The sequence below is a fragment of the Bidens hawaiensis genome, unplaced genomic scaffold (assembly GCF_021521415.1).
Source record: "Bidens hawaiensis isolate Kalapana, Puna unplaced genomic scaffold, B.hawaiensis_p1.1 tig00036290_1, whole genome shotgun sequence".
NCBI lineage: Eukaryota > Viridiplantae > Streptophyta > Magnoliopsida > Asterales > Asteraceae > Bidens > Bidens hawaiensis.
Window position 1 is genome coordinate 115,746 of NW_027496317.1, and position 72,089 is coordinate 187,834.

The 72,089-nt window shown below is 34.7% G+C and overlaps 6 protein-coding genes and 1 pseudogene across 6 annotated transcripts in view; 5 read left to right on the forward strand and 2 right to left on the reverse strand.

The window, feature by feature from the left end:
* Nucleotides 1-1,691, forward strand: part of LOC143588258 (putative ATP synthase 24 kDa subunit, mitochondrial) — a 2,365-nt gene extending 674 nt beyond the window's left edge. Inside the window, exons 3-6 of the mRNA XM_077069317.1 lie at nt 288-398; nt 556-702; nt 1,199-1,321; nt 1,413-1,691. Coding sequence (XP_076925432.1) covers nt 288-398; nt 556-702; nt 1,199-1,321; nt 1,413-1,476 — 445 coding nt within the window. The 3' untranslated portion in view covers nt 1,477-1,691. The remainder of the gene's footprint in view (nt 1-287; nt 399-555; nt 703-1,198; nt 1,322-1,412) is intronic.
* A 2,269-nt stretch (nt 1,692-3,960) lies between these two features.
* LOC143588259 (MA3 DOMAIN-CONTAINING TRANSLATION REGULATORY FACTOR 2-like) lies at nt 3,961-7,071 on the forward strand. Its single transcript, XM_077069318.1, has 3 exons — nt 3,961-4,287; nt 4,984-5,039; nt 5,109-7,071. Exons 1-3 carry the CDS (start codon nt 4,191-4,193, stop codon nt 6,942-6,944), a joined length of 1,989 nt encoding a protein of 662 aa, XP_076925433.1. The 5' UTR covers nt 3,961-4,190; the 3' UTR covers nt 6,945-7,071.
* A 1,219-nt stretch (nt 7,072-8,290) lies between these two features.
* LOC143588268 (embryogenesis-like protein pseudogene) lies at nt 8,291-9,121 on the reverse strand (annotated as a pseudogene).
* A 17,907-nt stretch (nt 9,122-27,028) lies between these two features.
* LOC143588260 (cleavage stimulating factor 64-like) lies at nt 27,029-32,492 on the forward strand. Its single transcript, XM_077069319.1, has 10 exons — nt 27,029-27,422; nt 27,515-27,593; nt 27,690-27,858; nt 28,635-28,668; nt 28,758-29,002; nt 29,081-29,158; nt 29,290-29,325; nt 30,109-30,474; nt 31,387-31,701; nt 32,082-32,492. The coding sequence occupies exons 1-10, from the start codon at nt 27,392-27,394 to the stop codon at nt 32,211-32,213; spliced, it is 1,485 nt and encodes a 494-aa protein (XP_076925434.1). The 5' UTR covers nt 27,029-27,391; the 3' UTR covers nt 32,214-32,492.
* A 3,654-nt stretch (nt 32,493-36,146) lies between these two features.
* Nucleotides 36,147-38,596, forward strand: LOC143588261 (putative oxidoreductase At4g09670). The gene is made up of 2 exons (XM_077069320.1): nt 36,147-36,611; nt 37,827-38,596. Exons 1-2 carry the CDS (start codon nt 36,147-36,149, stop codon nt 38,439-38,441), a joined length of 1,080 nt encoding a protein of 359 aa, XP_076925435.1. The 3' UTR covers nt 38,442-38,596.
* A 10,886-nt stretch (nt 38,597-49,482) lies between these two features.
* Nucleotides 49,483-52,357, forward strand: LOC143588269 (cytochrome P450 78A7-like). Its single transcript, XM_077069323.1, has 2 exons — nt 49,483-50,693; nt 51,470-52,357. The coding sequence occupies exons 1-2, from the start codon at nt 49,689-49,691 to the stop codon at nt 52,103-52,105; spliced, it is 1,641 nt and encodes a 546-aa protein (XP_076925438.1). The 5' UTR covers nt 49,483-49,688; the 3' UTR covers nt 52,106-52,357.
* An 8,665-nt stretch (nt 52,358-61,022) lies between these two features.
* On the reverse strand, nt 61,023-63,323 carry LOC143588270 (laccase-14-like). Its single transcript, XM_077069324.1, has 6 exons — nt 63,151-63,323; nt 62,897-63,048; nt 62,545-62,789; nt 62,303-62,431; nt 61,262-62,209; nt 61,023-61,169 (listed from the first exon to the last, which is right to left on the reverse strand). Exons 1-6 carry the CDS (start codon nt 63,253-63,255, stop codon nt 61,039-61,041), a joined length of 1,710 nt encoding a protein of 569 aa, XP_076925439.1. The 5' UTR covers nt 63,256-63,323; the 3' UTR covers nt 61,023-61,038.
* Between the last annotated feature and the right edge of the window lie 8,766 nt (nt 63,324-72,089).

The following is a 72,089-nucleotide window of genomic DNA, read 5'->3' on the forward strand; positions in this document are numbered from 1 at the left end:
CCTCTTCCTCAAGTGTTATGCAAAAGACAGTTACATAACTGTCTAGCCACTATCTATTTAAATTATTAATGCACAACATGCACGTGCCTTATGCGGTTCTCACAGTTCTCAACATAAAGTTGGTTCTGAAAAGAATGTGCCCCTGTATAATATATATATACATATACATACATAATGTTTATGTATGTATGCATGCTAATTGGGTAACATTATGCTTTTTATAATTTTCTGATTGATTCATTGTTGATTTTAATTATTATTTAAATGTCTCTTACATATTTTTACAGGGCAGATTTGTTCTCAGAATCTCAGAGGATTCAATTCACCATCAAGCAACGAACTGATGGAATCCAAGATGCCAGATCTTATCTGTTGGCTTTGAAGGATATCCGTCTCAAGTACTATTCTTTTCTATAATTATTACTTTTTGAAAGACGAGTGCTACTAGTTATGATTGTTCATATGTTCATGGTGTAATTCTCAAAGCATTTTGATTTTGAGACTGAGTGTCATGTACATGCTATTTGTTTGTAATATAAGTTACAATATTTGCAGGAGAGGACTTACAGACGAATTAGGTGCTGAGGCTATGATGATGGATGCACTTGAGAAAGTCGAGAAAGAGATTAAGAAGCCGCTTTTGAGGAATGACAAGAAGGGGATGGCTCTCCTCAATGAAGAATTCAACAAGATCAACCAAAAGTAAGCTTTATTTAAGAAATCATCATTTATGTTAATATGTTGTCTCACTTTTCGTTCTTTGCTCTAACAGATGTTAGATTTAACTTTTATCATTTTAAAACTTAATAATATATATAAAAAAGCGTCCTTTTGTCTTTTTAAACAAGGGTAAACAGGTCAGTTTTAAAAAGCTAGCTGAAAAAGTTACACGCCTGTTAGTGGAAAGGACAAAACGTGTGACAACATATGAACTTCGGGGACATTTTTTGTACTTTTATGAAGTTTAAAGAACACAATCTGCAAGTAACCCAAACATAAAGGAAGAAAACCGTAATTTGCCTTAAGTAATCTAGATTAGAGTTTTTATATATATCAGGAAGAAAACTGAATTTGAGAGCTATATACTTATCCAGGCTGGGATCATATCAGGAGGTTGACTTTATAGTTGGTTTGATCATTCTGTGTTGACCAGTCAACATAAAAGTTTTTTAACGCGTATTTACAATTTTATCTCTAGGCTTGGCATAAGAAAGGAAGACTTGCCTAAATACGAAGAAGCTTTGGAAAAGAAGATTGCTAAAGCACAGCTGGAAGAGTTGAAGAAAGATGCCCTTGAAGCAATGGAAACACAAAAGAAAAGGTATGCTTTTTTACTTCTATGAAAATTACAGTATTTAATCAAACGCTCAGATAAGAGTTTTTATCTTATTTCTTTCAATAATATTTTGCAGGGAGGAGTTCAATGACAAGGAAATGCCGGACGTGAAGTCTCTTGATATTAGAAACATGCTCTGAGCTTAAGAGTTTGCTTCAATAATTAATCTGCTCGTTATGAGGATTTCTCGAGATGTTTGATTAAAAAGACAAGGACGATGATACGCTGTTGTTTATGTATCGAATCAAGCGTCCATGAATAAATGTTTTGATTTTTTGAAGTGAAAGCTAAAAATTCTCACTTGTTTTCTTCTGCAACTTCTCTTTTATATCTTATTTGAATAATTCTTGTATAACTTTCTCATGATCAATTTCTTTCTTTGAGTAGTCATAATAATTAGGTTAGTGTTTTATCAATCTTTATTTTTTACGTGAGATTTTCATATCATCTTAAACTGGATCCGAAATCGTTTCTAGTATATTAAGCTGTTATATAAGTATTCTCATACTTTAGCTTAGAGGTGAAAAAAAACCCGAACCCGGAACCGGACCCGAAATAAATACCCGGAACCGGTTTTTCTAATACCCGGGTTTTTAATACCCGAACCCGAACCCGACCCTACCCGTAGGGTACGGATAGGGTATGCATTTTGGCACTAAAACCCGAACCCGAACCGGACCCGATTTGTACCCGGTAATACCCGAAAACCCGATTTGTACCCAGTAATACCTGAACCCGGAACCAAGGTTGTCCAATACCCGAAACCGGGTATTTCAAATACCCGATGTATACCCGAAAAATACCTTAAAAATACCCGAATAATACCCCTAAAAAGTGTAAACTTTAAAAAAAATCCAATCTATATAAAAAAATACCGGAAAAAAACCTGAAAAAACCCGTAAATAGAGTTTTTTCAATACCCGATAATAGGGTATTCAAATACCCGGTTTTAGAATATCCGGTTCTATACCCGACCCGAACCCGATGCATAGGGTATGATTTTTAGAGACAATACCCGACCCGAACCCTACCCGATTATTACCAATACCCGGTCATACCCGAACCCGGTTCTATACCCGAACCCGGGTATTTAGAAAACCCGATTTGTGCACCTCTACAGTTTAGCTATTTTTCCTTTTAGTTACAAATCTTAATTCATTTTATTTATTTATTTTTATATTTTAACTTTAATTCATTTGTAATCAATAAAGTTATTTCAAGTTCCATAATTATACTAATTAACAAAATTAAATCACAGTTTATATTTATACCTATTACTAAAATTATTTATCAATTGTGCACAGAGTTTTGAAATGTCAATATTCTATTAAAGTTGACTCTTTTTGAGCTATAAGTTCAAAACTTAAGTCCGGCTTATGGATAATTTTTCTAACTCAAACTCAACTCAATTATTACTAAATAACTATACAATTATTTCATTCAGACGAACTTTTCTTCTTTTTAATTATAAACCATGTCGATAAAATACTACTATTTAATTATTTTCATCAAAAGTGTATGCATGATAAGGATATAAAGATATATTTAATAGGCCTATTGGATTTTAATAATCCAAACTTTTCACCGTTGGCCGGTGTTGAGCCGAACTTTGAAAATATACCACAACAGTCCCAATTTTCAAACTATTGGCCGGTAACAAGCTTTTCATTAACGGGGTTAGATCTCGTTAGTTTTTGCTGACGTGGAACTACTTACATGGATTTTTTTTATTTCTTATTTTTTATTTAGTATTACGTGGATTAACCAAGAAATACTAAATAAAAAAATAAGAATTAAAAAAAAATCCATGTAAGCAGTTCCACGTCATCAAAAACTAACGAGATCTAACCACATTAGTGAAAAACTTGTTGCCGGCCAATAGTTTAAAAGTTAAGACTGTTGTGGTATATTTTCAAAGTTCGGCTCAGCGCCGGCCAACGATGCAAAGTTTGGATTATTAAAATCCAATAAACCTATTTAATACAATAATATGAATAATATGATAAGTTTATAAAGCTTGACAAGGAAAACTTGGACTCAACCTCGTAAATTAAACAGGTCAACTACATGCCTGAGATCGTCTAACAAACCAATTTCAATTAACCCATGGACAACTTAACTTAGCACTATACATAAACAAAATAAATAAACAAAAATATCTCAAATTTACCATTTTTTTTAATAATATTCTTGTTTGTAGGAGCAACCGCCTAGTATTTGCCACAAATTTGCCTTCCGTATCTCCCGGAGAAACTGGTGTCTGAAACTCTTCAATGCCCATATTTTCTCTCCAAATGTAATTTAAGCTCCGTTTCATCTTCATCTTCATTTTCATTTTCTATCTTCTCTCATATGAAGAACAAGAACAAGACACATTGAATCTATTTTTTTTCATTTGGGTTCGTTGATTTGGGGTTAATCGACAAACAAATCGATTAACCAACCATTAATCCGCTACACCCTTCAGTTTCAACATCATGTCTCAACGTATGCCATCATCATTCTCTTATTTCAATATCTGTTTCAGTACCCGTATTCGTTTTTTCATGCTTTCAGTATCGGTACCATTCTGTTTCGCCATTTTCGGTATATAAATGGTACTGGTACCGAAAAAATTGGTACGGTATTCGGTAAATGGTTTTACTCGTTTTCGGTCACGTTTTTTAGTTAACAATGGTTAAGTATTTTTATTTGAATTTGATTTTTGATTTTGATTTTGAAGTGTAATTATTTTCAGGAAATTGATTTGGGGGTGATAAATAATAATACGTGAAGATTGAGAGGAGGCTTCAGTTTAAAAAAAGAAAAAAATAATACTTGTGGCATCGCATCCTCTCTTTTTGGAGGTTTAGAAATGAATTCAAGCGACCAAAAACAACAGCTTCATGGTGCTTCAGAAAATGCTGACGTGTCATCAAAGATTCTTAATGGCAAAGATTGCCCAATCAAAGGTATATTGTTTGTACGAGAAAACATTGTACACGTTCACATTCTAGGACGGATGTCAGTATGTTTCTATGTGTCAGTAAGGTACAAATGTACAATTATGTCTAAAGTAACATACCAGGAAACCTAAAGAATGTTTAACTGTAGGACATATTATTGAAATTTACCAAAATAGCCATCTTGATCTCAGATTTCTCAAAAGAGTCATACAAAATTAACCTATCATTTCGTAGTCATCCTTAAAGAATGTTTGCGATTTTTGGCACTGGAAACCATGAAAAGTATAACGAGTGCCACCTTATGATAATTTAGAGAGTAACATGTGTCCACCTTATAATGTTTCACGTCATCAGCCCACACTACCACGTAGATCAGTAGGTTAAATAAGCCCACCAAGAAACACGCCAACTTAGCCTACGCTCTCAACATGGAAGGCTGATTTGGCCTATGCATGTGAAAGGCGTAGGCTAATTTAGCCTACTGATCTATGTGGCAGTGTGGGCTAAAGAGGTGTATCGGTGGGCTAAATTAGCCTACGAGTGGACACTTGTCACTCTCATGATCTAATCTAGATTGATCAAAGACAACACAACTAGTAGTTTTGGTTACCATGAAAAAATAGTTATCTCAAAATGTAGGTGTTAACTACTAGTCACATGGTCAAAATACCAGTCAGTTATTACAATGATCACTTTTTGTAGGTACAAATGGAGGACTAGTTGATATGGATGATAACTCAAGTTATAGTAGTAGTGAGGTATGTTTTTGACTAATTTGATCAACTTTCATATGGTTCAGTTCGTTGTAATCGTTTACACTTCTTCAGGAGCTCGACAAAACCTCGGTTAAAGACATTAACCCGCGGTTCGAGGAGTACAAGAAGAAAGCTTCGATTATAGTCGAAGAATATTTCGCCACCGATGATGTCATCTCAACTGCAAACGAGTTAAAAGACCTCGAAATGTCAACTTACAGTTACTATTTTGTGAAGAAACTCATCTCCATGGCTATGGACCGGCACGACAAGGAAAAAGAGATGGCTGCTGTTCTTTTATCCTCGATTTATGCTGATGTTATCGACCCCCGACAGGTTTACATGGGTTTTCGCAAACTTGTCGAATCGGCTGACGATTTGATTGTAGACATTCCCGACACTGTTGATGTTCTTGCATTGTTCATAGCCCGAGCGGTTGTAGATGACATACTCCCACCCGCTTTTTTGAAAAAAGAAGCTGATGCTTTACCCAAAGGCGCCAAGGGTATTGATGTGATTAAACGAGCCGAGAAGGGTTATTTGTCGGCCCCGCTTCACGCGGAGATTATAGAACGAAGGTGGGGTGGTAGTCGTAACAAAACTGTTGAAGATGTTAAAGCGAAGATTGATAATTTGTTGGTGGAATATGCGGTGAGTGGCGATAAAAAGGAAGCAATACGATGCATAAACGATTTAAAAGTTCCGTTTTTTCACCACGAGATAGTGAAACGCGCGATAGTAATGGCAATGGAACAAAAGAAAGCCGAGAGTAAGCTTCTTGACTTGTTAAAAACGGCTTCGGAAGAGTGTTTGATAAACTCAAGTCAAATTTCAAAAGGCTTCACTCGGATTATTGACATGATCGATGATTTATCGCTGGACATACCGAATGCGAAGGAGTCTTTACAGTCGTTGATATCGAAAGCCGCATCCGAAGGGTGGTTATGCGCTTCTTCTTTAAAACAAGTGTCGTTTTCGGATAAGAAATTAGTGGGAGAATCGATTGTGAGAGCGTTTAAAGCGAAAGCACAATCGATTATTCAAGAGTACTTTTTAACGGGTGATGTTTTGGAGGTAAATAGTTGTTTAGAGTCGGAGAATCTTTCTTCGATCCCGGAGTTAAAAGCGGTTTTTGTTAAACGGTTGATTACGTTAGCGATGGACAGGAAGAAACGAGAGAAAGAAATGGCTTCGGTTTTGTTATCGTCATTATATTTCCCGGTCGACGATGTGGTTAACGGGTTCACGATGTTGATAGAATCGGCAGACGACACGGCTTTGGACAATCCCATTGTTGTGGAAGATCTCGCAATGTTTTTAGCCCGAGCGGTTGTCGATGATGTTTTGGCGCCTTTGCATTTGGAGGAAATCGGGGGCGGTTGTTTAAAACCGGATTCAGTCGGAAACCAAGTTTTGAAAATGGCTAAATCTCTTCTTAACGCTCGATTATCAGGCGAGCGGATTTTGAGGTGCTGGGGTGGTGGCGGGAGTTACACTAACGGATGGGCGATTGAAGACGTCAAAGATCAAATCGGTAAACTTTTGGAGGAGTTCGAGTCGGGTGGTGACACTCGTGAAGCGTGTCGGTGCATAACCGAACTCGGGATGCCATTTTTTCATCACGAGGTCGTTAAGAAGTCGTTAGTGATTATTATCGAGAAGAAACAAGATAGGATTTGGAGGTTGCTTGAAGAGTGTTTTAACACGGGAATCATAACGCAAATTCAGATGTCGAAAGGGTTCGGGAGAGTGTCGGAATCGCTTGATGACTTGTGTTTGGATGTACCTGATGCGAAAAAGCAGTTCGGGTCGCTTGTTGAACGGGCTAAAACGGTAGGGTGGTTGGATTCGTCTTTTAGTTTTAACGTTAACAAAACCACGTACCCAACGGAGAACGGGTATCATTAATGTTGGAGTCGGGAATAAGTGATTCCCATGGTTGTTTGCTTGTGGGTATGAACGGGTTTATTTTGATTTCAAGAGTGATGTACTTTCATTTGTTATTTAAGGACTGAACTTGTTTAGGATATTTTGTGTTGTATGATTAGAATTATATATATATAACAAACATATATTAAATTATTAATGACGAAAACAATCAATTATGTAGATTAAACACTTTATTTTAAAACTAAATTGTGTGTAAATAAGAGATGTTATGTTCATAAGAAATGCCAGACCACAACACGTCATTCATAATTCTCATTCATTTTCTCGTTGCATTTAAAGCATCATAATTTGTCACAAAATATAAAAGATTATAAAACTAAGCTTCAAAATTTTGAATATTTGTGTAGTATATTAGACAAACAGAAGAAATGTTGATTCCATAATAAATGTCAACGCTTATGTGATACTTAGCATTCTCTATGAACATGTTACAAACTGGTATAAAATTCTTCATTTTCAACATAACATATAACATCAACAAATTCTTCAAAAGCATGTATATATCAAATCATACCCCAATGAACACAAACAAATTCCATTATAAGTTGACTGAAAATAATGTTCAGACCTCACAAACTTGTTACACACTAACAATAAAATCAAACGACAAAGACCTCTTAAAAGCTTGGTTTTAAAGGCGTGTCTTGAGGGCTGGGCGAGCTATTAGAACGTCTCAGGAGGTGGCGCCTCATGTATTATTGGGTCAAAACTGATTAGAATTAGCGTCTAGAAGGCTATTCTGTAAAAAAAAGCCTAAGGAATGAAAAAATTATATAAGTCTTAATATAAAAAGTTGAAACATGATATATTAGTGAGGCGCAGCTTCTAGTTGCATGTTAAGCTTATTTGATTGTGCATAGAGCATCGCCTGTGATGCTTGTGCCAAGAAGCTCATGTGTTTTTTAATGTGTAAAGAACAATCAAATACACATCTACACTTGTAAATTGTAACAACCTCTTTGGTTTGGGATCAAGCGGGGGTTTGAACATGCTACTGTCATCTACAGCAAACGGTAATCTGCATTTGATTTATGAGTATCACTCGAGTTCCATTTTGGCATAAACTAGTAGAAAACAGGAGAAGTGCTACAACTAGAAAAACTACCAGAATGCAGCCATTTTAGCATAAACATAAACGAACTCGAAAGCAACATGCCTACTCTTGATTCTCATTCAAAAACTTGTTATAAACTTAAAACATCATAACTTGTCACAACTCACAAATCACAACCATTAAGAAATCAGTCCCAACAAACATTAAAAAAAATCATCATTAAACTAAAGATAAGGCATAAAAACTAGTTCAAACCATGAATTATCAACCATCATTTGTGTAACACATAAACAAACAAGAGAGATATCAGGTACATAAGAAACGTATATCAGTATACGTACTCTCGAATCTAGAGTTCTCATATCCAAAAACAATACAATACGCCCAAAACGCGTAAGCGATATTCGAGACAGGGTGTTTTCTATAAATACGCGTTACAAACAAATACAAAATTCATCATCTAAACAAGTACCCTTAACCCTCCTATGTTATTCCATCTTCAACATAACAAATAACATCAATAAATGCATTAAAAATAAAAATTAAATCATAATACCGAATCAACCAAACCTCATCATTCATTCAATTGTTCGAGTTCCGCCTTCAGCTGTTCAATCTTCAACCCCATTGATCTCTGAATCCCACCTCTCTCCTTTTCGGGCAATTTCGAAAGCAACCCATCATACAAATCAAGTTCTTGTTTCACCACAGCACGAGCACATTCAGCTTCTTCATTAAAGTACACAGTTTCCTTTGACTCCATCGCCATTTCGATCTCTTCTCTCGCCTCTGCAAATTTAAGGTTTATTTCATCGACAACCTTGTCAGTTTCCGCATTGTATGATCGACAGATCTTGAACTGGGTGTTTAAGGGTTTATTATTATTATTATTAAAAGATGGGTTTTTGAAAAAAGGGTGAAATGAATTGGTTGAGATGGGTTTTGAAGGGATTAGGGTTTTGGGGTATGGAGATGAGATAAAAGGGTATCTGGTGAGGAATTTGCAGAGAGAAAGATGGGTTCTTGGATGCATATTTGTGTGTGAATTGTGAAAGATCAGACTCCAATCTTGCTTGGTTTTTGCAGATATTGGACTGTCAAGTTGTAGAGGAAGAATCAAGGATGGTTTAAGGTTATAGACTTACTAGTTTATACGCCCGTGATGTGCGCAAAGTGGTATATAAATATCTAGCAAATAATGACCAAGCATAACAGGCAAGTGAACCTATCGAGTGTATAATAGCTGTAGGAAGACCGGGAATATCGAACCATAGAGACAATAATTTAAATAACGAGACTAGTTCTAATAGCTAATTTAAAGTAATAATTAAGAAAATATATATTTTTGGATTTTTATTTATTTTATTTTAGAAGCTAATAATTAATTATACTAAATACTTAAATAAATTAAAGTAACGTAGAAAATTAAATTATTGAATAAAAATTTTAGCAAATTCAAATATGGGAGCAAGAGTTATCTAGGCAAGGAATCCGAATTGTGACGACTCGGGCTTTTATCAGTTACGGGAAAATGTTATGGGAACCGGGAATCTAAAGATATGAAAATCTAGGAAACTTAATGGATCCTTAATCACTCTCAAGGTGTCACCGAAAAAGAAATCTTAGAGATCATGTAAAAACACCGGCTTATTAGTTCACCTGTCAGTTCACCAATTATGATTAATTACCCTATAAAACAGCTAACCCGTCAGTTTCACTATCTCAATGTACCAAAGTACACGGGGTGGTTTTGAATAGTTTAAAGGACACGAGTAAACAGTGAAATTAAGGCAAAAATAGGCAAACCTCCTATCAGATAATTTAACCTAAAACCCTAACAATGCAGACAAACCCGACAACTTATCACCCGTCGGATATTTAAGTAGGTACGAATATAAACTTCTAATAATATGCCAAAAATCAGTTTCTATGGTGAATGAGCTCAATAAACCATAAACAAGTTGCAAACACACAGTAAACAACCCTAACATGCAACCTGTAATCGAAAGACATTTAATCAAGTAACATGTGAAACATTTATTCAGACACAAAACAAAAGTAAATACGGGACACATCCAATAAAACTAATCAAAACTTTTAATTAATCAAAATACCATAAACATAACCCGAAAACCGACAAGTCCAAAACAATCAACAAAACATCATCACAAGCCTAAATAACTAAAAGTATTTAGCCAATAATCATGTTCAAAACAATAAAATATATAAGTTCAAAAATTGAGTTCATAATAAAGATAATAAAATCAAACCAATCTTGAAGTAGATGTGTGAATCCGAACACAAAACCATTTCCTTCTCTCTCGAATAGACAGTATACTCCAAATAATAATAATGGTTAGAGCTTCTTGTGGCTGCTGTCTACTTGGATTCTCACACCCCACAAAATATAATAGTAATAATGCTAGTAATGTAGTTGTGGTGATTTGCGCCTCCCAACCAAAAAAACTCACGTCAACTCCCAAACAAAAAATATAATATATGTAATAATGCTCTGCGGCTCTCTGTCCCTCTGACTTCGATTTCCTCCAAAAAAAACCCCACGTAGGGTTTATTAACAAATCTTGAGGCCCTTTTCTTCCAAGCAAAAACAAACCTACCTCTCTTTTACTTATGGGCTTTCGTTGGTCCAGTCCATTCTACAAATTAAACCTATGTGAAAATTTAGTGCTTTGGTCCACTTAATAACATGTACACTACAAGAAAATGAACCTATTGCAACCCCCGTAAAGGGTTGCATTAGGCCTTAAAAAGGTTGCACTAGACCTAATGCAACCTTTTATCAAGGGCTGCATTAGGTAAAGTTGCATTAGACCTAATGCAACCTTTTAGTTAGATAATGCAACTTTTTTTGATAGAGTTGCAATTACTATTCAAAAGCAACCTTTTTATCATGCCACCTTTTAGCATGCTAATACAACTTTTTTATTTTAATTGCAACTTTTCTAACACATTAATGCAACTTTTGCTATTTCAAACGCAACTTTTGCTACATTCTAATGCAACCATTATTTTATTTTCTAGTAGAAAATGCAACCTTTATTTTTTAAGAATTTAGTTACAACAAATGCATCCTTTTTTATGTGCAAATGAAACTTTATAGCTCATTGTTGGATGTACTAAAATTTGCAATGGTATCTCAATCATACGAACATAATAATAACATAAATATAATTGATAAATTGTATATCGCAACTTGAAAATAAAGTTGTCAAGTATAATAATAAAAAGTAACGAAAACCTGCCACTCTAAAATGATCATAAATTAATCAAACGCCGGTAGCTTTTCCATAATATTCCTTATCTCTAGCTTCTAGCTCAATTTTTTTCCTTCGACAATCGTCTTCAAACTTTTTCATATTTCAATCAGTTGTGTTTTACAACTTCAAGGATCGCTTTGAATGATTCTATACGCCCCTGGGAATCATGTATGGTTTCACATCACTATCCATTTTTCAGTTATACCTTTGCCATAATGTCAAAAAGAGCCATCATGCTCCTTGTTCCTTACAACCATCAAAGGATCGATCAAAGAACTTCCATCGTCCGGAGGTTTGTAATTCTTCATTTTTTCCTTCAAAAGAGGTTCATTTGTTCCTTCAAAAGAGAATAAGAAGACATTGTAAAAATACAATAATTAATAAATCAACCATACAATTTGCTTGTTGAAAGATATTTCAGTAACAATTTAAGATAAGAGGATCTGAACCAAATGATGTGACCGTCTTAGTTTCAAAATTTAATACTTCATGCACAAGTTGAATCATCTTAGTGAATTTTTTATAAACATTTACTAATTTCTTATCATAAACATTAACTTTGGCTAACCAACTTACTTTAATTGAATGTGTTTTACATTTAACAGTACAAAGGACTTGATTACAGGGGTGCAAACCAAACTATAGCATTTAGCATGAAATAACTGGTATCAAACAACACCTAAAAGGCTAAAAGCAATCCCTTCCATATCATATAAACAAATCCCACTTTTCCTAACTACTAAAGTAGATGAATAGTAAATAAATGGAGTCAAAACTTCTCTAGAATGTGCATCAAAATAATAAAACATTACCTCAACAATAATATCGTTTGATTTATGTAACATTTCAAGCTTAGGTTTCAGTGAAGAAGAGTTGGAAATCAAGTTATCATGCTCCAAAAGCCTCAGACTCACAACTACTACGGTTTAAGGTCCGCATGAAAGTGCAGGGATCAAACCCGATCCATGTAAAAACCTGTAAGCAAATTTGAACTACATTATCAAAAAAGTCACCAATAAAATAAAGATTAGTTTGAGGATGTACAATTGATTATATAGGATTGTTTGAGTTTTTCATGCACACGATAAGCAACTGACAATGAGCTTTGCAACTTTGAACCCAAGTTTCCCTTGGGTTTTCTGTCCAAGAAAATTGCCTGCATTGTTTCCACACCATTAGTCAAAACAAAAGCCAATTATAAAGCCACAAATTCAAGAAAATGACTGTTAAAACACTACTATTATGGGGAAATATGGTGTGCCTTTTTTAAGTCTTTATTACTTAAATTTTCCTCAAAATTGCATATTTTATTTCTATAAAGGTGATTATAATCTTGAAATTCCAGTGCCTATAGTAGAATATGTCTTACTAAAAAACCCAATCTAAAACTCCAAGTTCGGATTTCAAAAACAAAATTGATTGAATAGCCACAACAAGCTTACCTGCAAGCAACCTAATTGATCCAGCAACTCCAAATACTCTATATTAATACAGGGAAGACCTAAAAAGTAATTTTAAGCCAAGATTCAAACAACTCACACAAATAGACAAAATACAAAATCAACTTAGACAACTATGAATCAGTTAATCATAATCAATTTACAAAAATAATAGCATAGTCATACGTACCTTGAAGCTCAATAAAATTAGAAACAGAGAAAAATCGACTAATGCGATATCAAGTCAGCTACAACTAACTGGTAATTCACTTCAACTCCTAATCACATAATTTCAATCAAGGCCATAATACGAAACAACAAAAACAATATCGTAGTTCACTGAATTGCTGCTTTTTAAACTATTATTCATAGTTCATCCTAAATCCGGCACTTGTTCGTATGGTTCACCAAATAGAAAAGGACGGGTTTCAAATGAAGGATTTAGTTTTAGCGGTTTACTCATTGCTTTATACTTCTATCTAAATATATGGTACTGATTCAAATTTCAAACATATTTAATCTCTTATTTAATCATTTCGTTACAAAAATATTCATTAGTCATTTATTTAATATATTTCATTTCAAGTATTTCATAAAATAAAAGTTTAATACTAGACGTGGGCAAATAAGCTGATTAACTGAACCGACACAAAATATGAATCGAAACCAAACCGGTTTGAAATTGATTATGTAAAAATCAGTTTTAAAATCGTAGGTAGGTGAAAAAGGTGAACCCATTGGAGAACAATTCTAGAATCTACCAATGGAAATTAAAATAATTCATACAATAAAAGTGTCACACCCCAGACCACGGCCTAGGCGTGTGACGCATATGTTTGTACCACATTTAAAAATAAATCAGAGTTGCGGGTTTGAAAGCGGAATTTATATTTATGTGGATTAAAATATTATTATTTACATTAAACAAAACACGGGATTTTAAAAGTTCCCGGTTAACGTTTACAAAATATTACTTGTTCATTACAAACCAGCATTTCATATTTCTAATATTAACAAAATTATCCGAGCCATCGGATATCTTAAGCACTTCGGCATCCCAAGCTCCTATTATTGAATACCTGCAAAATGTTTAGAAAATACGTCAGCAAAACATGTTGGTGAATATGCTGACGCAAAAAAAAATTATTTTACTTGATTACCCCTCGAGACATAACTTAGGTCCGACCCATCGTGGCTTAGGAAGAATCAAGCTTTTAAAACAACACAATTATAAACTAAGTCTCACACAAGACACCCCAGCAAACACCGTAGCGCTCGACATTACTTAGGTACCATACGTATACACATGGTCAGTCTCACTCGGACGTAACTTAGATTCGACCCATCATGGCGGAGGTCATGATCAGTTGTGGCGCTGTGTGCCCACCAACTTTTCACCGTAAGGATCCAAACAAACGTACACGACAGCCTGAGGGCTAGTGATTACTTTTGTTTATAACGTTTTAGAGATACGTAGTCTCATATAATTCATTTCATTTATTTGACTCATTTCATTTGCATATTGTTTCAAAACTATGAATTGCTTACCAACCTTTGTGTTGATAAACTTTATTTTATGAAATGTTACAGGTTTTCATTTAGGTTGATTATGGAGTTGGAGAAAACGTCACCAAGACCTTAGAATATTAGCAAAAATGAACAATATTTATTTGCTAGATTTTGTTATCTTTATTATTTGAACAAGTATGTTATGTGACATTTCGATGTTGTGAAATTTAAATGAGTTTGTTATATATTATCGCTTTAAATAGTGTCATGCTCTTATGGGCAATCGTTACACATCGGCATGTTCCGCCGCCTTTGGTCGGGGTGTGACACCCATACCCATTATGAAAATCCACCCCAAAGCCGTCAGGTTTTAATCGAGTAATTACCCGTCGGGTTTCGGGTTTCTAATAAGGTTTTGTCAAAATACCCGTTGGATTAACCCGGCCCATAACCCATTGGCCCATCGGGTTTGACAAAATATACTAATCGATTAATAATTAGGATTGTTCAAAGGGTAAGACCCGACCCTTTTACGTAAAATCCTACAAAAACCCTTTACCCTTTTAGGAAGAAACGTGGACCCAAGACTCTAATCTCTTAACAATAAAAGGGTCATGTATAAATAAGGGTTTCAAGGGTTTAACTCTTTACCTTTTAAAGCAGTAATCACATCTCATTTTCTACATTTACTAGTTGCATATCTCATATATGACATTAATATATGAATCGTAGAACAATTATACTTTCATTTAATAACACAATAAAGTTTAACTTCGAAAGTTTATCTACCATTTGAGCCGATACACATAATATTCACATTCACACATTGCAATGTAAAGAACAATTCAGTGATTCCCATATATATGTTTTCCGATCAGTAATATGACCCTTTGTTTTTATTTTTCTCAGTAGTTGGAAAATTTCGGATGAATCATTATATGAAATACAAATTTCACCTAAATTTCAGATTAATCGAGAATCTAATGTATATTTATTTAGAAACTAGTAAACGGGTTAAGGGTTTGAAAAAAGGGTTAGACCCTTGAAACCCTTTTTCCCTTTAAGGTGAAAATTTAAGGGTTTTGCAAGTCGGGCTACCGGGTTTGGTCTGACCCTTATCTTGCTCACCGCTACAAATAACGATTACTATAAAAATAAAGTGTCTCAAATAACTGTCATAAACAAGTTTTAACAAATGATATAGTTAAAATATTTAAGTATACTATATATGGTATTGGATTATTTCAGAAGTTTTTTACAGCGAGAAGTGAACATGTAATTCCATTAATCCCTAATTTCACTCCCTTTCTTATGTGTAGGTCTTTTACATTAATTAGATTGTCCACAAAATAAATTTTTTTTTTTATTTTACAGGTCCTTTTATATTTCATAGAAACATCCAAACGATTTACAATGAAGTGGCAGGTAAGCGGGCAACAAGCTGTGTAGGTGTGTTGTGTAGGTATATATGTATGTGTGTAGGTACATATGTTTGTATATGTGTATGTATGTTTGTATGTGTATAGGTACATAGATTTGAATGTAGCCCGATACATTTATATGTTTGTAGGTAGGTTTGAATATTAATTAAGACATAAATACAACCAACCTATATATATATGTATGTAACAACATATTAAAGGGAGTGAACTTAGGGATTGATGGAGGTATATCTTCAATTCTCGCAAGATTCATCCTCTGCTCTCTCTCTATATATATAGAGAGAGAAAGTTGTGTCGGATACATTATGTATATAATCGGGTAAATGAGTTAATGTTATCACGTAATTGAGTCGGCTATAACACAAATTCCCAACCAATAAAAAATTTCAAAACTAATCCCAAACCCTAATGGTTCAGGTATTACCATCCCAAATATGTCATGTTTCGGGTTTTCCTATCGGGTTCGGGTATCACACTTTTATTGTCACTTTCTTTCTCCCTCCCCCCTTAGCATTAGCATTTCCCGCCCTAGGCTGTAGCTTTTCTCGATCCTCATTCAATTGATGTTCCTTTTTGGGGCCAATATTCATTTTAATACATTTATGTTTGCAGTGGAGAGGATAAGGCGAACGGGAGGTGGAGATGGAATTTGCGAAGCTTTTGGATGATCGATGAACCACTCTGCCAAAAGAAATGGTATAGTTTATGTATCGTAATTCTAAAAAGTCTTATTATTATTATTATCGTAATATTATTTTAAAATTTATAGTTTATGTATCGTATATCGAAAATATAATTACTGCGACGAGTCAACGACTAGTAGCTGTTGTTATTGCCTGCAGTCCACTCTAGCTGAACACGCATAGTCCACTATACTTGATACTTGATAGTTTATAATAACAATAACAATAACAAAACAATAATATTAGTATAAATGAATGCACGGAGAAATGATTTCTGCATCATCACATATTTTGCATAAATATCACTAGCTGGTGGTGATGGATTGAAGCAATTCCTGAATATGTGAACTGGATTCACTTGTCGCAAAGGTATTATATAAACAGGGCTACAAATAAGATAAGTATGTAAACTGGATTCGTGAGCATGTGATTGAATGTTATATAGACACCTGCTACTTTATTTATACATTCATAATAATGGTGCATTAACGGTTAGCTGACTTAACTGTTATATGTCGTCATAACCAACCATTTAACTGTTGTATCAAACTTTAATGGACTTAAGCTATATACTAAAACTTAACAATTACACATCATGTCATTGAGTAAGTAAACAACCAATGTCTAGTTTACTTAATTTATTGTCTCCCATGTCAGCATGTGTTATATCAGTATTTGAATTAACTAGTTAAGAGTTTCATTGACTGGAATTGAACAATAAATCCTAGTTCAATGAGTTGACAAAAAGAACCACATCTTTGGCATTTTTTTACATCAGCTAATGGATTCATCTACATAGGTTGCAAGTTGGGTCCAGTTAATATGCCTAATTCATTCATGTGAATTATTTGTTGTGAACTCATTTTAGAGTGCACCAATGAATCTCTTCATAATATAATTTTACAACCATATTTAGTTTGTAAGACGACTCTGCCTTTTACTAAAATAAATAAATAAATAAATAAAAATTGTAACATGACCTCTTTGTAAAAGTATTAGATTAACACTTCTTGACTTGCTGAATTGATTCATTTTAAAGTCTTATTTGCAACAGATTCACTCTTCTAATACAGATGGACAATATATGGGACGGAAATAATTGATTAATGTGGTTTTGAAGATAAAGTGGAGGCTGCAGATAGTGAATCTGTGATGGAGAGTTCATATGCCATTATTCAATGAAGTTATGAAACAAAATTGTTGGAATGATGAAGATTTCTTGATTCATCTCAGAGCTAACTCAAACAAAGTTCAAATTGCCATTCATTTTAGAAAATCTACAATTATATTAGGGGTATGATTTTTAGAATGAGATTGCTTCTTGTTGGATCATTATTGTTTTTAATTATATTTTCAAGTTTGACAATTTAAAATGATGAGTTTGGAAGCGATTAAGTGTTTTGGGTTCTCTTATGCTGAACAGTATTTTATTAAAATAATAGAGTTGTCTTAAATATTTAACAATATACAACCCTTTTAACATAAGTTGTCATTTAAAATTTTAGTTATGTATATCCAATCATTTAAAATAAGGGTTGTATTTATGTTTTAACAATGCAACCTTTTAAAATAAGAGTTGCCATTTTTCATAAATATTGTAACTTTTTAAGATAAAGGTTGCGTTTGATTTCTAATGCAACCTTTATGCTGAATAAAGTAAATTTATAATCAAATGCAATTTATTTTGAAAGGTTGCTAATAAAAGGTTACATTAGCCTCATTTTCTAGTAGTGGTATCACATCAGTTCGTCAATTTAATACATAATATGAGGCAAACATTAGTTACACATTTATATAGATTTAATTTATATAATTCAACATTTTACTTCACATTTAGTAATCACATTTTTCTTTCTTTTTTTTATATTTAAACCTTTTAAAACTAAAAGAGATTATGTATAAAAAGCATTGTTACTCAACGGTCTCAATTTTAGTAAAAGTATTACACTTTAGCTCGTTTAAACATCAAACCTTTAAAGTCAAAATATGAGCCAATTAATAATAAAATTCAATAAAAACATGGCTCCAAAAATATTTAAAAGTGTTGAAAATATTAATATAAAAATATATAAATTAGACCACATCAGCCCGTGTGCTACACGGGTTGACATTATTTCTTTTTTTAAATATATTAATAACAATATATAATAAAATGTGTAAAACTTATAAAAATCAATTACACATATAGCCATAAAATTCAATTAAAAGTATATTGTGCTAAAAGATATTGTTCTGGTTTCCATTTACTAATTTCTAAACACTTTTTATAGAGATTATAATGTTTGTATTTAAAGATTTGTCACATCGAATAATCCATTTTAACATTTGAATCGGGTGACAAATTCAGATTTCAAAGATATTATCATTTACAAAATTACATCATAATTAGTATGGTTAACAATTTGAAAATTATTTAGAGCATGTTTAGGATTGAGTTTAAAAAATGCTTATTCGCTTATTAGTGTTTTCAAAAAGCAAATAAGTTAAAATGTGTTTGGCAATCAAAAAAATAGTTCTTAATTTAGCTTCTTGATATGGTTAAAAAACAGTTTTTCAAAAACCCAAAATTCAGGCTTTTCAAAATGGTTTTTTGAAAAAGACAATAAACATTTTTGAAACTCAATCTCAAACATGCCCTTGACTTCAAATATAAAGTGGATAAAGTAAACACAATAACTTTAAATATGATCTATAAAGTTTTAAAAATCAAATTAGCATGTAGCCAAGTAACTAAAATTACAATGCCTGGACACATATCGATTCCATTTTTTATTGTGATGTATGTTGTCAAGATATAATAAAATTTTCAATTTCGTTTAAAAGTATATATTTGTTGTTTTAATTTATAATCAAAGACATATTTAAAAAATAGAAACTTCATTTTTGAGAAAAAATAATTGTTTACATTGTCATGTGTTCACCCTATCCAAAAAGTTTGAATAATGTTTAAAAGCTTAATTTATTTTGTTTGTTTTCTCTTATGATGTATGGTTATTTTTCAACTTCAAAAGGTTCTACAAAATTAATATTGACCATACCTAAATATGTTTAGCAACTTTTCATTTTAAATTGTTTCGTATTTCATTACATATTCATGTAATCAACAATCATCCAATTTTGTTAACTTGTTTCATATACCCAAAAATATATTATTATTTTTTGTGATGAGTAGTTTCTGTCAAACTTTATTTTTGATGTTATCATAATTACTTGAATTTTAAAAAGTTAGGTCCATATATCAAGTTATAAATATTTTAAATTTATAAGTATTATTAGAAAATGATATAAGTCACTTGTTTATGTAGAAAAAAACATTATTATACTTATTAAATAATTACATAATATTCACATTTAAACAATCAAATTTTATACATTAAAACTATAATATTCAAAATATTTCATACAATGGTATTACTATTTCAATTTATAATCAAAGACTGAGACTAATTAAATTCTCATATGATATACGCTGTTAAGGTACAATAAATTTCCATTTTCGTTTAAAAGTATATATGTTGTTTTTTAATTTTGAATAAAAGATTTACAAATCACATATTTAAAAATTAGAAACTTTATTTTTGACAAAAAGTACACGTTTACATTTTGAAGTGTTCACTCTTTCCAAAAAAATTTCAATAGTGTTTCAAAATTGTTTCACAATTTAGTTACACATTTATGTAACCAAGAAAAATCAATTATCTGTTTTTTTTTCATATAACCTAAAATAGATTTTTGTTTTCTTTCGTCTATAATCTCTATAACTTATAATAGATTTTTGTTTTCTTTCGTCTATAATCTCTATAACTTATATGGATGTTGTTTAGTGTTAGTCACAAAATAGTAGTTATACTTTTTGTTGTCCTAGTTAGTTGTCATAATAGTGATGCCCTAGACTTTCAAATGTCACTGCACTCGCCTACGGCTTTTGTATATTGTCGCCGGCTTCCGGATCTGTAGAGAAAGATCTAACTCCAAAGCAAACTGATATAAAACAAATAAGACGTATTTAGTTTCGTTTAATAAGAATTGCTAAACCTACATCAAGGACACCTAAAAAATGAGTCGAAAACTTAATTCAAATATGCACAATTTTTTTAAGGTCCAATAACGCATTTTATTTTAAATTACTCTTATGATGTGAGGTTAAATAGTTATCCATAAAAAAATTTATGTTTTATCTCTAGTGGGTCAAAAGGATTGTTACTCCTTAACAAAATTACAAAAACAAAAGAATCATGTAGTTGTCATAGAATAGAAAATTAGTGCTAAACCGACATCAAGTGCATTTTCAAAACTTTTCCAAAAACTGGATACAAATATGTACATCTAACTTTTTTAACTTTCGACCCAATATTGAATATGATTAACCAAAACAATACCAGATTCATACACATCTCCGTAATCTTAGTTAGACTCAAAATACCCTTATGCTTGCTAGCACGAACTAAATAAGCAGGTCTTTCAATAAAAGTAAATGTTGACCAAAATCTGGTCAACCACAAAAAAAAGTGAACTTTGACCAAAATATACAAAATTATTCAAAAATAAATGAGAGGCATAAAAATAATTATAAAAAAAACAACGGAGTGATTTTGTAATAGGAGTTATAAAGACACATTTTTTAGAGAATAAAATGCATAAAATTACAATATTTAATGAATAAGATGTTTAAAGATGCAACCTTACATTATTATGAAATCTGTGAATAAGAGTATCTTGGTCTACTTTATTATAACTAAACGTCGAGAGCTTCTGAAGACGAGTCGAGTTTGAGCCTAGACAAGCTCGAGCTCGGCACACCCTAGATTAAAAAACATAAGGGTATTTTGGTCACCTTTTTTGTTTACCTGAAAGCATTGTAATTTTGTTGCAATAGATACCACAAGGTCATAGAAGAGTTCATTAGGTAACCGTTTCGGTCTAGTCATCCCCAGCACCGTCACATCATCATTAGCTTCAGCCTACAAACATAACATCACAACAAATTCATTTGCATACTATAAATTAGTGAAAAAAATTGTGTTAAGATCAAAAGAAAATCAAGCTTAGACTTTTTCAACACAGGAGTATTGACTCTTAGACAAAACCTAAAATGTATAAAGCATTTTGATAAGCAATGGATGGACACCAGTTTAAGTTTTCTAAACAATTCAATTCAAATTAAGTCATAGTTTTTCTTTTATTTATTTTTTTCAAACCCCATTGCAGAATTTACAAACCAACAATGTTGTAAAATTGTTGTAATATGATACAAAATATCACAAAAAAGTTGATTTATAAATAACTTGTTAGTATTTTCTGAAAACCCGTACTGCCCCGAACCAAGATGATCATTTTCAAAAGAACCTTTTTGATCTGAATCAAAATCACCATTTCACTAAAAGACTCTTTATGATGATCATTTTCTAAAAAGACCCTTTCTGGTACGAATCAAAATCACCATTTCGTTGAAAAGACTCGTTATGGCATGAACCAAATATGAGCTGAAACAAATATGAACCAAACCAAAATGACCATTTTCTTAAAAGACCCATTGCATTCTAAAGTCTATATGTTTATTTCGATAAGATAGATTTGATCTTTTTAAGTGCAGACTATGTCACCAAAAATATATAATAATAATAATAATAATAAATAATAATAATAATAATAGCAATAATAATAAGAGAGCACATGATCAACTTTGTATTGTTTTATAAAAATTGATGAAATTAAACGAAAGGGGTGGTTAATTACCTCAACAACTTTCTGTAGAGCAAAATCTTGACCCCACTCGTGAACCAGATCTTTCTACATTTACAATTGAAAGGATTAGACATAACCACTTAAATAAAATCAAAATAAAGATACGCATTTTGACCATTTTATCATCTCTAAACAAACGGAATAATATAAATAAGTTAAAATAAACTGTCTTACTTGTTGGTTTAAATCCGAGTAAAGCTTTAACTTCAATCTCAACTGATTAAGCTCTATCCTCTTACCGAATTCATGCAGTTTTGATGCACTTCTACACACATTATATAGAGGTTTTTGTATTATGAAAGATAATATATTTGTTAGTCAAAATGTAATCCACTTATAAATTCAAAATGTAGATACAAAAACAATTAAAAACATTAGTCGATTATATTGAGTAAATTGTTTAAATATTATTTCTTTTATATACTAAAGTGCAATATCATAAGCAATTTGATCAATCATAAAACTTCAAATTTATAAACAAACCAAATTAACCAGGAAAAAAAAAAGAAAAAGAAAAAGAGAAAACAAAGGATGTGTGCTATATATGGTAGCCCATTGGTGTTAATATCCAAAAAGATAATCATTTTGTGTAGTACAACATTAAGCTCATCATGAGCTGTCATTAGATATGTAACACACATTCTACATGTGAAACTGTATGGTGTTTGTGTTAGAGTAACATAAGTCTAGCACCAAATATAGTAAAAGTGACACCTGGATATGATCTCTAATGAGAGTGAGTTCATTATTATTTATGGCTTCAATTTTTCCAATAGTTTATTAATATGCACACCTGGTATGTATGGAAGTGCCAAGCAGTGAAGGTGGAGATGGTTTCCAATAGTTTATCAATTTTTCCGAATATAACCCGACACCAAATTGACTAATCAAACTATTATCACTTCCAAGATCCTTGTTCTCCTATAACATGATAAAACATTAAAAAAATCATTTAAGAAACTGATGCGCATAAGTGCATAGCTATATAAGAAAAAAGAGAGAAGTGCCTTAAGAACATTTAAGAACTTAGAAGTGCCACTTTGAGCAATAGTTCCAAGGAACTCTATAAGCTCTTCCCGAGTCATTCCAATACCGGTGTCTCTACAAAAAAAATAATCAAAAATATTGTTTCAGATGCCACTTTCACTATGCAATGGAAGCTTCAAGAAAATAGAAAAGTTAATTAAAGAATATATACATAAAAGATGAAGGATCAAGGTAACTATTAACGTACGAAAAAAATATGACCGTTTAAAAATCGCGGGGGTATTTGGGTTAAAAATGAAAATATGAAGAATATATACATAAAAGATGAAGGATCAAGGTTGTAACTATTCTTTAATTTTACAAAAGTTAATTAAAGTTAAGGGGTAAATGTTGTAAATATTTTGAAAAAATATGAAATGCACGTGAGTTTTTATGCTCAAAAGACCATTCTGTCCTTCTTTATACCTGTACCATATGCTTAAAACTTTGTAAATTACTTAAAATCACCGTCTTAATTTGCCCTTCATTGCCATATTATATATAGTATAGATTTATCCTAAAAACATACGACAAATTCAATACTGCAGCTTTCGTGGGACAGAGGTTAACATATACCCAACCAAAACAGTTTTAAAAAATGACAAAAATACCCTTTGATCCATTGCTTGGATTGTAGCAGAAGCAGCTTTAGTGTCTGCAAATGTAACAAAGCCAAAACCTCTGGACCTGCCAGTTTCCCTATCCATGATCACTCTAGCTGTTACATGCCATAAGAATCTATTAGGCACTTAAACGACAATGCATAAAGAAAGAGCAACAACTTCCATTCTTATCAATCTTATAACAGTTATGAATACTACACTGTGTTAACATCTATACCTTCATAAATTTCCCCATACGCGCAAAAAGCTTCTCGCAAACTGTTATCATCCGTAGCCCATGCCAATCCTGCAACAACAAAAATAATCATAAACACAACTATCAATACAGACTTCTGAACTTAACGTTACTCATATTAATCTCTTAATCAAGTTAAGATTACCTCCCACGAAAACTTTTGAGCTACCGCCAATCTACATGCATCTTACCATCTGAAAAAGAGATGGACTTGTCACTGACATTTCATGGTTGATGTTTGTGTGCTTACTCACAGCCTGCCTTAAAAGACTACCAGCTCTACTGAAGAAAGTCATGACTGTATCTTGTAACCTAAAATACAGCAAATCAAAGAAACATATAAGAAAATATAAATGATAGAAGTAACCTAAATTCTATGCAGTTAATGGAGAAAAAAAATTAGATATCGGTAATTTTAATACCATGCAGAGTTTATATATATAGCAATTTAACACTAACAATTCAATAAACTCTCCTACCATTAACAATTAAACCTTTTACAACTTGCAAAACACTAACAATTGTAGCAAGTAGAAACTGATTAAAACTTAAAACACTAAAACTGACAATTAAGCCGATAATGGAAAAAACGGTGATATATCGGTCCAATCTCTGATATTATCGGTACCGATATTCTGCTAGAGGTCCGATAACTGCCATAGCATCGGTATTAACAGCATAGCATAGAACCTAATAAATCAGAAACTTCCTAAATCTAGACAGCCAAATAACATAAAAAGATTAAAAGCAAACAAAAAAAACACAGTTGCAATAAAAAGTAAACATTTCAGCATATAAAAATCTAGATCCATTTCAGCAAATAAACAAAAACAAAAAGATATTAGACTGTTTTCATATAATAATTACACCATGAATAAACGAACATGTGGTAAGTTAAATGAAATTTAAGGAAATATCAAAAACCCACCTCAGAAAAAATAAAACTAACCTTAAAACAGAGACAAATTAACCTAATTACAACCAAAAATTTCATATAATTTACAAAAACTTCAAGAAACCCACCTCAGCTTGGTATACGTCTCTCTAGACCCACCCTTAACTTCTTTTTCAGCAACAGCAGAAGCTTCACACCTCACATTAAAAACCCCTCTTTTTTCAACCTTCAATTTCAACCCAGAACACGAAATATTAAACCGTTTTGCCCAATCTTGATTCAATTTCAAAATTAAGCGGTTTTGGGTGTTGGGTTTGGGTGAAAATAGTGGAGGTAAGGGACAGAGGTTGGTGTTAGAGTTTTGTTGAGAACAGGAGCCATAATGTTGGAAAATTGGAATTGGAAGCTTGGTTTGAAAATCATACCAATTAAATATGAAGATTTTTCATGTAATTGAAAATCATACCAATTAAATATGCCGTTGACGGAGGCGAAGAAGAGGAGATTGACGGTTGCAAAGATGGCTTACTTGTTAGGGTTTTGCGATGAAAAGGCGATTAGATCTGGAATTCATGTTGAGCAACTGTCGCATGATTTTTAAGAGAGAGGAGTTACATAATGGTTTTTCAAATTTTGAATTCTGGATGAGAATATAAAGAGAAAAAGCAAACCTATTGTAGAGGAAGATTCCCCAAAGGGTTAAGGAGACGTGGCCTTCTAACTTTTGAACACAATAGTAAACACAACCTGGTGCTGACACGTGTCCCAAATGAATGTGGGGGTGACACGTGTCAGAACCTGTTTTCCTTTATTATATACCTTTATTATATATAGAGATAGGGGTTGGGTTATTGGGCCGGACGTCAAATTTGATATGGGCTATTAGAACTAGATCTAATAACTCAACCCGAAACCGAGTAGGAACTGAGTCGAATAGTATGGTTGAAATCGGGTTGTAACGTGGTTAAACCCAACTCAAAATGGTCAAACCCGATTCTTTGACTTTCCAAACGGTTCTAACAAAAGACGACTTGATTTTGTTGACCCAAACTAGTTTTGGCCCAGAACCCAAGTTGTACACATCTATCCAAATATGCATCGGTTTGGTTTCATGGTAGATTTTTTTTAATTGATTGTGTTAGTTGGATTAGGGGTTGCGTTATTAGGCCAAATATTAAAATCAAAATGGGCTGTTAGTAAAGTTGAAATTGGGTTGTAACACTAACGGTGATACGGGTTCCAACAGGTCAAATCCAACTCAAACGGATCAAACACAATCCTTTGACTTTTTAAATCGATTTCAACGTAGAACAATTTTGAACTTTGTTGACCTGAATCACTTTAGGCATAACCCCGGTTTGTACACCTCTATTTGAAGATGCATCATACGGTCAGTGTGAATTGCTACCCATAATAAATGAGTTAGTTCATCAAACAACATGCTTACGGGAATTGTATACATTATACAACTCAAGTTTGTAGCTTTAGATTAAAGATTACGAATCAAGCCAACTCAACTTGTGTTATAATGAGTCCCAGTTTGAGTTCATTTTACCTCGACTCGACTAGTTAAATATTCACCAAATTGTATTTTATTTTTGTATCTTATCTTGCTATACTAATAAAAGAAAATGTTAAAGCTTAGGTGTCAAGTCTACAATTCTTCTAATTTCTAATCTCTCATCTCATCTCATCTCATTCATTATAGCTATTCATGAGTCATGGGTCAAAACCATTTTGCCAAGTGGGTTATAACATAGTGTAGATTTTATTCATTATTAAATTATGTGTAATTTTCATATATGAGGTTTGACAAACTACGCAACTTTAATACCTTCATATTTTTTTTTTTGCAAATCAACACCATACGTTTCCATTAAAATTATGTTATTTTAGTACTTTTCGTTAACCAAGTGTATTTACTTTTCCACTAAATCTACAGTAAATTAATTAACAAGCATTTTGAGAATCACAATTGCAATACAAAACCTTATTTATTTTAATCACTTGAAATATCCGGTTAATACACGGGTTCAAAAGCTACCTAGGAAAACGTAAATATGCTACTACTCCCCCAGCCCAGGGACCCCAATCAATGAAATAGATCCTCACCTCAGATAGATACTTCTGGCACATAGGCTTACTTCCCCTAATTCGATTTTCCCCAGATCCTTCACATTTTTCACCCCTAATTATTTTGGGATATATTAATTATATAATATTATTTGTTGTATGAATTCGTTAATTAATTGTTGTTTTCTTTCACCTTATTATATTATTATTGGATTTTAGGGCTCAATTCTCTACTACTATTATTATTTTCAATTAACATCTGTCAGTCAAATCCCAATTGTAAAATCATAAACCCTGGGTATTATCAGTTTCTCTGTTGACGTCATCAATCAGTGAAGAAATTGGAGTATACGATGCTGACGAATAATAACATTGGATTCAATTCCATTTGTTACTAGTTTTGATGGCTAATTCTCAACATCGATGCGTTTTTGGTTCGTTTTCGCTCTCGATTCGTTCAATTGAAACTGAAACCCTAACACTGTTTGAAAACAGCTCAATTTATGATTTGTTTGTTTGTTTGCAGTTGGAAATATACCGTACGATGCAACCGAAGAGCAGCTTATTCAAATCTGTGAGGAGGTTGGCCCTGTTGTCTCTTTCAGGTCTCTTAAGCTATTCAATTCACTTGAATTATTTGATTTAAATGAATAGGTATCGATAGAACACCGTTTAGTTGTAACTTATGTTGTATGTTTCAGATTAGTTATTGATAGAGAAACTGGTAAGCCTAAAGGCTATGGCTTTTGTGAGTATAAAGATGAAGAAACCGCTTTAAGTGCTAGACGCAATCTCCATGGTTATGATATTAATGGTAGACAGTTGAGAGTTGATTTTGCTGAAAATGACAAAAATCCTGATCGAACTCAGGTAAATAATTTTCATGTTCTATGTTGCTATTTGTTAGAATTACATGCTAGTTTTTTTATTAATAATTTTAGTTAATTTTATGATGGTTGTGTATGAAAAATAATATTAACGGTTCAACCTAACTTAATCCAACCCATTTGAGAGCTGCTCGTTTTGACCTGGACCTATTTGACCTGTTACATGATCCTAGGCTTGTAAACAAACTGAACAAACATGAATGGAGCATGTTTGTGTTTGTTCGTTTAACTTTAACTGAACAAGCGACCGGACACGAACTGCTAAACGAACAGGGTTTTCTTGTTTGAGTTCATTTCTTAAGCAAATGAACATGATTGTGTTTGTAAGTGTTCGTTCCTTAACGGTATAAAGGAACGGTTCACGAACGTAAGCGAACGGACATAAGTGAACATAGATGAACTAACACAACTGTGGCTAAAACCAATTAAAAGTACGAGTGAACAACAATGTGTTGAGCCTAAAAAGTTACTAAACTATACTAAATTGTAACGGCCCTAGAAAATTTAAGTTAGTATATTAACGAACGTAAGCGAACTAGCGTAAAGTAACGAACATAAACAAATTCAAACGAGAACATACAATAATTTAAATAAATGAAAGTTCACAAACATAAGTGAACAAATGACACATGCACTCATGTTCGGTCATTTAACTAAATGAACAAAAAAACGTGTTCATGTTTGTTCGTTTATTTAACGTAAACGGCCATCTCTATTATTTATGTATCGTTGTTTTAACTTTCTTGTCCTTTTTTTCAGGGTCGTGGTGGGCCTGGACTGCCTACAAATACTGGTAATGCTTAAGTTCAACTTATTTAAATAGCATGATTAATAATATAAGCGTAAACTAACATAATATTATATTAATATTTGTAACCATAGCTCCTCAAAAACAAATTGGGGGTCCGGCAGTACCTAGTGATCCTAGTTTAAACCAGGCTGTTGGTTTACAAGTGGCTATGGCTGCTGCTATTGTGATGGCTGGTACCCTTGGAAATGGTCAAACTATGAATAATTTAAGTCAAAATGGTATCCAAAGTCAACCAACATTGGGAACTGATCCGTTGACTCTTCATCTTGCTAAAATACCCAAAGGCCAGTTGACCGAGGTTTTGACTGAATTCAAGGTAACCATATTATTTTTGCATGCAGAGTTTATAAAGTTTTTAAAAGAATGTGATTAATTTCATATTGTAAATTAGCAGGTGTTAGCTACTCAAAATAAGGAACAAGCACGCCAGCTGTTACTTGCTCACCCGCAACTGTCAAAGGCGGTTTTACAGGTTATTTTATTTAGCCTTTTCTTTTAGAATTTTCGTTGAGCAAGTTAAAGGCTACTTTATAGAACAACTGGTTTATTTTTTATTTTAATTTTAATTCTGAAGTTAATAATCTTTTGGTCAATTGGTTGCAGGCTCATATTATGCTGAAGGCAGTTCCTCCTCACATGGTATGCATTTTACTTCACTAACTTTCTTTCTTCAAAGTGTGTTTATAATTCATAAAATCTCTTAGATTATTGTGTTTAGGCCTTTAAAAGAACTTACTTTAGTGAACTTCGTGAAATGTTCGGCAGGAAGTTCGTTTATGATCATTTATTTAATAAATGGACGAACATGAACGAAGAAGTTTGTTCATTTAATCAAACGAACGAACATGAACACATGCCTCATTCGTCCATTTATGTTTGTGAACGTTTGTTTATCTAAATTTGTTTATGTTTTTTTCTTTACGTAAACTTATGTACGCTAGTTTCCACTTGTTTACGTTCATTAATATATTCTTTTAAATTATTGGCTCATAACCCATTACAACCCTGAATAGTTTTAATAACATTTTAGGATCATCAAAATTTTCATCACATTACTTTTAACTAGTTTTAGGCTTTTAGCTCGCGTTAACGAACATAAACGAACACAAACATGCTCATTTTATCAACGAACTAACTCGAACAAGAACCCTGTTCGTTTAACTGTTCCTGTTTGATGATTTGTTCAGTTAAAGGTAAAACTAAAAGAACGAACATGAACATGCTCTGTTCGTCTTCGTTCGGTTTGTTTACAAGCCTATTTGTGTTCATTAAAATAAATTTTATTGAAGTATTGCATTCTTTCAACAGAAAACATATAACGTTTGTAATCATATTTATTTAACATACTAATCATCTACAAAAAAACTTTTTTTTCAAAACAAAGGAGCTTTATCTGTTATTCTTTGTTTATCTATAATGTAGTTACAGATGCCAAATGCTCAACTGCTTCCTGGTCAGCACACACATCCTCCAGTCCACAGCGGTCAACCAGGTCAACTAAATCAACTTGGTCAACAATCTTCAATTCAATCACTTTCCGGGTTGCCCCCTCTTGCTCAGAGCAAATTGCCACTTGGATTCATCCAACAATCTCAAAGTCAACCGTCCTCTACATTACTTTCCAGCCAGTATGCACAGCCTCGGTTTCAGACTCCACTGCCAGCTCAGCATTCTGTTTTACATTATTCTACATTGTCTGGACCATCAACTGCTGCAAATATTCAGTTACATCCACAGCATAGTTCTCAGTTAGTTGTTCCTATTCAGCCTTCTATTATGACTCATAAGGTACCAATAAATACTTGCATCATAGTATCATACAATATATGATTATTTTGTAGATTGGCAAAATGGGTGGGTTGTGGGTGCACTGGGTCAAAATGTGCAAGTTTATAGTACAGGTTGGGTTAAGGTCGGGTCGAGCAACATTCACCTTTTTTGGACATTTTTATATGATTAGTATTATCACTGGAACTATGTTTAGTTATTTTCTACAATAATAATCTGGTTTCTCAATTCAGTTAAAATCTTTAAATGCACTCATTTGTGCTGTTGGGTTTAAAACATAATCTAGCCCATTCATAAGTGATGTGTTGAAATTGACACCTTTTTTTATTCCAGTTAAATTCTTATTTTGCTTCTTAAATGGAAGATGATATTTCTATAATTGGGTTGTAATATTTTTTAAGGTTAATACCATAAAATACCTACATACTTTTTTATGTTACACGGAAAAAGTCTCCGAACACAAATTTGTGGCATTAAAGTCCCTCAACTCAGTCTTGGGTGTATTTATGTTCTTCAACTTTTCTGGAATGCATGTACGTGTGAGAAAAGTTTAAGATAATGACCTGTTATTTCTTAAAACGATCAAAATAAGATGGCATAATTTTTTTTGTGCAAAAATGTTTCATGTCACTTATCCAATTTTGACTGGTTTAAGAGGTAACAAGTCACTTTACATTATTCTTTTTTTTTTTTTGACAAATACGTGCATTCCAGACAAGTTTAAGGACTTTAATATACCAAGATTGGGTTGTTGGACTTTGTTTCACAAGTTTAGCGACTTTAATACGCCAAAATTGGGTTGAGACACCTTTTCGTGATAAAAAATGAAATAATGATGGTTTTATATGGTATTTACCTTATTTTTTTAATCAAACTTTGCTATTCTTTTGAACGTATTCGTTTTCTTTATAGCCTAGCTCCTCAATCGGGCCTTCGATACCAAATAATGGAAATAAAGATCATGAAAAGCCTGTACATTTATCTAATAATCCTGCTTGGGGGCTTAAAGTTGATCATCATCCAACTATGGCTTCAAGGTTACATGAAACTGCAAGCTTTAATAAAGACAAAGATCAAATTGTTCATCCTTCAAAATTGTTGAAAATGGAGGATGGAAGGGGTGCATCTTTCTCACCTGCAGATGCTAATCTTCCTGCCTCTGGTTCTTTGTCTGGAAATCATACTTTAAAAGCGGGCCCTGCAGATTCTCAAAAACCAAACCTTGAGGTATTTATCCTTTTTATTACGACTGTAGGGGTTGTAGCCGAGTTGTTTAAGCCCGAGTGACATAATATATATCGTTTTAACTATTTTATGATTAGTATTATGTAAATATACGTTTAATAGATTAAATAAAAATTGTTTAACAATGGGCTTTTTTAAGCTCGCGAGCTTACTCGAGCTCGATAAGCGAAGCTCAGGCTCGTTTATTAAACAAACTTTCTTTTAGGCTGGAGCTCGCTCGGGCTAGAGCTTGTTTAAGCTCGACTTGATTTGAGTATTCAGCGAACCGATGCCGAGTAGTTCACGGGAGGCTTGGCTCGTTTACACCCCTATACGTCTGTGATTCATATTCTTAACATGTATTATTTTTTAACTGGCTGCAGCTTCCTCCTGATGCTGAATCGGCTTTACTGCAACAAGTGTTGAGTCTGACACCGGAGCAGTTAAGTTCATTGTCTCCAGAACAACAGCAGCAAGTCATTCAGCTTCAACAGATGCTTCGACAGTCAACTTAGTCAAAGACTCGAGTCAAACTTAGTCGAGGACTCGTTGCATAGCCCGTGCCAGTTGGTGACAACATTCATCAGTCTTTAAATTTTTTGGGCATACATGTTTACAGTAGTAGTTTAGAAATCTGAGGGATCCAATTACACTTGTAAGGTTGCAAATAGATTTTGGAATATAGTTTTTTTTATTAATGTTTTGGATAACGAGTACTTGCTTTCTGTTTTTGAATATTTTGTATGGTGAATGACATTTGGCCGTCAAAACGTTTGGTTTACTTAGGAGGGTTTGAATCATTTTTTAGTTTTAATTGTCAATAACTTTAGATTATGCTATTCATAATAAATAAATAAATAACTCTAGATTATATTATGCATTATGCATAACTATATATTCCAAAATAAAAACAAATCAACAATAAAAGGTAATTTGGTTTGGTATACATGACTGGTTTTAAGTTCTAGATTGTTAAGAACACGGTTTTCTATTGATTTCAACGATTTAGGAACAATGCTTTGACAAATCTGTTATATGTTTGCATATTTTAAGATGACGAAGACTCTGCTGCATACGTGGCCGATGAACAGTCGATCGTTGATAGGTTGTTAAGAGTTGGACCGTATTTTTACATAACCAGGCAATAGAAGAATCATGGTTCAAGCTAAAGTCTGATTGGGGAATCAGGTGAGCATGTTATTAGTCAAGCCATACCCTAAATGTGCCCAAGCATTTCGTATAAATTCAATATTACTAACTTATTTTCCTAACTCAAAACATATCTAAGGGGTGCTTGAGATTCCTTATTTTACCTCCTTATAATTTTTCATTAAGTTAATAAGTTATAACATTGTAACTTATGGAACTTTTACTCTCACATCAAAAGCAATCCCAAACACCTTATTTCTCAAAAAGTTAATAAGTTATAAGTTGGTAAAAATAAGCAATCCCAAACACCCCCTAACTTGAGTTTGTCTTTTCTCTTTCATAGTCGATAATAAGTTAAAATTGTTCGGTTCTTTTTATATGAATAAGATTATTATAACAGGAGAGAAATTTATGATTTCGTCCCTTTGAAATATGGGCGGGAGACCAATGTCCCCTAATTTTTAAATTGCGCGTATTGAACCCACATATTTTTCCGATAGCCGATATGAGCCACTGCCGTTTAATGTCAAGGGTAATTTAGTAATTGAATAAATAATAATAATAACTGGGTTTAAAAAAGAAATCATTTTCCATCTCATTTAACGTCTTCACCGTCATCTTTCCATCATCATCATCCTCCGTCAACTTCCGCCGATTGCAGGTTGCACCACCGGAAACCTCAAAACTTCCGCCGTCACCACCATCTATCCATCATCATCATCCTCCGGCCATCTATTCCACCGTAACCACCACCAAACTCATCACCATTGTCGTACCATCACCATCATCTATCCATCGCGCTACTTGCAACTGTCATCACTGTTGGGTGGTTTCGTGCCAGTATCGGTTTTTCAGAGGTGTGTTATGGTGGTGGTTGCCGGTTGCAGATGGGTTATCGAGTAGTGTGGTGGTGGTGGTGCAATGGTGACGAACACGACGGTGCTCGAAGACGGTTGGTGGTGCTCGGGGTGAGGTTTCCGATGATTGATCGAATTCGAAGTAGACCTTGATGATGATGATGATGATGATGGTTTGGATTTGAAACTTTGGAAACCCTAATTGAATTTGGGGAAGATGAAGTGATAAAAGTGGTTATATATATATTTTATGTTGTATAGTTATACCAGACATCAACTTAGTTCACGTTTAGGATTGGTGGGATGTTAAACCAGAAGTCTGGGGTTCGAATCCCAGCCTTGGCATGATTTTGGAATATTATTTCTAAACTGACTAAACTGAATTAAAGGCTTATGAGTAAAATGGTCATTTCACATTTTCTAAAACAATCAACGCAAAGTCAATTGACGGCATGGCTGCATGGCTCATACTGAGCCCAACGAAAAACTATAGTAGCTCAAAACGTGCATTTTAAGAATTAGGGGTCCATTGGTCTCCCGCCCATATTTCATAGGGACGCAAATCATAATTTTCTCTTATAATAGTGTATATCTTAGAATTTAATATTGTAACAACAAAACTTCATTGGCCCCATTTTCGTTTTAATCAACTTTTTACCCATTTGTATTTTAGAAATGACACCTGCGGTTATTTTTTAGAGTAGTTATCTTAAAATTGCAAGTTTTTTAAAAATAATTCACCGTCTACTCACAATCTTCCTCCCTCTAATTATACCATCAATATGCTATACAGTATGCTTCTCAACAAAATATCGGTTATTACAAGAACACGTTCTCGGAATAATCTATACAATGGTATAACACATTATATAACTTCTTAAATTTTCAAGTAATACAACTATTATGATAATTAAACGATGCTTAATGTAGCCAAATTTGTCTTTTAAACACAATCATCTATAACAATTTAAAAAATACTTGATATTTTGCCCTCTCATCTTCCTTTACCCATAAATTTATTTTGGTTTTATTACTTAAACCAACTTTCTACCACAAGTTTTAAACTACTATAATTTTTGCATATCACTTTTTTCAAAAATTACATAATAGAAACAACCATTTATTTTCCTTAATTTGACTATAAAATTTTTATAGGAAATTTTATTTAAAAATTAACATATTATATATTTATCAGCAGCTTTCTAGTAACACAATATAAAACAAATCAATCTGGTACAGTAGTAGAAAGCCTAGGGGTATGTTTGGTTGATGGTAATGAAATGAAAGAAGAATGAAATGAGAGAATGAATGAAATGGACAGTGGAATGAAATGAATCATTACCATTTCTTTATCTTGTTTGGTTAACTTATGAGAATGAAATGAATTATTACTTTATGTTGTTTGGTATCCAAAAAATTGAATGAATGATATATAAATAATAAAAACACTCATATCCCAAAATAATTTTTTTTAGCAAAATAAAAAAAACTGCAATGGCGACGGTGATGGTAGCTACGACGATGGAAATGGTGGCGGCGACGACGACGACGATGGTGGTGGTGGCAGTCAGGGGCAGTGGTTGTGGTGGAGGTGTGGGGATGGTCAAGCGATGGTAGCATTGGTAGTGTGGCAGCGACGGTGGTGGCGATGATGGTTCGGCGGGGCGGTGACAATGATTGCGGTGGTTACGACGACGATGGTGGCGGCAGCGGTGGAAGAGGTGGTTGTGGCGACGATGATGGTGGCGATCAGGTGGTAATGGTGGCGGTAGTTGTTTTTGTTGTTAGGTGGTGGTGGTGTTGAGAAAGTATGGTGAAGAATGAATGGAACGAAAAAAAAAGAAAGGGGGGGGGGGGGAGGTGAGAATGAATGTTTAGATGGAATGAGATTCCATATGTAATGGATGATTCCATTCCACTGAACAATCAAACACTATTTTTTCCATTCCCACGTAATGAATTATTTCTCAATGGAGACCAAGGTTTAATCCCCACAAACAACATTTTGAGGAGGAATGGGTGACTCAATGAAGGAAAACTAAGATCTTTGTGATATCCAGTTCGATCGTTAGAACGCCCAGGTTTTACCATCAGTGGGTCTTCAGGCAGGCGGGTTTTCCCTGGAACTTGAGTTAACTTGGAGGGCTTAAAGGCTCCTAAGACTGGGTCGGGCCAGCTGACGGTGACTTTTTAACATTTGATCACCCCGTACGAAGTACTTAAGCAATTCTCTGTTTGTTACTCGTTAAAAATACAAATCAACAAGTAATAAAAAAACGGGAAAACCTTAATAAACAAAGGGGCAAATCTAGACAGACTCAAAAAGCATAAGGACACATCACGCAATTAACTATATTCTCTCATCAACACTGATTGTTAATATTATTATTGTGGCAATAAAAACTAGTGTTCACAGTTCACCCACTACACTCTCAACCAACAATGGCTGAAGAATCCCCAATCCGGTTCGGCATCCTTGGGTGCGCCGACATAGCCCGCAAACTCTCCCGAGCCATAACCCTCTCACCCAACTCAACCATCCACGCCATCGGCAGCCGATCACTCGACAAAGCCACCAAATACGCCCAGTCCAACAACTACCCACAGTCCGTTAAAATCTACGGCAGCTACGACGCCGTTTTGGACGACCCTGATGTTGACGTCGTGTACGTTCCGTTACCTACTAGTTTGCATATTAAGTGGGCGGTGCTTGCGGCTGAGAAGAAGAAACATGTTCTGCTTGAGAAACCCGTGGCGTTGAATGTCGGTGAGTTCGATAGGATTGTGGAGGCGTGTGAGGTCAATGGGGTCCAGTTGATGGATTCCACTATGTGGATGCATAATCCCAGGACGGCTAAGATGAAGGAGTTTCTGGAGGATCCTGCGAAATTCGGTGATTTGAAATCGGTATTATGTTAAATGAGGTTTTTGATTTTAAAGCTCTAATTTTTTAAAACTAGTTTTGGGTTTATAAATTGGGGTTTTTTTGCTACTAGGATGATTTTTTTGTTAATTATGATCATAATAAGTTCTAGGTATTGTTTTTATATGTGTTTGATGTAAGTTGGGTCTCTGGTTATGGTTAAAGTATAAGTTTTTATGTCTATAATTGTTTAAGCATATTATAGCATATACTCCTTGACATGATTTAGGCTTCTAGTACCGAATATTCGTTTTGGCCCGTTTCATTTTTAGACCACCCGCTATGGGGCACGGTGGAGGTGGTTGCTGGGTGCCGTTGGGCACGGAACACCACCAAGGGGCGCCCTTGGTGGTGGGGCACCGTTGCTGCCGATCATTGGAGAGCCCGGCGCGGAAGAGGAAAACAAGTGGCCCCCCTCTCCAACAGCTCTTTCCATCTCTCTCACACACACACATACATATGCATATATATATATATATATAAATGGGCGCCCTTGGGCCATTAAAACATTATTGGTTGGGGCTTCGATGCCCCCCCTCCCCCCCCCCCCCCGGTTTTAGTAAATTTTGTTTATTTGGCCCGTTTGAGATAGTTATAGTTTGTTGTACACTTGTACGGACTTTTTTGACATGTTTACTTTTAAGTTAGGCATGTTTAATATGATCTAGGCTTCTGGTGCGAAACATTCAGTTGACCCTTTTGACCTGTTTTGTTTTAAGTTAAGTTTGTGTATTTTTCTCGTTTGAGGATCTAGGCTTCTAAGGCTTCTAGTGTCAAATATTCATTTGACCCTTTTGACCGATTTCTATTTGAGAATTAGTTTTGCTTATTTGGCCCGTTTGAGTTGATCTAAGCTTCTAGTGGCAAACGTTCTTTTGACGTAATTGCTTGTTTCCTTTTAAGTTGGTTGTTTATTTGGTCCGTTTGAGATGATTTAAGATTTTTGAACCAAATGGTTGTTTGACCCGTTTCCTTTCTTATTAGCTAATTTTGTTCATTTGGCACATTTAAGATGCTTTAGACTTCTAGTGCCAAACATTCATTTGACCCTTTTGACGCATTTCCTTTTAGTTTACTTTTGTTTATTTGGCTCGTTTGAGATGAGCTAGCCTTCTGGTACCGAACATTCTACTTTGGCTTTGGTTGTTTGTCCAGTTTGAGATGATTCGATATAACTCATGCTGTGTACATCATTGTAGATGACTGCAACCTTTACCTTTGGTGCCGATCAAGACTTTCTAGAAAACGACATCCGTGTGAAACCCGATCTCGATGCTCTCGGTGCACTTGGAGACGCAGGATGGTACTGCATCCGTGCAATATTATGGGCAAACGACTTCAACCTGCCCAAAACTGTGACCGCTCTGCCCGGAACCATATTTAACAAAGCCGGGGTCATCATATCATGTGGGGCCGCCTTACACTGGGAGGACGGACGCGTTGCAACGTTTCACTGCTCGTTTCTTGCAAATCTTACAATGACCATCGCAGCATCGGGAACGAAAGGTAGTTTGCATTTAAATGACTTTGTAATCCCGTTTGAAGAGAAGCAAGCCTCGTTTCTGACTGCAACCGAGTCAGGGTTCACTGAGTTGGTGACCGGGTGGGTCCCGTTACCGAGTCAGCATACGGTCATGACTGAGCTTCCACAGGAAGTGCGTATGGTTACTGAGTTTTCGAGGTTGGTTAAAGGTGTTAAGAACGGTGGGGTGGTTGAGAAGATGTGGCCGACACTAAGTCGGAAGACTCAGTATGTGTTGGATGCAGTAAAGATTTCGGTTGAGAAAGGTGGGGAGGCAGTGAGTCTGAGTTGAGTTGACTCGGTTAGGGTCGGGTTGGGTTGTGATTAAGTTTGGTGTCCATGGTTGAGTGTGAAAAGATGTTTTAAGTGTAGAATAATGTTGCAAGCTTGTACTCGTATGATAATGGATGATTTATGAGTTAATGCAACGGGTGTCGTTTTTATTTATTTGTTGGTTTCAACATGCTTTTGCGGTTCGGTCACACTTTATTGAACCATCATATACGATGGTTAGATGTGGTATTGTGCGGGCCGTGTTTGTGGGTTGGCGGGTTGAACCCGAAACAGATCAAAAAGTTTTACATGAACCATAAATATCAACTCTGAAAAAATATTTTATTTTAACCTTAAATATTAATACTCTGAAAAGGTTATTTTATTGCAACTTATGCTATTCACATTCTTTTTATCGACCTATACCCACATATACAAATTCGTAATTTGTTTAAAGCCAACTTGGGAGAGTCACTCCTCGAAGCTTTCCTTTACAAATGTTTACGAATTCGAAAATATTACGACCTATACCCGCATACGGCAATGGAGACTTGATCCTCATAAACTTGGCTGCAAAAAATTATCTTTTTTGGTGGTTAATACGTGTTGCACGCCAGGTGTTCGACGAAATTACGACTTACATTCGGATAAGTTAAAGGTTGTTTACTTGCATTTGGGTGCTTAAGGGGGTATTTTGAGTTGGAGTTCTACCCAATTTGCTTTATTTTGGAGTTATACCTGCCTCCTCTTATGCCTTAGCGGTTGTTGTGGGGTGCTAGATGGGGGGTGAGCAACTCGTAGTTGCTCCCCTCCTTCGAGTGTGAGGGGTTTGGTCTTTGATTCTTGCTCTAACTCATCTCGAGTCGGGGTCTTTAGGGGTCCGTTGTCTTTTGTGATTTGTTTGTTTTCTGTTCTCGTGTGTACATGGCTACCATAAAAAGAATTCGGAACGTAAATACAGGAGGGCTTGGTCCTAGCTCCACTAACGGTTTAAGGCCATGCCCCTTTAAGCATTTCCACGAGTGTAAGGATGGTAGACCTGGGTCCTCTGGGTTTTTCCGCTTACTTGAGCACATGCAAGGTACCCATTTCAAAACGGATACTCGGAAGAACCTTTTAAAAGATGCTATCTCCAAGGATTTGGACATTTTTATAGATGTTGGGGAAGCCCTTCGGGCGGGAGATAAATGGTTATGTGGGAGGTGCATGACGTTGCATGCCCTTAGCAGGGGGTGCAAGCATGCTGATGGTGTCTATTCTTTTTCTGTGGATTCTGGAGATGCTGGAGAACTCATCGTTGGGATCCAGAAACCTAATCGTGTGTCTGTGGATAGGGACCCAGGTCCATCTGTAGGAGTGGTTGGGGATGTATCCCTTTTGGAACGGGTTTTCTCCCTTCCCATTCAAACGGTTAAGAGCATCCCCCTAAGTTGTCGTTTGGCGTTTGCTCAGACTTTGGCATGCGCTTTACGCAAGGTAGTGGATTCACCAGGCTCGATTGAGAATTGGGTTAAATTACTATTGTTGCCGCGCTGTACTTTAAAGGTGGTGAAACCTTCCACTAGGCAGGAACGCAGGTCAGGGAATCGAAAGTCTTTGCAATGTAGTAGCATTCAGCAAGCACTTGCGGTGTGTAAAGATGGATCTGGTTTTGCTGACTTGGTTCTTTCTTTCTTTGATAACGTGGGGGGAAACACTTTTTCTAAAAGAGAGGTGGGAGGGTTCTGAAAACAGACTCAATATTAAACAATGTCTCAGGAAAGTCAGGGATGGTCATTTCAAAGCTGCAGTCAAGGTATTATGCTCAAGTGGGGTTGCCCCTCTAGGAGATTCAACCATGAAAGCCCTCATTGATAAACACCCAGTGGTGCTGCCTCCGTCCTTGCCTTCTAGCTTTGTCGCCCTGCCTACTCTCTCTGTGGATGGGGACTGTGTGCTTAGATGTATCCGATCATTTCCTAAAGGGACCTCGTGCGGGAGAGACGGGATGCGGGCGCAACATTTGTTGGACGCTCTTAGTGGTGAGGGATTAGTGACTTCCATGGGTCTGCTCTCAGCCATCACTGAAGTCGTCAACTTATGGCTAGGGGGTCTGTGCCCCAAGGTGCTCGTTGAGTTTATTGCTTCGGCCCCCTTACCCCTTTATTAAAGCCGGATAATGGAATTCGGCCAATTGCTGTGGGGGCTATCTGGCGTAGGTTGGTTTCTAAAGTGGCTATGAACATGGTTGGGAAGGAAATGACTCAGTATTTAGGGGACTTTCAGTTTGGGGTAGGGATCCCTAATGGGTCAGAGGCGGTGCTTCACAGCGCGAACCGGTTTCTTAACTCCTTTCACGCGGACGGTTCTTTAGCTATGCTTACCGTGGACTTCTCCAACGCCTTCAGTATGGTCGACCGCACGGCCCTTCTCCGGGAGGTTCATCATCATTGCCCGTCTATCTATCTATGGGTCCAGTTCCTTTATGCCCAGCCGGCTAGGTTGTACGTTGGTGATGACTGTATCGGGGCTACTACTTGGGTTCAGCAGGGAGACCCCCTGGGCCCCTCCTCCTTGCCTTAGCATTACACCCTCTTGTTCTCCGGGTACAAAATGAATGTAACCTCCCATTTCATGCTTGGTACTTGGATGATGGGACTATTATTGGTGGTGCCAAAGAAGTCGCTAAAGCCCTATCAGCTCAATAAGGCCATCATTAGGGCTTCAACTTAATATTAAGAAAACCGAGGTTTTTTGGCCAGCGTGTAATGGAGTGAAAGTTAAAGATGGGCTTTTCCCTAGTGGGATTGGTAGACCAGAGAGAGGGGTAAAGCTCCTTGGAGGGGCTGTTAGTCGAGATCCCTACTTTATTAAGGAGTTGGCGAGGCGGAGAGCATCTCGTGCGGTTGATCTTTTGAAACTCTCACCTTGCCTTAGGGATCCCCATATCGAACTCCTCCTGCTTAGGTCTTGCATTGGGGTTGCTAAGTTGCTTTTTGGGTTACGAACATGTCACCCCCATATGATGGATGATGCGGTATCCTGTTTTGATAAGGGGCTTCGAGAAGCCATCGAAGACATAGTTGTATGTGGAGGCCCGTTCTTTGGTGAGCTTCAGTGGCGACTTGCATATTTACCGATGCACTTGGGGGGTTTAGGCCTTCTTTCGGCTCATGATGTTGGGGTTTACGCTTTTGTAGCGTCGAGGACTCAGTCTTGGAAGCTACAGAATCACATTTTAAGGAATAGCGGAGTTGTCGACCTGGACTCAGACTACGTGCAGGCCCTGGAACGCCTAAATGGCGCTCTCCCAGACTTTGACATTGGCGGTTTCTCTAATAAGGACACCGCCCCACCAAAGCCTTAAAAAACTTTGACGAACGCCCTTTTTGGCAAAATCGCTCAGAGCCTGGGAGAAGTTTTTGGATTGTCCCCCCTACAGAAGGCGGTTATTGAATGCTTACAAGGTCCTCATGCCCAAGATTTTCTGACCGTTATCCCGATTGATGACTTGGGCCAAAGCATGTCTGCGGTCGAGTATTGGGCCATTCTTAAGTACCGTTTGATGGTCCCAATGTACCTAGAAGACGAAACATGTCCGATCTGCCGTAAGGCTTGCCTGGATAAATTCGGAGAGCATGCGGTTCATTGCAAGGAGATGCCTGGGTTCAAATACCGACATGATTGGGTGTGGGACGTTCTTTGGGACATTTTAAGGCGAGCTGGGATATCAGCTAAAAAGGAAGCCCCCGTAAACTTCCTTACAGACCCCACGGAAGGGAGATCCACTCTACGACCGGCAGATTTGCTCGTCTTTGGTTGGGCTGGGGGAAAACACGCTTGTGTTGACCTCACAGGGGTATCTCCTTTAGCTGGTTTGAGGGATAATGGGTTTGTAGCTGAGCAAGCAATGAAAAGGGCTGAAACGAAGAAGGTGGAGAAACATGCTAAAGCCTGCGAAGAGAACCAACATGTTTTTGTCCCTCTGGCTTTTGATACCTTTGGCTCCTTGGCACCGGAAGCTATCCGTTTCCTAACCAGGGCCCAACGGGTTGTGCATAGCAATGTGTCGACTCCAAAGGGGCATTGGTATGTCTTTAGCAGGTTAGGGTTTGCAATTCAGAAATGGGTGGCGGCGCAGCTTGTTGCCCGCCTACCTGTTATGTTGATGTAATATCTATGTTTCTTAATAAATATATATAAAAAAATTCTTATTAATCATTAAAAAAATATTATATCAGATCTATATTCAAAAATAAAAAACTAATTTTGATTTCAAGCATATATCTAACGAATAAATAAAAATAATAGGTAACACTTGTTAGTCTAGACCATCTAATTTTTTGTTTATACGTGTCACTCTCTTATTAACTACGACATTAAATAATATGATATTAAAAAAAATATATTTTTCGAATAGTTAAAAAGTAAAATTTAATTATGAACTAGAGCATAAAAACAAACACGTGTGAATGTGAGGATACGTGTCAATAATCCTAACTGTCAATAACTAACTGTTATATTAAAAAATTATTAAAACCATCTGCAGTGAAATTATATGAGTAACCGTAACTTTTGAATTAATATATATGTAATACTTATTATTTAAATATGGATAGTTTTTATATCATTATCCAAAATATACAATATGAAATTAGTTATTAATTTTCTTAATAAACTTTATATGTTTATTACTTAAGAGCTTCTATATAAGTCTTCACGTATAACTAGGTTCAAAATAATACTCGTCAAAGTCTTTTTTGTTAAAACACTTTCTTGATAACTGTATGTATTAACAGATTAAATTATTTTTTATTTGATGTGTAATACGTGTGTTTATTCAACCCGTCTAGTCTAATACACATGTTTTTTAAAAGACTAATGTATAAACTATTAGTCCATACCCAATCTATTAGTCCAAACCCAATGTGATATACTTATGGTGAATTTTTGACATGGATGATTGATTGGATAAGAGAGAGAGAGAGAGAGGGAAGAGAGTAAAACGAGCTGATATTAACTCACCAAAGCAAACACGTATTTGGCTAACTCCCAGACACTTTACTGATCAAGAAAACTATCTCAAAAACTTGTTTACAATATTTGAAATTCTAACTCGGTTAGACTTTTGATGAACCCTGACTCGGTTGTATCTCGTGTGTTCTATAACTTAGGTCATTTCATATTCACCGACTTGTGAATACGGTTCAAAATTACCAATAGATCGAGAATAGAAATTTTTTTTGCTAACTGCATGCATTTGTGATGTGAGTAAGAATGAGAGAGAAAATTTAGACAATATAGAAAGGGCGAAATGAAAGAAAATGTATGAAGATGGTGATATGAAATGCATTTAACTATTTAGCGTTTGACATCATTGGCGAAGTTTCATTGAGGCCTGGGGTGGTCCCGACACCCCTGTTTTTGTGCGCAGTAGTGTAAATTTACCCGTTTTCAGCCGAAAATTTTTATACGTAGTTTAAGTTTAGCCTTTTTCGGGCGAAAATTTGAGCCCGCCCCCGCGTTTGTGAAATTTTGTATATATTTTGAGCTTGGCCCCCCAGTGCCTCAGTCCAAGCTTCGCCACTGTTTGAGATGGTCCTATATTTAATCTGTGTAGTAGACATGCATGATTCCAACCTAGTCATTAATATATCCTTGAACTAAGACCATTCGTAGTGGAGGGTTATGGGGCGGCTTTATGGCCCATAACTCTGGGAAACACCGCCCCCTCCAAGTTATGGGGTTTTTTTATTTTGGAAGTTATACACAAAACGCCCGATAATGACACTAAAATCAAAAAAGAGTCGTTACTTTTACTTTTAAGAATTAAAAAAAAAACAAATAAACAAAGTTATGGAGGCTTTATGACTACACTTGTTTTTTGTAAAAAGCCATAAATCTGATTGGGCGTCACGTGACGCATAACGCCCAGGGGTGGGACTTTATGACTACTCATGGTCTAATAGATTGAGTTTCATTAAAGAAAATACTTGTTAGACCATGAGTAGTCATAAAGCCCGTGATCAAGGCATTATGCGTCACGTGGCACCCAGTCAGAGTTATGGCTTTATACAAAAACATGGTGTAGTCATAATGCCCCACCCCCGGGCATTATGCGCCACGTGGCGCCCATGGACGGGGACGGTTGCCATCGGGGCGGTAGATGGGTTCGGTTGTGGATTTTGGTTGCTTGCGTTGCCTTGACGGGCAAATTGACCGAAACTGAGAACATTTTGGTTGTTATTCGGAAACATTTTGGTAGTATTGTAGTAGAAATAATTGTGTTATATTTGGTAGAGAAACAGAAGAGTAGTGTTAAAAAAATGAGGTTTAGGTTGGTTTTTATAATGTAGATTTTAGTTAAAAAGTTTTGTTTTTTTGTTTTTTTTTGTAATACAAACTTTCCAACGGTAACATAGCTTCAAACGGTAACTTTTTTCGATTTTTGAGCCAATTTCAACGTTATATATAAAACGTTACAAAAAATAATTTCACAAAACGCCCGGGGGGTGGGGGGGGGTGTACCCCCGGCATTGTACCCTATAACGCGAGCAAAACTCGCCGAGTACGGATGGTCTTAGAATAAGTGAACAACCTAGCTATAGGCAATGGTTTCAAATTTCAATTAATCTCGAAACGGACATAGTGATAAAGTTTTAGTTAATTACAATAACCAGTTTTTGAATCAAGTGAAAACTTTTGTTGTGTTGTTTTCAAAATATCGTTTTTATAAGTATGTCGATTAATGTGTGAAAGTAAAACGAGGTGGCACGTACCATTACATTTTGTGATTTAGATATTATTCCTAAACGTAAGGGCAGCTATTGCTAGTGCCTCTCCATGGAGATGTGTGCCCAAACTTCCACAACTCAATGCAAGTGTGAACAAGTCATTCACCAGCACATTTAACGAAAACGAGATTAAAATAAAAATCAAGTGTTAATTTGATAATCAAATGAAAACACTTGTGTATTTTAAACATTTTTAATAGAAACTTAAGAAAAGAAATATCCAATACACTGCAACTGCTTAATTCTTGGCAAATTAAAAGAAAAAAAAAACAGAATTAATTACACGAATGGACGTATATCTGTGTCGTGTTTAAATATGAGAAAAGGTTAAAAGGAAATCAAAAAGATTCACTTCACCTAATCGTCATCACTATCACTATTACTATCATCATTTATTCATGTATGAAAACGGTCCCTTATAGGTCCAAGACATTTCCTCTCTCTCACTCTGTCTAAAAAACAAAGACTACCTTCTCTTTCTTGCTTGTTGACGAGTTTAAGGTTTCGACAATTTAGTTAATTGGATTGTGGATGGGTCCATTTTATATACACTTTATTGCATACTATTTAGTTGTTACAGGTTGTATTACATTTGAATTTGTTTATATAATTTGTATTGTATGAAACAAAAAAGCCAAACATAAACTACGCAAGGCGTACATGAGATTTAGAGATGCTAACAATAATCAAATCAAACTTCATGATACCATATAATTCATGATACCATATAACTTCTAATATTATTTCTGTGAGTGAAGACACGTGTCGACGGCTTATGCATTCTTCTTATTACACTTTAATTATTTTATTTATTTACTAGGTTATAAACCCGTGTATTACACAGGTCTGGATATCAATACATTTTAAAATTAAAAATAATGTATAAATGATAAAATACAAATTGTATTTAACAATGTTTCATTTACAATTACGTATCAATCTCACGAATACACATGCTATTTAACAATGCCACATTTACAATACATATTAATATCACGAGTACACATGCAGGTCTTATATACTTCCGTAGTAACCAATTATAACTTCAAATTCCCATCCATGTCTTATATACTCAGGTAGACTGATAGCCGATTATAACTTTATGTTTCTGTAATGAAGATAATTCTAAGTGTGAGCTTAAGTGTAATCAAAACATCCATGCTCATTTAAGTATATATATATTAATGCCTAGCTATAAATATCATATGTTGGTCATTCTTAAACGGGTTTGGCTCTTCAAATTATAAAAAAATGATTATCGTAATTGCGACTTATTTTAATTACGTTTGCCTCCATTATAGTATTCACACATTAACATTTTAAACTACATTTAGTTTCTTTCAGTTTCTCCTAAGGCTCCTAAACACCCGATCATCTCATCGCCTACAATTGTTATATAAATTAAGGCACATGCTTTAGGTTCATATACTTTAATACATGAAATACTTGTTCGGGATTTCTTGAGCATCCTTCCCTTCTCTTACAATGCAAAAATAGCTGCAAAAACTTTCTGTTAAATAAAAACAAATGCTCCAACAATTGGATTCCAATCTTCAAAATAACATATTTAAAACCTATTGTCTCTACTTAGTAATTGATCAAACATAAGCATAAACCCAAATCCCATTTGAAGAGACCCACCTAAAAATGGAATCTGCCTTTAAAATCAATAATATAATGTCTAAGCCATTTTCTCATTATTATTCTTTAATAATAATAAAAATAATAATACTAATAATAATATATACATAAACTGTAATGTTTTTATTAACAAATTAACGGGTATAATCGATACCCACAGGGTGTCTGATACCTGATGGTGATTAACCGATAAATGCCTAATGGTTGTTTGACCATTGACCTAACCTTCCCCAGAACCATTTAACATAGACCTAGAACCGGACCAATAACAGAAGGGTCAATATGTTTTTAAAGCAGGTATGGTGGGACAGTATGCAAGTCCTACGTAACGGGCTGCAATTTAATGACTTTAATCTACCAGGTCAACAAACGAAAAAAAAAACATAGAAACAACAAATGACTCAAAATTACCTATTGATACATTGTATAAACATCTCTGGTCCACCAAGTTCATTTACTTTTCCCATGCTCAACAACTACAGAAGTGGCACCAGTGAGCGAAATACACACAAATTGAATCCTGTAAACAACATATATATAACAAAGTGTTGAAAAAACACATTTCACTTAAGTTAGTAACTTTCATGTGTAGCAATACATTTTTATAATGGAGGAAAGAAGTTATTATTATTTATTTTTGGCAAACAGAGCCCAAGCATTCAAGATCCTATCTTCATTACCAACCATCCCAGCACTGAAAAAGCTCATTTCCTGGAGAAACTGGTTGAATGAGATTTCTTAAAAGTAGCCTAAAATGAAAGAGTTAAACGGGTCATCATTCACCCAAAGTGTATCTTAAGTAAATATTACATTTAAAGTCATTTTGTTCAAAAATTTGCTCCACTGTTATATTATAATTACAGTAAACAATTTATATTTTTCAAACAAAAAGATCTTCATTTTCAAACAATTTATGTTCTTTAAAAATAGTTATGCGCATTTCATTAATAAAAAGCAACAAAAATTATAAAGGGCAACCGTAAGCTCGGTTCACATGGCTGGTTCCAAACCAAAAACCGAACCATCAAACCAAGGTTTCTAAACCGTGAACCAAAGAATACAAACCTTGCGTGTAGACCAGAAAATTCTTAATTTTTTTTATTGTTTTAACGTATAGATACTTAACAGTTACACTTTTACAACAGATTATTAAGTATTATATAAAACAATAACATTTTAATTACAAGTCTTTCGTCAATTTCCTTTTTAGTTTTAAGTGTTGGCATAAGATACCAAACCACTTTAGTTTATTACATAAAACACATTTTAATAAAACAAATACTAAATGGGGTTAAACTCGCGAACCAACCTGGTTGACCCGAACACACCCGTTTATAGCTAAACGGATTCATGGGTTTTATCTGAAACTGACCCAAACACGTTTATACCAAACCCAAACCCGCAAATTTCATAACCGGTTCGTGTCGTATCCTATCCAAAACATGTTTTAAGTGATCAACAAATTGATGACAATTGGTACCGTCCATATTTCTCAATCCCAACACCTCTAGTAATCTCCCAAAGCTTCATAGAACCATCATTATCCTATCCAAAACATGTTTCAGTTGACCACAAAATATTAAACTATTGAAGAATTAAGAAAAGACCAAATTAATGCTACCTTAACCTTACTGATTCAAGAAACACAAACAATATTTTTCCATCTTTCCCAACTGGAATTTGATCTGTTTGTCCATAACTGTTAATACCCTGAACCAAAAATTGAATCTTCAGAGAAGTGACATAAAACAAACTCTAAAAGAACAAACAAATCCGAGCAAATGATGTTCATCACGGGTTTAAGATAACCGTAGGCATTTTAAAAATAAAATCTAAGAAGCATTGAAGAAATCAAACCTTATCATCTCCAATGCTGGAGGCATTTGAGGCACTGAAGTATGAAGTAACAGAAGTTGGATAGTTTTAAGGTGCACATAAGATAGATATCAACAACCTTATGAAGGTCTGTCGTGACAACCATGCATTTTGGGTAGATACAATCCACCTGAAAAGTTAATAAATGGTGAGTGGCGTGAGCGATCATTATTAATAGAATACATATTTGATGTATATTAGGATTGTAATTGTATTTATATTAGACTATGATTCTTGTATTTATTATCTATGTAAGGAGATGAATGAAAGGAGAAACATTCAAGCCAAATATTATCTTTCAATTATCAATTGAAGGGAGGTACGTAACGATGTCGGTTTATCTATACGATCGTGGATTCGATTTATCTGGTCACAAGAAACCAACCGCTTAACAACTTCTCTTCCTAAAATCTAACCGTCAAAATGCTTGAAGCATAGGCATAACACGTGTCAACACAATATAAAGTGAAAAATTAAAGTATAGGCTGATTATAAAGACGTCAATTGTCCCAAAACCTTTTATTTTATTATAATAGAGATTTATTATTATTATTATTTAAACACATAACTACAGATCGTTTTAAGGATGACATTGTACGTGTACGTTTTCGGCTTTTTTATTACTCAGACTAAGTTTTACCATATTAATTTGTTTTTTCAAGACCACTACATATATATTTGTTTGGTTAATAAGATCTGTGTGCTAATACATAATACCTACTTTACCTTTAAAAATAGTTTACGTGGCATTAAAATCAAGGTTTTGATTGGATCCGAAATTCATTGGTACACGACTTTCATAAAAAGTATACCACGAAAGCACATAGATGTTTACCACTTTTTAGATAACCTAGGAAATCTTATACTTTTCAAACCAATCGATTGCTTCCTATTTCACAACATGTTACCTATTTAAACAACCATAATCCTGTCAACCGTTATTCCACACCAAAACAACTCAACTTCCACACACACTCATGGCAACAATAATAACCTCATATCATGTAGACATGATCAATTGGTGGTTGATTACTTACCCTACCTTTGTTGAAACATATACTTTATGCATCACTTTTGTATTATTTTATGGTGTCATAACGTTTGTGGCTCTTGCCGCTGTGACATGGACGTTAACATGTCATGGAGGACCAGCATGGAAAAACGGACGCACCTGTATGGGGCGTGTTTCCATTTCAAGCCCTCTAGGGCTTCCTGTGTTTGGAAGCTTGCTATGTTTGGTTCATGATTTACCTCACCGCACTCTTGCGTGCATGGCTCGTTCTAGCCAAGCAGCCACCCAACTCATGGCTATTAGTGTTGGCTCAACCCCTACCGTGGTTGCTTCGGACCCACAAACGGCTCGTGAAATCTTAACCTCCCAACACTTTGCAAACCGTCCTATCAAACAGTCAGCTAGGCTGTTAATGTTTAACCGAGCTATTGGTTTTGCACCAAATGGACCCTATTGGAGACTATTGAGAAGAATTGGTTCATCTCATCTCTTTGCTCCTAAGCATATTTCCGCACACGAACATGCACGTGTGGATATATGTACTTCTATGTTAAATAACATTGTTAAGGAACAATCCTTGCATAGTTTTGTTGTACTAAGAAAGCACTTGCAAAGTGCTTCTTTGAACAATATAATGGAAATTGTTTTTGGCAAAAGTTACAACAAAAATGGGGATGTTCATGAGTATATGGAACTTCAAAAGATGGTGAGAGAAGGGTTTGAGCTTTTAGGGGCATTCAACTGGTCCGATCATTTGTCGTGGTTCAACTACTTTTATGACCCTTTTCGTGTTAAAGAAAGATGTGTCGCTCTTGTCCCTCGAGTCCACAAATTTGTTAAAAAGATAATCCATGAACACAAACTCAGAGGCTCAGTGAATCGCGGTGAGGATTACGACTTTGTTGATGTGTTACTCTCTTTAAGTGATGAAGAGATGCTTAGTGAGGATGATATGGTGGCCATCTTATGGGTTAGTGACATCTTTCCTTTATATATATATATGTTGTTATATATCCTTTTATCTATTTGTACATTTAACTCCTTTGAATTATATGAATAAACTAATAATAAATTGGTTGCCAATAATTTAGCTAATAGTTTATATTTGTTTCTTTTTCCTTGGACATTACAAAAACAGTAAAAACTATTATATGCCATATACGTGTTCTTCTATCATTAAAAGTAATTATACTTTGACAAGCATCAAGGGAATGTCCTTCGACAAAGACATTTTTTAATTGTAACGTGGACCTTGGTAGTTGTTTTAGTGACTTAGTGTATCTAATAAAGTAATGATTCCAAGATTCATTTTACCGACCAAATATTGAAAAAGTTGATGATTTAGCGTGTAAGAGTCAATTTCTTTATTTTATATTTTTAGTATGTCAAAACCTTTTCATATCATTTTAAAATTCTTCTGTTTAACCAATCAAAAGGTGGTGTAGTGAATTAAGCATTTATGAATTTTGAATATTGAATATTGAATATTGATTTCACTAGTTTTCTAACATATATACCTTTTCTTTTTAACACAATATGATATAACATGGTCTCCTTTGTTAGCAAGATAATTCTTATGTAATATTGATCTCATGGTACCAAAAAAGCGAAAAAAAGAAACATCTTCACTTAAACTAATTAATCAAATATAACTCAATGTTTGTAGTTCATTATCATTGTTATTACTTGATACAAGTTACATAGTGACATTATTAATTTATATTCTTCTTACATGTATATTTATAGGAAATGGTATTTCGTGGCACCGATACAATAGCTCTTCTCGTCGAATGGGTCATGGCCGAACTAGTGCTAAATCAAGGCATCCAATCCAAGCTTCGATTTGAACTTGACACTAATGTTACAGGCAACAAAAACCTCAACGATGCTAAAATAACCAAACTACCCTACCTTCAAGCCGTTATCAAAGAAACCCTTCGTGTCCACCCACCGGGCCCACTCTTATCATGGGCTCGTCTTTCAACATCAGATGTCCATCTCACCAATGGCATGGTTATCCCATCCAACACGACTGCCATCGTCAACATGTGGGCCATCACACACAACCCTGACATATGGGAATGTCCGTTTGTGTTTGATCCAGATAGGTTCATGCCGTCTTTGGGTGGCTCTAGTTTGGATGTAAGGGGTGGGGACCTTAGGCTTGCACCATTTGGAGCGGGTCGTAGGGTTTGCCCCGGTATGAACCTTGGTATGGTTACGGTTAGCCAGTGGGTGGCGAAGTTGGTTTACAACTTTGAGTGGGTTCGAGACATGGCTCACCCTGTTGACCTAAGCGAGGTGCTGAAACTCTCTTGTGAAATGAAGAAACCTCTATGTGTAAAAGTTGTTGCTAGAAGTGATGTTTCTGCAATGATGTAAGGGTTTGTGAGTGTTTTATTGTGTGCAAGTACTCTCTTTTCAGCCTCTAGGGGTGAGTAAGAAGTTAAATAAAGAATTGAGAGGGCAAGATGTTATTCATGTTGTATCATAGGGTTGATTTATCTTTATGTGCTACCTGTTGAAATGATTAATGTATTGTGTAACCTGCTTGTAATTTGTTTAAGTTATGTGTCAAAACTAATATAATTAAGTGTTCAAGTATTGGAGAGGTATTTCTAGCACATAAATGTATTTCAAAGTCACCAATGTCAAAGAATCAATACAAAACAACAATTTACAATATTAAAGATGTATGCCAACAATAACATGGAAACTTAATAAAAGAAAGATTTGCATTATGTATCATATATTTTAACAGTTTGAATATATAAGCAATTATAAAGCACATACACGAGAAGACCAATCACCATAACAATCCTAATATATACAAAAGGAAATCAAACGACAAATATAATTGCTCTAACCTCTTGTAAAGCATTTGAGAGTAGAATAAATTGTCATACCGGTCCCAAAGTGTCTCTTTACCCCCATAAAGTGTTTTAACTTTTAACACATACTTAGGGTGGTCTCAATCTTCAAAACCAGGTGGTTGACAAACATATATTCCTCTTTAATTTTACAATATAAAGATATACTTTTAACATTCATTTGGTAAATTTTGAAATTCTATGAAATAACAAAGGCTAGAAAGATTCTTATCGTTTCTAGTATGGCTATGTGACTAAGGTAGTGTTTGTTATGGGGTAATGAAGAAAGGAATGGAATAACTCATTCACGAGGAATGAAAATAGGGATGTTTGATTAGAGGATGGAAAGCAATTATCCATTTCACTCTTCAATCCACCGTCTCTTTCTTCCATTTCTTTCTCTCAATCCCAACTATCAATTTCACACAATCGATCACCTTCATTTATTCTTTGGCTTTCATCTCATGATTCTCATCAGATGGGCGTTTTCTTCCTCACCTTCATCCCCAAATCTGGATAATCTGAATTCATTATGGAATTAGAAAAATTATGGAATCAAATCACGCCTGTTGGATGATATCCTGCGAGAAGATTAATCGGGTAGCTAACTGGATTGGAATAGGCGTTTTGCATCAATTTCAGCGAGACGAAGATGAAGACGCCAAACTCCAAAGATCCCACTCTTTCTTATCAAACTTGTCATCTTCGTTGACCCGTCACACCTTGAATCGATAAGCTCCCACCTGTGTAATTTTTTTGTACCCATGCTTCTATATCAGGGCTTCTATTTTGTTTTGTGTGTATGTGTGTTTGTCATGGTTTTAACTTTGAACTCATGGGACAATAATCATTGTTTTGACAATCAAAGTCTTGAATTATGTTGAGATTAGTGCATATTTTTTTATTTAGTGTGAAAATTGTGGGTTCTGATTATATGGGATGTGCACTAGTTTTCATATATCTTTGTCAATTAACACTCATATGGGTGAATTTATGAATGATCTTAGCTAACAGAGTAACAAACAGGTGTATAACAACGTTTATGATTTTACAGCAGCTATATATAAGAATACAAAATTCATTCTCATTGTAATATGTGATCCATGTCAACCTGATAATGTTACATGACATCATAATCATAATTGTATGTAACTTACATTATCAAATGGCAACTTACTAACTTACATTAAGTTCAAGCTACTTACCTTATCCTACATTGCTTCCACCTAGCCATTATCCTTCACTCTGTTTCCGAGTTCCACTTAATGAAAGAAAGGAAAAGAAAGGGATGGAAAGAGTGAAAGGTGGGTGTTTCTAAGTTTTTTATGAAAAAAAAGGAAAGGAAACATAAAAACTTGTATTCCAAGTTTCATTTAAGAAAGGAAAGGAAAACAAGTGGAGAGAAAATAGAAGGTTTTAAAGCATAGATGTTTTCTCTTCAATGTGGAAAGAATAGGATGGAAAGGAAAGTAAAAGAATTGAATTAAATAAAACAAATGGAAAAGAAATGAAAGTTTTCCTTTCCTTTCTTTTCTTTCGTTAAATTAACGCGGGAACGCAGTGTAAGTTCCAGTCAGTTGGTACTTCATTTGGTTGAAGTTGGGACACGAAGAGTCATGAAGACACATATTTGGACAATTAATTGTGGTCTAAACACCTAGCTTTGGTTAATTCCCAATTATCTGACTAGTTAGATAAGTTTTCAAGAAGGTATGGTCCGCATAATTAAGGATTGGTGTTGAGTCTTGAAATTGAGACTTAAGCTTGCAAAATTGAAAATCACTGTTTGATTGGAGTGTCGAATGATTCATGCTGTTGATAAGGGTCTGAAAATGATACATGTTAATAACATTAGTTTAAAGGAGAGATTGTTAGGTTTAAAGTTGTAGTCTAATGTTAATAATATAATCAAGTTAAAGTCAACATCATCAAGTAAATAAAGATTGTTCGTATGAAAGTTTAATTGAGAAGTTCAAGTTATTAACGTCGATATTATTCCTGTCATATGTATTTTTGTATATTTTGTCATGACAAATATTGTCCATGTTTTAGTCAAACATTAGGTACTTGAAGGTAATTAGCCTAATTATGTATTAGGCTATAAATATAAAGGTTTAAGGTTTTTATTACGTGAGCACACGATTAGAAATTTGGGGTTTTAGTGTATGTAATATATTTTTAAATCAATCTAGTGGGTTTTCATTGAATTATCTTGTGTGTTCGTGCTTGATTTTTTCCTTAATATAAGTGAATGTATTGGGTGATAAAGGTACATGTGGTGCAATAGTATGCACTGTGGAGAAGTGGTGTTAGTTGGTCTTTCGTCATTTAAGCTTTGTGTAGTGGGCGTGGGTTAGGGGTGAAATGGAGCGACGAAGGGCGCAAACACTGCCTCCCCGGCGATATGCGGGCGATTTGGGGCGGGGGCGGGGTTTAATTGTCGCCGGCGAGAATTGAAAAATAATAATATAATAATAATGTTACCGTTGGGGGGGGGGGGGGTAACGGCTAAATAAAAAAAAATTATTTTAAAAATTTAATATAAATATCAAACCAATTAAACCATTTTCACCATATCATACACAAACCCAAACATAAAAATACCAATCATTTTTTATCATTTTCATACTTCTTCAAACTCAATGAGTTCCCCGGATTCCACGAATTCTGCCGAGATTTGGGATCAATTAATCAATGAGAGTCGAAGAATTCATCAGATTCATCGACAAGTAGCGGAAGAGCATTTAGAGGTCACGAACGCAGTTCGGGCTGTCGCCAATAACATGGTGTCCAGCTCTGTTCCGTCTACGGCACCACGTAGACGGTCATATATCCTTCGGGATCGTAAGCAAGCGAACGCTCGTTTGATGAAGACTACTTCAATGACACACCTACATATAACGACGCTATGTTTCGACGTCGTTTTCGGATGTCCAAGCGTTTATTTTTGCGCATCGTTGGAGATATGGAGCGGGAGTATGAGTATTTTCAACAGAAACCCGACGCAAGAGGATATTTAGGATTCTTCGCCATCCAAAAGTGTACTTCGGCTCTACGCATCCTCGCATACGGCAACACGACCGATATCAATGACGAGTATTTAAAGATGTCTGAGAAAACAACGAGAGATGCGTTGGAGAATTTTTGCATTGGTAAAATTTAAATTGTTTGTATTAACTATTGTTTTTAATATAAATATTTTTTAATAATTTATTTGTATAGGGATAATATAATTATACTCTCGTCGTTATCTGAGGATTCCTACTTCAAACAACCTGACTCGCATATATGATGTACACGAAAGCAAAAATTCTTTTCCAGGCATGATCCGGAGTATAGATTGCATGCATTGGGAGTGGGCCAACTGTCCAACCGCATGGCGAGGTCAATACACTCATGGTGACCATGGAGTGCCAACGGTTAGTCTTCAAGCAATTTGTTCACACGACCACTGGATTTGGTCAGCCTACTTCGGCTCAGTCGGGTCCAACAACGACATAACGTTCTCAACGCGTCACCCGTGTTAGTGTATTACATCAGCCGTAGCATACCGGTCTTACCGTTTTATGCAAACGATACCTTCTATCGTCACGGATACTATTTGGGAGATGGGATATATCCAAAGTACTTAATCATCGTCAAGACGTTTCAAGACCCTATCGAAGAAAAAAGAGATTATTTTAAGAAGAAGCAAGAGTCCGCGAGAAAGGATATCGAGAGGTGTTTCGGGGTTCTAAAAAACGTTGGCATTATGTGAAAAACCCTTGTCGTTTATGGACGTTGGAAAAAATGAGCGATGCCATGTATACGTGTATCATATTGCATAATATGATTTTAGAAGACGAGGGAAAAGCAATATGTCAACACTATATACCAGGAAGCGTTCCAGAACAGTTCCCTGAACCAACCCAAGACCAAAGAACGTATAACATTCACCAGCTCACATCAAGTGATATACATAACCAACTGAAGGCGGATTTGGTTCAACACGTGTGGGATAATCGTCCTGTTGAGGACGAAGAGGAGGACGGAGAAGAGGACGAAGACGAGGACGGGGACGAAGACGAAGATGAAGACGAATAGATTAGTTTTTTAATTTGTATTTTTATATGTATTTTGTTGTGGTGTGTTTTTTTATTATAATTTATTTTTATTATTGGTGTGTATTTTTTTTAGTTTTATGATTTTTTTGTATTTCTTTTAATTTTAATACATTTGTATTTAATTATTTAAATAAATTGGTTTTTATTTAATTAGTTTAATTATAAAAAGAAAATAATAAAAAAAGATACCGTGGGTTCAACTTGTAGTCCATACACCATTACACCCCAAAAACAAATTCTCACTCCTTGCTGACTGAGCACCACATGTCACAATTCGCCCCCATTTGTAGCCTCTCCACTACGCATAGCCTTAAGGAAGAGCTGATGTTAATTGCTACTAACGAATTGTTAAAATAACTGAAGAAGTCACTATATGTATTTATCTAATAGTGATTATGGATGACGCTGTTAGTGCACTAGCTAATGGTTAGTGTGATTTAGGGCTGTTCACGATCCGAGTCGAACCAAGCGAAGGCTTGCTCGTTGCTTGGCTCGTTTACAACCGAACCGAACCGAACGCCTGAAATTCGAACCGAGCGAAAACCGAAATGAGCCAAAATCGAATCGAGCATTTTTCGATCGAACATCGAGCGATTTCGAGCATTATTTATTACTTTTTCACTTTAAATTTTCAATAAGAAACAAATTTGAAGGTTGTAAATAACATAATTTATAAATAAATTAGTTTTTGTGGCAAATTTGAACGCGAGCTGGAGCGGGGAAAAGAACACGTCGAACGTGAGGAATGACAAAATAGGATGGAAGAAATGTTTAAAAAATTTACTGACAGGTAAAAAACAAGGATAGACGCAAGGTTTAAGAAATTTGCGGACAAGTAAAAACTTTCGTTTTGTAATGTATTAGTTTTGTATTAAAGAACGTGTGGTCATGACGGAAGCTTGTTATTTTTATTCCAAGTTTGTAAACAGGCTTTTTTGGGAATTTTTAAATATTTCAGCAATATTTTACTGCAAAATTTTGGCTTGTAAATTCATTAAATAAATAATTTTAATTTGTAGCAATTTTGTTGCACCAGTTATCCTATTTTTGTGTAAAGTTTGTGGCAAATTTTATCAAGGTTTTGTAGCAAGTTTGTAGCAAATCTTTTTAAGTTTTGTGTCAAATTTGTGGCAATTTTTTTTGAGAATTTGTAGGAAGTTTGTGGCAAATATTTTATATATTTGTAGGAAGGTTGTGGTAAAGTCCGTTATTGTTTTGTGACATTTTTGTCGCAATTAAAATTTAATTAGCTTAGTTAATATCTTTACGGATTAATTACTTTATTAATGTTATCAATAATTTTAGATATTTTTTATAAATCAATGACAAACTTGTGAATAAGTTGTAGGAAAAAGTAAATAAAACTTTTGTGGCAAACTTGTCAAATTTTTTGCGACAACTAGAATTTGTAGTAAATTTGAAGCAAAATTTGTTGCATAATTGCCAGTAACATGATTTGCCACGGCTTTTTTTCTCTCAAAATTGGTTTGTCGGAAAATTGTGACTATGAGCCATTTGCCACAATTTTGCCACAAAAACTGATGTCGCAAATTGACCTGTTTTCTAGTAGTGAAAGTACAATTGATATATTTGCAGGGTGTTGTTTATGAGAGTACAATAACTCTATTGTATGCTTTTTTCTCATCTATATATAAGAGAAGAATATAGATAATTACAAAGGAATCTTGGTCAAATTATACATGATAATTATGATAAAAATACACCCTAATAATATATTACCTCTATGACCCTCGTCATAAACTTAATTACATTTTTTAATGACAAGGAGAATATCATTAAAAACTAGGCCCTAGCGAGGTGTTAAGAACCCATAAAACGAAAACTTATTACAAGTTACAAGTATTGTTAAATTTGTACCAAGACTCCAATTTTGAATCTTCAATATGGCTCTATTTTTTATCGCTCAAGACTTTAATCTCTTGAATGTGTTTTATTCAGATACAATAATGGTGTATAATATAACTCAATTGTTTCACGGCCACCAAATCCTTCAAAATGTGATCGATGTAATTTCCATACCTATGTTAATTGTGCTTATACCTAACATTCTTACAAAATGCAAACTGATTTAGACCCGATACCATGGTTTTATAATTTGAATATTCTAATTCATCTGTATTACTTCATCCAAGTTTGATACAAATCCAAATTTTTGAAAAGTCTTCCACTAAGTATGATCGATGTTGTTGTTACTTTCTTCTAAGTTCAAAATGTCAAATGTCATTTTCCTCTAATAATCCATCGAGCACTCGCTACAGTGGGCTTTTGTCTATTTCTTAACATATATTGTCACGTGGTGTCTTGTGGTTGCGTCATGTCGACCTGTTTTTTTTCTTATTTTATTTTATTGCTTTTTTTTATTTTTTTTGCATGTTATTTCTTTTTGGTTACAAAATTATGTTAGGTATTAGTGCCGATGCTGCCGAAACCTACCGAATTAGTGGTGGTTCGTAACCGCAACGCGCGGGTTTTGTTTTTTTGTTGTAAAATGTTAATTAGTAATAGTAATGTTATGAGCTAGAAAACACACTAATATGTTCGAGGTTCAAAAATGATATATAGGTAGGAATGGTACCAAAATGATTTATGTGTTAAAAGAGTGACAGAAGCTATTGAAAAGAGAATCCTTCCAGATGCATCTCATCCGACCCGTTTGGCCAAGAAGATCAACATTCTCATGTGGAGACTTTTACTTGACAAGTTGTTGACTCGGGTGAACCTTTACAATAAACGTATTGATATAACACTCATCATGTACCCATTTGGTTCTAATGACATAAAAGCTATGGAGCACTTGCTTGGTATCTGCCATATTATATTGCGTTTCATGCTTGGCCATCGATTGTGGTATCTCTAAAATAGACAGATCCACTGTGATGAGGCCGGTCATTATGGCAACCTGGATAGACTCGCTAGAATTGTCCAAACTAAAAGGAAATGGTGGAAGGTATTATTTATACGTTTTTGTGGGTGATTTGGAAGACTTGGAATGAAGTTATTTTCGAACAAACGTCTTAAAGACAGACCTTACATTTGACTCAAAACAATTTATTTTGGATCGAGTGGCTTCATCTTAAGATGTAATGTTTTAGATGCTTGGTTAACATATTCTAACCATCATCATTTTATAAAAATATTATTATTAAAAAAAAGGTGAAATTATAAATTTTAAGGACGCTTTAAAAACAATGACCGAATAGAAGCCTAGAAGGTATAAAGATAAGTTGTAAAAGAAAGAGACAAAGGACCATTATTATCTTATTATAACATGAGATAATAAGAAAGTCAAAACAGAAAAATAAGAATCTGCAAAACCATGTAACAATTGCTATAGGGTTACCTTTGAATTGGGACAAAGGACCATTATTATCTTATAGGGTTACCTTTGAATTGGGTCTTGCGCGCCAAGATTGGATTAAAACGGATTGGGCTTGACATATTGTGTTTTCAGTACATGCATATTGTGTTTTCAGTACATGCACATTTCAAAGGTAACCCTATAGAGCTGAGTTCACCACACTCCTATAAATAGAAGACTCCTTCTTAACATGTTGGAGATTATTACATCTTATCCAAACTCTCTCTAAATTACTAACTCTTATACATGTCAATGGTAAAAATTATGGATCTTAAGTGAGCGTTAAATTGTGGTATAGAGAAAACTAGCTAACATGGAATGTTTTGCAACATTTGACACCGATCGGGAAGATGAAATATTCTCCATCATGTTGAGAACGAGACTTCTATTTTTAAAAGTATGGTGGGTTAAACCCTAAAGGGCACCTTTAACTTGGGCTTTGCTTAACATGGGCTTTGCTTAACTTAGGCCTTGCCAAAATTGGATTAAAAGGGATTGGGCTTGGCATTGCGCCAGATCTACAAAACACGAACTACTCATTATAAGAAAAAAAATATTTGACCATTCCTTGCATTTGTTGTATACATAATCTTGTAACCAATCAATTCAAGATATAGTATTATTTGATAGTTCATGACCCCCAAATTAGTTTAGTCGCCTCCACATTGCTTGCTAGGGAGTATAGTTAAGGTAGAGGAAATAAAATTAAAGTGGTAATACATACGCACACCAAAGGCATCGATTACAACTATATATCGAGGAAACGAATTAGTAGCTTTCTTTATTCATGTTTATTGTAGGTACAACATGATACATTTAAACAACCAACTTTCAAAAAGGAATTAAACGAATGACATAAGAGTTTAAAAACAATAAAAGAAATTAGAGAAAATACAGAAAGGTTTTAGGCATCCCTAAATAGAAATACTTTCGACAAATATTAAATATGATGAATAGATCCTTTTAACACTTGGGCATATCTGATGGCGGAGGCAAGATTCTTTCGTCTAACCCTTTTCCATTTCTTACAATGAATACCATCTCCATCCCCCAACTTACATGACGTTCGAAGTGACAATGCATAAACCATACTCCTGGAAAACGAAGTGTATATATTAGATAATTAAAATATTAACAAATGTGGATGGATTAATTACGTGCATGGGATGGAAATGGGCTTAATTACCAGGGTTATTTGCTCTAAATCTGATGGCTGTCCAACCATTTTGAGGAACCGCAATAGTCTGTTGAAGTGGAGGGTCAACAAGATTATAGTTCAGAGGATCCCGTTGTCGATCGAAATTTCCAAATCCAGATCCCACAACATAGAAACTGTACCCATGCAAATGCATGGGATGATCTACCCCTGAAACCACGTTTGTTCCTTGGAAAACAAGCTCCACCGTGTCATTATATTTCAGGACTTTAACTTCAGTCCCATTCGTCGGAGTTTCTAGCGAGATATTCAAATTATCTTGTGTGTAGTTGAAGATGAAAGGGGGGTTATCAGGAAAGTCGTCACCATAAACACCATTCACTCCGCGGTAGTAAGCTCCAAGAATGGAAGTCCTTGGAGCGTCAAATGTAATATTGTTTATGCTTGCGGCAAACCTGTTATGCCTTGGTCCCAAACACGTGGTGTTACTAGCACAAGGCAATGTGTTAATAGAGAGTGTGTATAGGAACTTCCTTGTAATTGTCATTGGCACGTCGATCGGATGGACCCTGCTTGCCAAACTTCGTAGGCTGCTAGTGAAGTTAGCAGATGCATTTCGGTCATTAAAGGCGGGAAGAGTAGGGACAATAGGTGAGGGTGATGGAGTGTATTTTCCATTATACTCGATGATGGCTGTGGTGGTGGTGTCATCAAATTCACTACGAGGATTGCTATTATACAGCTTTGCGGCCATATAGTAGCGATTGCGAGGCTGGTTTGCTACTAACAAGACGTCTATGGTCTGTCCGGGTGATATTGCCACATAGTTGGCTTTCAGTGGCTTTGTGTAGGCGCCATCAGTTCCTACGACGGTGAGCTGATGGTCTGCAATTGCAAAGAACATGATGTTGTTCATGGCCGCATTTACCATTCGAAGCAGGTAAGTCTTTCCACTGTCCACATTTACTTTTGTTGTTTCTGGAGACATTAGATAAATATTACATAGGATCCGTTAGTATACATATATATTTATAGTTAACTACAACATTTTTAGTCAATATATATCTCTACCTGGACGAGAGCAGTTGTAGAAATCGCCCGGCTGACCATTAATTGTTAGAGCATCAGAGGGAGCCGGATCACCTCCGTTAGTCATAAACTCTTCCATAACTGTCTGTATATCATTCTTCCACCAGTCACCTGAATTGGTTTGAATATATTATATAATATAAACACTTAGAACAAATTAAGTTTATGAATTTATTCATGATTGATGTGGAATTAATTAACTAGCAGGGAAATGTTAATAAGACCTAAGATGACTGGAACCTCTGCATGAGGTTTAGGAAATGGAAAACTTGTTCCAATCTTGGGAGAGACGACTAGTAAACCATGCACCGTGGCTCGAGACCAGTCGCTGTGTGCATGCCACCATAATGTGCCTTCCTCATCGGAGAGGACGACCTTCTGGCTGAATCGAGTGCCAGGTTGGATTGGGCATTGAGTGATAAACTCAGGCCCGTCGGACCATGGATATCGTGGTAGTTTCACTCCATGCCTAAAATTAAATGTGCACATGATCTTATCATTTCAAAGGAAACCACCCTTAATTAATACTCCGTATTTAGTAAATAAGAGAGATATATTTACTTAATAAATATTTACCAGTGAATTGTTATATTTTGGGATGCTTTGTTGATAACATCCACAATAACGGTGTCTCCTCTTCGAGCAGAGATAGTCGGACCAGGGTACTGTCCGTTAACTGTCAAGATGTTCTTGCTGCTGCATAGCCTTGTATACTTGGTTTCTTGAATCTGCAGAAAAAAGGACATATATTGAACTCTTTCAACCCTCAAAAACATATATATAATTAATCAGATTTCTTAATACGAGTTATAACAGAATTGAAACCGTACCACAAAGTTGTATCGAACCAGAGCTGCTTGTGATTGCAACATATTACCAAGAAGCACAAAGAGCCCCAAAACAAGAACATGTATGACGTTCATGTCGGTCTTCATATGTACGTATTTGATGAAACTTAATATATAAGCTAGATGTGTTTAACTGGCTTGCTCAATTAGTTATGTGTTTTTAATATGTTGTGTTGTATACGATATTTATAGCTGGTTAAAAAGGTGGCTGCTATTGGGTTGGTCGTCAAAATCATCCTAGAATAGAAATAAACTCGTTTTGTTTACTGTACGTACGTGTTAATACCTAACGTGCATGCAAATCGATTTGGACCCAGTACGTACCAAGTATTCAACATATATTCCAACTTCTTCCTTTGACTTTTCTCAAGTTAATTTAGTATATATATCCAATCTTTTGAAAATTCTATACCACACCACTGTATATAATACCGTTGATAATGGAACCTCTTCCTTATTCGGTCAATATTTTTAAGGCGCCAACCAATATTCCAATAATAAAATTAACATATTTCAATGGTGTTAGTTTATCACATTATATCCTTAATTTGTAAGACAGTGGGTAGTGGGCTGACAATTTAAATTTAGATCACAAAAAGGGTTAAGACATGTTACTAGCTAGGTTACTTTTTAGTTATCCAATGCCAGCTTTGTAAGATTCAAACCCGCAACATTTTCATAAACGTAAACACACAATATCAATATGGGAAAACTGAAATGGCAATCCAAAATAAATTTGGTTTTTTAATTATTGGAAATGAATCGGTTGATTTAAAGTTTAAACTATTGACCAAATAAGATAAAATTAAGAATAAGAAACCGTCAAAGATCATTGTAGCAATTGTTACATGGTTTTGCAGATTCTTATTTTTCTGTTTTGACTTTCTTATTATCTCATGTTATAATAAGATAATAATGGTCCTTTGTCTCTTTCTTTTACAACTTATCTTTATACCTTCTAGGCTTCTATTCGGTCAATGTTTTTAAAGCGTCCTTAAAATTTATAATTTCACCTTTTTTTTAATAATAATATTTTTATAAAATGATGATGGTTAGAATATGTTAACCTAGCATCTAAAACATTACATCTTAAGATGAAGCCACTCGATCCAAAATAAATTGTTTTGAGTCAAACGTAAGGTCTGTCTTTAAGACGTTTGTTCGAAAATAACTTCATTCCGAGTCTTCCAAATCACCCACAAAAACGTATAAATAATACCTTCCACCATTTCCTTTTAGTTTGGACAATTCTAGCGAGTCTATCCAGGTTGCTATAATGACCGGCCTCATCACAGTGGATCTGTCTATTTTAGAGATACCACAATCGATGGCCAAGCATGAAACGCAATATAATATGGCAGATACCAAGCAAGTGCTCCATAGCTTTTATGTCATTAGAACCAAATGGGTACATGATGAGTGTTATATCAATACGTTTATTGTAAAGGTTCACCCGAGTCAACAACTTGTCAAGTAAAAGTCTCCACATGAGAATGTTGATCTTCTTGGCCAAACGGGTCGGATGAGATGCATCTGGAAGGATTCTCTTTTCAATAGCTTCTGTCACTCTTTTAACACATAAATCATTTTGGTACCATTCCTACCTATATATCATTTTTGAACCTCGAACATATTAGTGTGTTTTCTAGCTCATAACATTACTATTACTAATTAACATTTTACAACAAAAAAACAAAACCCGCGCGTTGCGGTTACGAACCATCACTAATTCGGTAGGTTTCGGCAGCATCGGCACTAAATCTAACATAATTTTGTAACCAAAAAGAAATAACATGCAAAAAAAAATAAATAAAAAAAGCAATAAAATAAAATAAGAAAAAAAACAGGTCGACATGACGCAACCACAAGACACCACGTGACAATATATGTTAAGAAATAGACAAAAACCCACTGTAGCGAGTGCTCAATGGATTTATAGAGGAAAATGACATTTGACATTTTGAACTTAGAAGAAAGTAACAACAACATCGATCATACTTAGTGGAAGACTTTTCAAAAATTTGGATTTGTATCAAACTTGGATGAAGTAATACAGATGAATTAGAATATTCAAATTATAAAACCATGGTATCGGGTCTAAATCAGTTTGCATTTTGTAAGAATGTTAGGTATAAGCACAATTAACATAGGTATGGAAATTACATCGATCACATTTTGAAGGATTTGGTGGCCGTGAAACAATTGAGTTATATTATACACCATTATTGTATCTGAATAAAACACATTCAAGAGATTAAAGTCTTGAGCGATAAAAAATAGAGCCATATTGAAGATTCAAAATTGGAGTCTTGGTACAAATTTAACAATACTTGTAACTTGTAATAAGTTTCCGTTTTATGGGTTCTTAACACCTCGCTAGGGCCTAGTTTTTAATGATATTCTCCTTGCCATTAAAAAATGTAATTAAGTTTATGACGAGGGTCATAGAGGTAATATATTATTAGGGTGTATTTTTATCATAATTATCATGTATAATTTGACCAAGATTCCTTTGTAATTATCTATATTCTTCTCTTATATATAGATGAGAAAAAAGCATACAATAGAGTTATTGTACTCTCGTAAACAACACCCTGCAAATATGTCAATTGCACTTTCACTACTAGAATTTGTGACATCAGTTTTTGTGGCAAATTTCTCATAGCCACAATTTTCCGACAAACCAATTTTTAGAGAAAAAAAGCCGTGGCAAATCATGTTACTGGCAATTATGCGACAAATTTTGCTTCAAATTTACTACAAATTGTAGTTGTCGCTAAAAATTTGACAAGTTTGCCACAAAAGTTTTATTTACTTTTTCCTACAACTTATTCACAAGTTTGTCATTGATTTATAAAAAAATATCTAAAATTATTGATAACATTAATAAAGTAATTAATCCGTAAAGATATTAACTTAGCTAATTAAATTTTAATTGCGACAAAAATGTCACAAAACAATAACGGACTTTACCACAACCTTCCTACAAATATATAAAATATTTGCCACAAACTTCCTACAAATTTTCAAAAAAAATTGCCACAAATTTGACACAAAACTTAAAAAGATTTGCTACAAACTTGCTACAAAACCTTGATAAAATTTGCCACAAACTTTACACATAAATAGGATAACTGGTGTAACGAAATTGCTACAAATGAAAATTATTTATTTATTGAATTTACAAGCCAAAATTTTGCAGTAAAATATTGCTGAAATATTTAAAATTCCCAAAAAGCCAGTTTACAAACTTGGAATAAAAATAACAAGCATCCGTCATGACCACACGTTCTTTAATACAAAACTACTACATTACAAAACGAAAGTTTTTACTTGTCCGCAAATTTCTTAAACCTTGCGTCTATCCTTGTTTTTTACCTATCCGTAAATTTTTTAAACATTTCTTCCATCCTATTTTGCCATTCCTCACGTTCGACGTGTTCTTTTCCCCACTCCAGCTCGCGTTCGACACGCTCTCGTTCACGTTCGGCCCGTTCTTCTTCCAGCTCCAGTTCATGTTGTTCTAAGAGGGCTTGTATTTCTTTTTGGGACTCTAGCACATTTTCAGGTTTCGCTTGAACCTTTTGGAGCTAAAATTTCAAAAGATGTATAATTAATACATATTAACCAAATGTTTGTTGATAACACATATACATAGCAAAATGGACTCATGTTATTAAGGCTTCAATGAATGTTACTTTTGTTAATATTATAACACATATACAAAACAAAATGATCTCTTATAATTAACTTTAAATAATGGTAAGAGTCATATTTTTAGATATTAATCCACATATTAACTAACGAGTTAATCTAACAAAATCATTCTGATGTCTAAAAAATAATATAAAAATCGGCTAACAATGTATAATCCTAACCTAACATTTTACATGCCCAATCCGGTGTTACCAGCACAAAAAAAAAACAAAATTGATTAACACTAAAGTCTATTTTTTATCATTTATTAATATATTTTCAAGATATAAACTAATCAATATATATATATATATATATATATATATATAACCAGTCCAACTAGCCCCCCAACAACAATGCCAAAACAATACAAAGTTAATATTTATAACAATAATAATAATTAATAATAATAACGATACCTCTTGTGATTGCAGAGCATCACCATATGACCTGCAAGTTGTAGAGGACGGTGTCCCTGTCACCACAAAAAGAGGATCAACAGATCCTACCCCGAATAACTGGCGACCCTCGCACTCGGGATGCAAACTCTTCCACACGTCAAGATCATCACAATCCATGTTCCCGTACAACTTTTGAAGTTGTTGCATGTACGAGACCTACAAGGTATCAAAATATAATGTTTGATATTGTGCTAAAAGTTGATAGAATTACAAACAAATAAATAAAAATAACTCACATATGAACATTTAGCAGGCGGGGTAATAAATTTTAACTCGCCCATGTCTTTTTCTCTGATCTCCCATCCCGAAATCTCTTTTTGCACTCTTTGGTGGCATGAGTCGCAATAAACAATTACCTATATCTGACCTCATCGCCTTTTTTTCCCTACATTAAAATTGGTAATGTACTTGATAAGTGTTAAATGTCAAAATAGTTAACATAACTTATGATTATGATCAGTTTACCAGCGGAGATGGTGCTCATCAATTCCTATTGGCCCGCCTATATGATGGCATAAGTCATTCTTGCGCTTGGCTCTCCCGGCTTCAGACATTTTTATCAATTCCCTTCCATCAGCATCACCACCGTCGCAACCATCGCCACCACCACCATTGTCGCCACCACCGTCGCCACCACCTTCACCACCACTCCCACCATCGTCACCATCGCTACCAAAATCATATTCATCACTATCATCCATGTCATCTAAATCCCCATCTAAATCATCATCATTAGGTATATCCTTTTATGCATCATGTAATGTCGTAGTGGTATGTAACAACCCATCTAAATCATCCATCGAATCACTGCTATCCACAAGGTTATAACTTCCAGCTCCGCCTCTAGTACACAATGTAACTACACGACCTTTTATAGAGGTGTGAAATGGGTATGACCTGGACTGGCTCGAACCAGAACCGAACTTTTAAAATGGGTCGGTCCGGGAATTGAAACTGGTTTTATGGGAATGGCTTTGCTGGTTCTTGGGCTTTACGGGAAATGCAGCAACTTTAATATTATTTAGTTAGGAATTAATAAAAATGCATAACCGGAACCGGATACTATTTCTAATTCCGTTCGGTTTTGCGGGTCGAACACGTATCCTGCTAACCCCTAAATGTTTTCACAGATTAATATGTATCAACTTATCTTTTCACAATTCATCAATTAGGGTGCTATAATTCTAACATATACACATTGATAATGTTACATCCCATATTTTCAAAGAATAATATTTAAATATATAATTTATTTATGGCATAATAGTTACTCGGATTAATAGAGAAAGAATAAAAGAATAAAATAATAAGATAAAAGAAAGTCCACGAAATTATAAACGAGTGTTAATAGTTAATTAATATTAAATATAGAAAGAATTATGGACTTGGGTAATTAAAATGGATCAAGATGGTGGGATGGGCCTTAGGTCCATGGGCTTTGAGGAGTATAAGGGGGTGTTTGGTACAGAGAATGGAATTGTAGAGAAATGGAATTGCAGAGAAAGGGAATTGGTCTGGAGAATGAGAATTGACTGTTCTGTTTGGTAGTACAGAGATTTCAGTAGAGAAATATAGCTGAGAATCATTTCTCTTGTTTGGTACATAGAAAATAAACAAAGAATTATATCAACTTTATCATTAGCACAAGTATTTTTTTCATAACAAATATTTATTAAAAAATAAAAAACATATAAAAAGATGCATAAATTCCAACCAAAATATGCATTGATCAAACCAATTCACATACAAAACATAGTTTTTAAGCAAAAAACATCAACCATAGTTAAAACCAATTCACATACAAAACATACTTCAACCATACACAACTATCCCATTGAACCATCGGTATACAACTCGACCATCTCAATTTTCTCTTCTATTGTCAACGCAATTGGTGATAGTTTTGTAGGCCTAGTCCCCATATAGGCCTTTGCCAGCTCAGCAGGTGAAGCCACATCATCTTCAAAGGCCTGTGATGATCCAATTACAGATGAATTTCAAAACTAAAACAAATAACCACAAGCAAAATAATACAACTTACTCTTGCAATGACAACAGGTGTAGAAATTGCAGCATCAAAGTTCACAGTCTCCCTCTCTACTACATGTTTGATCAATGTCCCACTTGTAAATGCATCAGTTTTCGAAGCATGATATGATGAAAAGGGTATCTATTAACAACAAAGCAAAAGTAACTTTTGGGGGAAAAATGTGATATGGAAAATAATAAACTTACATTTACAGCGGCTTCCTGAGACACATTCCTTGGGTCTTCATTAGTCCCTGATCACAGTAAAGCCTTAGTAAGGAACATAGAAAGAATTAAAAAACCATAAATATATTTAAAAAACAGGTAGCAGCAAGGTAAAAATAAAAACTTGATTGGTTGTCCATAATAAATATAACTAACACTATAATTAAAATTTGTCTAATCTTATTGGCTGATACATACTTTATGATTCGTAGTAATACATAATTTAAAAACTTTTGCAATGTGAATGAAATTAATGTCAGCTTTTTGAACAATAACCCTGCTATGTTTCAGTTAAAATTTTAAGCAACAATGAAGTCCATATAACTTAGATTTTATATCCCCCAACGATGTTGTAACCTCTACTGTGGGTTATGAACTTATTGGCTTAGCCATTACCAAATCAATGGAAATGATATCAACATTTTATTTCTAGTCAACACAAGACAGTCACATTCATAAACAGTCCTGTAAGCTAGATACTTAATTACAGGCTCTTAACAAAAGTGAAACAAAAAAAAGGTTTTTCATGACGATAGTCAAGCATGGTTTGGCTAGAATACATACATAATTACAGATGCCTTTTCTTATAACCAAACTTACTGAAAACCTATATTTCTATGTCAACTTAATTTACTCGTCTGTCGCTTTTGACTCAATGGCAAGCTTACAAAGCTGAACATAATGAACACAAAAGACAACCAGACAATCATCATTTATGCTATGAGATATAATACATTAGTGAAACAAAATCTACGCAATATGATGTATGATTGTATGGGACACATTCCATTATCACATCTACAGAAACCTACAAAGTACATACCCCTGGTGATTTTAAAGAACATTCACAAACATAACAACAAACTTAGTATTAACAGAAAAAATTTTCACAATTCTCATCTATGAAACAAATCCACTCTTAAATCTAACCAACTGAAGATTTCATCTAATAGCAGCTCCTCAACTATAGCAAAACTACGCCCACTCAAATCAAATCTAAACGTATTCCCCTACAGTTAAAACAGCACTTTCTTTCTAAAACCAAAACAAACATAAGCCAATGTAAACATACAATAACAAAACAATCCACCATGATGATAGAATTACTATAAAGTGGCACCAAAAATATGCTCTTTTACAAGGTAACAAATACAGTCAGATGAACCCTAAGCATATCAACATAAACAACCAATAAACCATACAAGACCACATCTAATTCCAACAACAGTCGCACACAAAAATCAATTAACCAAATTCCTCCACATAATAAATTAACCCTATTAATCGAAAAAAGCTTTTAACCTGGCACACGTTGTGAAGATTTCATCAATTCAATAGCAAAACTAGGCCCACTCAAATGTAAATGTATACCCTATATGATTAAAAACACACCTTTTCTTAAAACCTAACCAAATATAAGCCATTGTAATAAACAATAACAAATCAATCCACCATAATATTATAACTATTATCAACTGGCACTAAAAATAAGCCCTTTCACAATATATTAACAAATACAGTCAAATAAACCCTAACTTCTTAAGGAAATAAACATAATCAGCATTCAGCAATCAACATAAACAGCCACATCTAATCCAGCACAATCATACACAAAATCAATTAACTTAATTCCACATCCAAATTCAATTAACCCTAACCTAAATACCTAATCGAGAAAAGCTTTTAACATGTCAAACGTTGTGCAGGTTGAGAATTAAGCCGCTTACGAAACACGCCAAACAACCTATCAGCACCAGCGTATAACAGCCTAGACGCAGGGTCTACAAGCTTCGCTAATAGGCTAGAGTAATTATTATTGTTATTATTATTATTATTGTTTCTGATTGCGGTTGGAGGCCGATCGTACGGCGTGGCGTGAGAACTAAGGCGGCTAGGTTTCTTCCGGAACTTGCCGCCAGCTCCGCCGCTCTGGTAGGTGCTTACGCCGTCGGCCATTTGAGCTGTGGACAGAGGATTTGCGTAGAGAGAGAGAAAGAGAAAGAGAGAGGTAGTGGGAAAATGGGAGAAATGAAACCCATAGAAATCCAATTCTCCGATTTTTTTAGAGAAACAAAATCAGAGAAATGGAAATGGTTTATTTCCATTTCTCACCTCTTTCTTTCATAAACAAACAAGAGAATTCTTTCCAATTCCATTTCTCACCTCTCAATTCCCTCTACCAAACACCCCCTAAATATCTCCTTAAAACCATCCTAAAATCCTAACTCTCATTCCATCCTTTCCATAATCTCTACACACACTCCAAACACACACACCTTCCTTATTATACATAAAGGGCCAAGAGAGAAAGAAAGAGATCCAAGGCCAAATCAAGCTAACTATTACTAGATCTTCTATATACAAGTTAGATCCAAGGTTTAAGAGTCATAAACAAGCTAGCCGAAACCAAACGAATCCATAAAGGTATGTTCTTGATCTTAAAGTTTACGTTTTTATAAAAGGTTAGTCTTGAAACTTAAATCTAGAATAGATCGGCCATAGACGAACTTT

Bases quoted from the DNA above. Each gene is read 5' to 3' on its own strand.
- LOC143588261 (XM_077069320.1), top strand. From the start codon at position 36,147: ATGGCTGAAGAATCCCCAATCCGGTTCGGCATCCTTGGGTGCGCCGAC. The intron at 36,612-37,826 runs GTATTATGTTAA...ACATCATTGTAG, and splicing joins AATTCGGTGATTTGAAATCG to ATGACTGCAACCTTTACCTT.
- LOC143588269 (XM_077069323.1), top strand. From the start codon at position 49,689: ATGGCAACAATAATAACCTCATATCATGTAGACATGATCAATTGGTGG. The intron at 50,694-51,469 runs GTTAGTGACATC...GTATATTTATAG, and splicing joins ATATGGTGGCCATCTTATGG to GAAATGGTATTTCGTGGCAC.
- LOC143588260 (XM_077069319.1), top strand. From the start codon at position 27,392: ATGGCTAATTCTCAACATCGATGCGTTTTTG. The intron at 29,159-29,289 runs GTTATTTTATTT...AATTGGTTGCAG, and splicing joins TGTCAAAGGCGGTTTTACAG to GCTCATATTATGCTGAAGGC. The intron at 31,702-32,081 runs GTATTTATCCTT...AACTGGCTGCAG, and splicing joins CTCAAAAACCAAACCTTGAG to CTTCCTCCTGATGCTGAATC.
- LOC143588259 (XM_077069318.1), top strand. From the start codon at position 4,191: ATGAATTCAAGCGACCAAAAACAACAGCTTCATGGTGCTTCAGAAAAT. The intron at 4,288-4,983 runs GTATATTGTTTG...CACTTTTTGTAG, and splicing joins CAAAGATTGCCCAATCAAAG to GTACAAATGGAGGACTAGTT. The intron at 5,040-5,108 runs GTATGTTTTTGA...ACACTTCTTCAG, and splicing joins CAAGTTATAGTAGTAGTGAG to GAGCTCGACAAAACCTCGGT.
- LOC143588270 (XM_077069324.1), bottom strand. From the start codon at position 63,255: ATGAAGACCGACATGAACGTCATACATGTTCTTGTTTTGGGGCTCTTT. The intron at 63,049-63,150 runs GTACGGTTTCAA...TTTTTTCTGCAG, and splicing joins TGGTTCGATACAACTTTGTG to ATTCAAGAAACCAAGTATAC. The intron at 62,210-62,302 runs GTAGAGATATAT...TAATGTCTCCAG, and splicing joins CTACAACTGCTCTCGTCCAG to AAACAACAAAAGTAAATGTG.